Source organism: Emydura macquarii, unplaced genomic scaffold (genome assembly GCF_026122565.2).
Source record: "Emydura macquarii macquarii isolate MOO-44397 ecotype Brisbane River unplaced genomic scaffold, CSIRO-AGI_Emac_v2 contig_3570, whole genome shotgun sequence".
Classification (NCBI taxonomy): Eukaryota; Metazoa; Chordata; order Testudines; family Chelidae; genus Emydura; species Emydura macquarii.
Window position 1 is genome coordinate 1 of NW_027133707.1, and position 71,732 is coordinate 71,732.

The 71,732-nt window shown below is 48.7% G+C and overlaps 1 protein-coding gene across 1 annotated transcript; it reads left to right on the plus strand.

Moving 5' to 3' along the window:
* Nucleotides 1–6,217: 6,217 nt before the first annotated feature.
* LOC137145552 (nuclear GTPase SLIP-GC-like) lies at nt 6,218–48,846 on the plus strand. The gene is made up of 17 exons (XM_067536404.1): nt 6,218–6,337; nt 12,928–13,033; nt 17,278–17,497; nt 18,205–18,435; nt 19,339–19,566; nt 20,438–20,613; nt 21,967–21,985; nt 25,122–25,211; nt 26,116–26,221; nt 31,715–31,848; nt 32,879–33,040; nt 33,953–34,110; nt 41,249–41,387; nt 42,785–42,893; nt 43,969–44,105; nt 46,994–47,084; nt 48,419–48,846. The coding sequence occupies exons 1-17, from the start codon at nt 6,292–6,294 to the stop codon at nt 48,475–48,477; spliced, it is 2,211 nt and encodes a 736-aa protein (XP_067392505.1). The 5' UTR covers nt 6,218–6,291; the 3' UTR covers nt 48,478–48,846.
* The last annotated feature ends 22,886 nt before the right edge of the window (nt 48,847–71,732 follow it).

Below are 71,732 nucleotides of genomic sequence, written 5' to 3' on the forward strand. Positions count from 1 at the left end.
GGACAATGCAATGCACAGCAGAGGATCTGGACAGTGGGAAAGACCCAACCAGGAGTGTAGGGGCCTAACGCTTCCCCCCCACCCACATTCCCTGTGGAGGGAAAATAGCTGGACACTAGGAAGGGAGCTGGGGAATGCTTATTTGGCTGACTGAGCTGTTGAGAGTGAGAGCTCCCTGCTGGGGACCAGGGGGCTATGAGCACCCCCAAACTGAAAGAGCTGAGGGAGGTAGGAAGCAGTCCAGGGGGGTTGGCCAGATGGACCAGGAAGAGCAACCGAGTCATTCCATGGCTCTCCCTCTAGGTCCCTGGGCTGGGACTCAGTGGAGAGGGAGGGCCCGGTACCCACTACCTTTCCCCCACCTCAGTCCAGGAGAACACCCTGCACCGGGAATTGATGGGCAGCAGTTTCACTGTTAGGCCTGCTGATTTCCAGGCGGCTTGCCCCCGTGTCATTCCAAGTACAGTCATTCTCCCACACACACATTGTGTGTCGACCAGTGACCACACATGCACCCGGGACTAAAGGGGTGAAAGGACTGTCGGGTCACGGCCTACCAGCCTGTGAGTGAAACCTGTTACAGGTGGAGGTAGTTTTGTGGATGCTTAGAACTTTTCCCAAGCATAAGGGGCTGCATGGGAGTACGGTGCTTGTTTGGAAATGTAACAAGTCGGCGATGGAGGCTGGTCACATGGGCCGCTCAGAAGCTGGAGTCAACTTTTCAATACTGAATGAGGACCCAAGGAATTCTAGACCAGTCAGCCTACCTTCAATCCTGGAGAGTTGCTGGAACAACCCATTAAGCAATTTGTTTGTAAGCAATAGGGTTATAAGTAATAACCAGCATGGATTTGTCAAGACGTGGTCATGCCAAACCAATCAAATTTTCTTCTTTGACGGGGTTATTGGCCTGGAGGATGAGGGGAAGCTGTACACATGATACGTCTTGATTTTAGTAAGGCTACTGGTGCAGTCCCATGTGACATTCTCTTAAGCAAACTAGGGAAATGTGGTCTAGATGAAATTGCTATGAGGTGGGTGCAGCACTGGTTGAAGGACCGACTCAAAGAATAGTTTTCAATAGTTTACCCGTAGCTGTCAAACTGAGAGGATGTTTGAGTGAGGTCCCACAACGATTAGTTATTAGTCGGTATTTCCATTAATGACTTGGATAATGGAGTGGAGAGCATGCTTCTAACATTTGCGGATGATGCAAAGCTGGAATGGTTTGCTAGCACCTGGAGGATAGCATTAGAATTAATAACAGCCCCGACACATTGGAAAATTGGTCTGCATTCAACAAGATGAAATTCAATAAAGACAGTTACAGAGTACTTCGCTTACAAAGAAGAAAATGAAACGCACAACTACAAAATGGGGCATCACCCGTGTGACAGGGCCAGACCTGATGGCTATAGAAGGATGCCAGAAAACATATATATTAGCCCGAGGCGCATTAAATCCTTATTCCTGGGTGATTCAGCTGGGGTTACTCCGGGGCAATTAGGCCAATTAGGCCAGCTGAGGCCAATTAAGGAGCTTGCCCCAGCAGTTAAAAGCCTCCATTTCAGGCAGACAGGGGCAGCTGAGAGGGAGTTGGGTGAATGAGCGGAGCAGCTACAACACTTGGAGCTAGTGTTGGCGTTGCGACAGCACCAAGCCATGGGAGTTAAGGAGAAGTCTGTCCAGGCAGGGCCAGGGGATGCAGGCCCCAAAAGCCTGAAGGAGAACCAGCACTGCTCAAGCTACTGGACAGAGAGTCTCAAGGGGGGAAGAGGGAAACTCGCCTACCCGATTCCAGGCAGTGGACTGCAAGCAGAGGGGCCACGAACAAGCAACCCAAAGAAGGTAGTATAGCTGATGAACTAAGCCGTTTGAGGCTACTCCTCGCAGAGTCCCTGGGTCGAGGCCAGGGGTAGAGGGTGGGACTGGGCCCCTCCTGTTCCCACCCAGTTTCCACCCAGCCACACCACCGGCGTAGCCGAAGGGAGCGTAGACCCACGGGGCCGAATAGGCCTACCTCGCCACACCAGTGAGACAGTAGTACTGCTGAAAAAGATCTGGGGGCTATAGTAGTTCAGAAATTGAAGATGAGTCAAGAGTGTGATGCAGTTGTGAAAAAGGCTAATATCATTCTGGGATGTATTAACAGGAGTGTCGTATGTAAGAGACCGGAGGTAATTGTCTTGCTCTGCTCTGCACTGATGAGGCCTCAGATGTTGACAAACTGTAGAGAGTTCAGAGAAGAACAATAAAAAAGATTCTGAACATCTGACCTGTGAGGAAAGATTAAAAATAACTGGTATGTTTAATCTGGAGAAAAGAAGCCTGAGGGGGACTAGCATTGCAGTTGAGGGCCTGAGAGGCCACCTGGGATGAATTCCCAGCTCAGGCAGACTCCTTGGGCAAGCCACTCAAGATGAGATTTTTAAAGGTGCCTAAGGCATTTGGACACCCAATTCTCATTGCAATTAAAGTTTGGCATTTTTGAAGATCTCAGCCTGAATCTCTCTCTCCTTCAGTCCCCATCTGTAAAGAGAGATGATAACACTTCCTTTTTCCTACTTCTTGCTATTCATTTCTATTCAGACTGAAAGCTCTTCGACCGAGACTTTCTTGTATTCTATTCCATATTGGTGCATTATACCTCGCTTGTCACCGTAGTATATGAGCATCTTCCAGTAGTGCATTAAGCAACGTAACTGTACATCTGTCACATGATGTTTGTTCTCTCATCGTCTCCCCAGAGGGAGACGTGTATGGAATGGAATGACTTGCTTTGGTAGGGGTTTTTATTCTTATTATTTGTTCAGCCTACCTATTGCTGTAGAGAAGGCAAGGCCAAGGAAGTGCACTTTGCACTTGAAACAGAAAGTGGTGAAATTTGTTATGGTCGTCCGTTCTCTTGGGGGAGTTCATTCCACAACCTCGGACCACCCCTGGAGAAAGTTCTGTTTCCTGCACAGACAAGCTTTGCTTGTGTTGTCGAGCGTTCCATTGTGCAAGAGGAGCGAAGTTACCAACCACGGTCTTCGTCACAGAGCTTTAGATGCTCTTTTAGGTATCCTGGGCCCAGATCATGGTGCGTCTTGAAGACAAGGACTGAGACCTTAAGCCTGACACTAGCTTCTATGGGAACATAGTGTAGGGAACAGAGGACAGGTGTGATGATGTGCTGCAGCATTTTGTACTAGTTGGAGTGTCCGAAGTGCTGAAGGTTTCATGGCCTGCTTTATTGCATTCCTGTAGTCCAGCCAAGAAGTGACGAAGGCATGGAATCAAATTAAGTACAAATCTTAGATGAACCAAACTGTGCCATAGAATCTCTATAGATAGTAATTCCATGCTTGAATAATAAGAATATAGCAGTAGGGATATACTACTGACCACCTGACCAGATTGGTGATAGTGACTGTGAAATGCTCAGGGAGATTACAGGGGCTATAAAAATAAAGAACTCAGTGATAATGGGGGATTTCAACTCTTCCCATATTGAGTGGGTGCATGTCACATCAGGACTGGATGCAGAGAAAGTTTCTTTACACCTTCAATGACTGTTACTTGGAGCAGCTAGTCCTGGATCCCACAAGAGGAGAGGCAGTTCTTGATTTAGTTCTAAGTGGAGCACAGGATCTGGTCCAAGAGGTGAATATAGCTTAACTGCTTGGGAATAGTGACCATAACACAATAGAATTTAACATCCCTGGGTGAGGGATGGGGGACACCAAAGCAACCCATCATGGTAGCATTTAATTTCAGAAAGGGAAACTACACAAATATGAGGAAGTTAGTTGAACAGAAAGTAAAAGGTATAGTGCAAAAGTGAAATCCCTGCCAGCTGCATGGAAACTTTTTAAAGACACCGTAATAGACGCTCAATTTAAATATGTACCCAAATTTGAAGAATTGTGAGAAGACCAAAAAAGTGCCATCACTGCTAAACAACAAAATAAAAGAAGCAGTTAGAGACAAAAAAGCATCCTTTAAAAAGTGAAAGTTAAATCCTACTGAGGAAAATAGAAAGGAGCATAAACTCTGGCAAGTGAAGTGTAAAAACATAATAAGGAAGGCCAATAAAGAATTTGAAAAACAGCTAGCCAAAGACACACAAAGTAACAGAATTTTTTTTTTAAGTATATCAAAAGCAGGAAGCCTGCTAAAGAATCAGTGGGACCACTGGGAGATCGAGATGCTAAAGGAGCACTCCAGGACGATAAGACCATTGCAGAAAAATTAAATGAATTCTTTGCATCAGTCTTCATGGCTGAGGATGTGCAGGAGATTCCCAGACCTGAGCCATTCTTTATAGGTGACAAATCTGAGGAACTGTCCCAGATTAAGGAGTCATTAGAGGAGGTTTTGAAACAAATTGTTAAATTAAACAGTAATAAGTCACAGGAACAGATGATATCATCCAAGTGAAATGTGAAATTGAAGAACTACTAACTGTCGTATGTAACCTATCATTAAATCAGCTTCTGCACCAGATGACTGAAGGATAGCTAATGTGATGCCAATTTTTTAAAAAGGTTCCAGAGGCGACCCCAGTAACTATAGGCCAGTAAGCCTAATTTCGGTACTAGGCCAATTGGTTGAAACTATAGTAAAGAACAGAATTATCAGACACACACAGATGAACACAATTTGTTGGGAAAAGTCAACATGGTTTTTGTTAAGGGAAATCATACCTCACCAATCTACTAGAATTCTTTGAGGGAGTCAACAAGCATGTGGACAAGGGTGATCCAATGGATATAGTGTACTTAGATTTTTAGGAAGCTTTTGACAGGGTCACTCAGGCTTTTAAGTAAAGTAAGCTGTCATGGGTTAAGAGAGAAGGTCCTCTCATGGATCAGTAACTGGTTAAAAGATAGGAAACAAAAGGTGGGAATAAATGTTCAGTTCACAGGGCGAGAGGTAAGTAATGGTGTCCAAGGTCTGTAATGGGACCAGTACTGTTCAACATATTTATAAATGATCTGGAAAAAGAGGTAAACAGTGAGGTGGCAACATTTGCAGATGATACAAAACTACTCAAGATAAGTAAGTCCAAAGCAGACTGCGAGGAGTCACAAAGGGATCTCACAAAACTGGGTGACTGGGCAACAAAATGGCAGATGAAATTAAATGTTGATAAATGGAAAGTAATGCACATTGGAAAACATAAGCCTAAGTGTACATATAAAATGATGGGGTCTAAATTAGGTGTTCCCACTCAAGAAAGCGATCTTGGAGTCATTGTAGATAGTTCTCTGAAAACATCCACTCAATGTGGAGCAGAAGTCAAAAAAGCTAACCGAATGTTGGAAATCATGAGGAAAGGGATAGATAAGACAGAAAATATCATATTGCCTCTATATAAATCCATAGTACACCCACATCTTGAATACTGCAGACAGATGTGGTTGCCCCATCTCAAAAAAAATAATTGGAAAAAATACAGGAAATGGCTACAAAAATGACTGGGGTATGGAACAGTTTCCATATAAGGAGAGATGAATAAGACTGGGACTTTTCAGCTTGGAAAAGAGATGACTAAGGGGAGATATGATAGAGGTGTATAAAATCATGACTGGTGTATAGAAAGTGAATAGGGAAGTGTTCCTTACTCCGCATAACACAAGAACAAGGGATCACCAAATGCAATTAATAGACAGCAAGTTTCAAACAAGCAAAAAGAAATATTTCTTCTTCGTCAACCTGTGAACTCCTTGCCAGAGGATGTTGTGAAGGCTCAGACTATAAGAGGGTTCAAAAAAGAACTAGATAAGTTCAAGGAACATAGGTCCATCAATGGCTATTAGCCAGGATGGGCAGGGATGCAAAGCCATGCTATGAAGTGTCACTAGCCTGTTTGCCAGAAGTTGGGAATGGGTGATAGGGGATGGATCATTTGATGATTACCTGTTCTGTTCATTCCCTCTGAGGTACCTGGCATTGGCCACTGTCGGAAGACAGGAAACTGGGCTAGATGGACCATTGGTCTGACACAGTATGGCTGTTCTTATGAATAACTGTGGCCAGGTCTTAGTGTCTATACAGCACCTAGCACAGTCCTGGCCTCTACCAGTACTGTAATGCAAATAACAGTGATGGCATGAGAAGACACTGATCCATTTATGGGTGTAAATACATCTGTACTGAACCTCAGGTCATTTATTAGGGAGCTTTGTAACCTATGTCCATCTCTAATGTGATTATGCTAATGAGAATGCTTCTTTAATCTGAAAAGGTGCCGAGGGGGAAGATATAAATACACCATCACCTGCCAAGAAAAAGAGGAAGTTGAACATGTATCGAGCATTCGAGTTGGAGGAGCAAGAGTCCCTGAAAACCTGTAAGTATTAAAAACTGCCAGCCCCTGCTGACACTGGGAGCTGTGCCTGCAATACTCAGGGCTTTGGGGAGAGGGCAAAACTGGACCCAGCCCTGGCTGTGGTGGAGGCACAGAAGCCATTTTCCCTCCCCAGGGTCGGGTGCAAGGCTGCACAGCCCATATTCATGGGGCTGCTCTGTGGCACTTGCAGCAGGGGACATCAGGGCCGCGGCATTCCATCGAAAGTGTGATGCTTCTCGGGTCACCCAGGGCTGTGAGCTGGGTGTTGGCCCTGGAATACAACCAGCCTGTCAGCTGCTCAAGCACCCGCCTCTGGGCTACACCAGTCTGCCCTGCCCTGCAGACTGACCATATACTCATGCCAGCCCCCGAGTGCCTTCAAAGTGTCCCCACTCTGGTATCCAGCCCCTGGTCACTGGACTCCCACAGAAATCCCAGAACCTCTGTTCCCAGCCCAGTTTTCATAGAATCATAAAGTTGGAAGGGACCTCAGGAGGTCATCTAGTCCAACCCCCTGCCGAAAGCAGGACTAACCTCAGCTAAATAATCCCAGCCAGGGCTTTGTCAAGCCGCATCTTAAAAACCTCTAAAGATGGAGATTCCCCCACCTCCCTAGATAACCCATTCCAGTGCTTCACCACCCTTCTAGTGAAAAGCTTTTTCCTAATGTCCAACCTAGACTGCTGACTCATATCCAGCTTTTTATCCACTGTTACCCCCAGGTCCTTTTCTGCAGAACTGCTGCCTAGATCGTCGGTCCCCAGTCTATAGCTGTGCATGGGATTCTTCCGTCCTAAATGGAGGTCTCTGCACTTGTCCTTGTTGAACCTCATCAGATTTCTTTTGGCCCAATCCTCCAGTTTGTTTAGGTCACTCTGTATCCTATCCCTACCTTCCAGGGTACCTACCACTCCCCCCAGCTTAGTGTCATCTGCAAATTTGTTGACGGTGCAACAACCCCATCCTCCAGATCATTAATGAAGATGTTGAACAAAACCGACCCCTGGGGCACTCCGCTTGTGACCGGCTGCCAGCTAGACATGGAACCATTGATAACTACTCATTGAACCCTATGATCTAGCCAGTTCTCTATCCATTTTATAGTCCATTCATCCAACCCATATTTCTTTAACTTGCTGATAAGAATACTGTGAGACACAGTATCAAAAGCTTTGCTAAAGTCAAGGTATATCACATCCACCGCTTTTCCCACAACCACAGAGCCAGTCACCTCTTCATAGAAAGCAATCAGGTTGGTCAGGCATGACTTGCCCTGGGTGAATCCATGCTGACTGTTCCTGATCACCTTCCTCTCTTCCAAGTGCCTTAAAATGGATTCCTGGAGGAACTGCTCCATGATTTTTCCAGTGATTGAGGTGAGGCTGACCGGTCTGTAGTTTCCTGGATCCTCTTTCCTCCCTTTCTTGAAGATGGGCACCATATTTGCTTTTTTCCAGTCATCAGGAACCTCCCCCAATTGCCACAAGCTTTCAAAGATAATAGCCAATGGCTCTGAAATCACAGCCAACTCCCTCAGCACCCTCGGGTGCATTGCATCTGGCCCCATGGACATACGTATGGCCAATCTTTCTAAATAGTCTTGGACCTGTTCCTTCGGCACTGCGGGATGTTCGCCTCCTTCCCATTCTGTGCCACCCAGTGCAGTAGTCTGGGAGCTGACCTTTTCTGTGAAGACAGAGGCAAAAAGGGCATTGAGTACCTCAGCTTTCTCCACATCCTCTGTCACTAGGTTGTCTCCCCCATTCTGTAAGGGGCCCACACTTTCCCTAATCTTCCTCTTGTTGGTAACATACCTGTAGAAACCCTTCTAGTTCCCCTTCATGTCCCTTGCTAGCTGCAACTTCAGTTGTGCTTTGGCCTTCCTGATTTCATTCCTGCACATTTGAGCAGTATTTTTATAATCCTCCTGAGTCATCTGACCAAGCTTCCACTTCTTGTAAACTTCTTTTTTGTGTTTAAGCTCACCAAAGACTTCTTTGTTAAGCCAAGCTGGGTGCCTACCATGTTCGCTATTCTTTCTGCACATCGGGATGGTTTGTTCCTGTGCCCTCAATAAGGTTTCTTTAAAATACAGCCAGCTCTCCTGGATTCCTTTCCCCCTCACATTAGCCTCCCAGGGAATCCTGCCCATCAGCTCCTTGAGGGAGTCAAAGTTCGCTTTTCTGAAGTCCAGGATCAGTATCCTGCTGTTTTCCTTTCTTCCTTTTGTCAGGATCCTGAACTCGACCATCTCATGGTCACTGCTGCCTAGGTTGCCACCCACCTCTACTTCCCCTACCAAATATTCCCTGTTTGTGAGCAGCAGGTCAAGAGGAACACGGCCCCTAGCTGGTCGTTCCAGCACTTGCACCAGGAAGTTGTCCGCAACACTCTCCAAAGACTTCCTGGATTGTTTGTGCTCTGCTGTATTGCTCTTCCAGCAGATGTCAGGGTGATTTGAAGTCCCCCATGAGAACCAGGTCCTGTGAACTGGAAACTTTCCCTAGCTGACTGATGAAAGCCTTGTCTACCTCGTCCTCCTGGTCTGGTAGTCTATAACAGACACCCACCACGACATCACCCTTATTGTTCTTGCTTCTAAGCTTAACCCAGAGACTCTCAACTGGCTTATGTCCAATTTCATAGTGGAGCTCAGAGCAATCATAGTGCTCTCTTACATACAGTGCAACTCCTCCACCCCTTCACCCCTGCCTGTCCTTCCTGAACAGTTTATATCCATCCATGACAGTGCTCCAGTTGTGTGAGTTACTCCACCAAGTCTGTTATTCCAATCATGTCATAATTTCTTGACTATGCCAGGACTTCCACTTCGTCCTGCTTGTTTCCCAGGCTTCTTGCATTTGTGTATAGGCACTTGAGATAAGTAGCCGATTGCCCTACTTTCTCAGTATGAATCGGGAGGCCTCCCCTGTTGCACCCTCCTCCTTCTGCTTCCTTGTGGTGTCCCACTTACCTGCTTACCTTCGGGCTTAGGTCTCCATCCCCCATCGAACCTAGTTTAAATCCCTCCTCACTAGGTTAGCGAACCTGTCTGTGAAGATACCCTTCCCTCTCTTCGTTAGGTGAATCCCGTCTCTTCCTAGTAATCCTTCCTGGAACAACATCCCATGATCGAAGAATCCAAAGCCCTCTCTCCGACACCGCCTGCATAACCATGCATTTACTTCCGCAATGTGACGGTCCCAACCTGGGCCTTTTCCTTCAACAGGGAGAATGGATGAGAACATCCTTTATCCTTTTCCCAGAGCCACATAGTCTGCAGCGATCCACTCAAGATCGTTCTTGGCAGTGTCATTGGTGCCCATGTGGAGAAGTAGGAAGGGGTAGCAATCTGAGGACTTGATTAATCTTGGCAGTCTCTCCGTCACATCCTGAATCCTAGCTCCAGGCAAGCAGCACACTTCTCTAGTTTCCCGGTCCGGACGGCAGATGAATGACTCCATCCCCCTTAGGAGGGAGTCCCCGACCACCACCACCCTTCTCTTCCTCTTGGGAGTGGTGGTCGTGGAACCCCCATCTCTAGGACAATGCATCCCTTGCCTTCTAATCAGCAGGGTCTCCTTCTGATCCATTCCCTCAGATGAGTCTTCCAAATCCATTCTCCGCCATAGTACCTGTGCAGAGAGCCTGAAAACGATTCCTTACCTCTATCTTGTGGAAGAACCCAATCTCAGGGGTCCTTACTTACACATCCGTTGCCCAGTGGATGGTCCAAATTAAGCCAGACAGCAATTTAGCAAAGTCAAGAGTTTATTCTTTACGTAAAGAAGGTGGTCCCTATATGCTAGGGGTGACCTTAAACATACATTTCTAAAAGCTTTTATAGCCTTACACAAACAAGCCTATTCACGTCACAGTTTCCATGGCAATACATAATAAAAACTACTTATCTAGGAATAGTTTGGCCTAGTACTTTTCAGCTATCCCTATCTAAGTTGCAAGGTCTTCCTCCGCATTCCGTCCCTGCCGGCACCCAGGCCTCGTAACTATCTTGTTACTGGTAGATAGTTATGAGACTAAACAGCTGCTAGAAAGGCACATTCCATCTCAGGCTTTTGAAGCCATTCCTATAGATCAGTTCTCATAAGAAACAGAGATTCCATCTTCTTTTCTCTCCACAATCTGTATGGTGGGCATATAGGTTCTCTTTCTTCAGGAGGTCACATGCTGCCAATTTTCTTCCCTGTTCTTCAGTTTCCCCTGCACTGCCTTCTCTGAATCTTCCTCACACTGTGCCTGCAGTAGCCAATCATGTCTTCAATCGAGAAAGACTTTGTTTTCTTTAATGCAATGCAGGGTTGATATTTGGGTCTCTAGTCCTTTAACCTTCTCTTCCAATATGGAAACCAGCCTGCACTTTGTACAGATGAAATCGGCTCCTTCCTGTGGAAGGAAGACAAACATAGCACATCCAGTGCAGGTGACAACAGCAGATCGCTCACTTTCCATATCTTTCCTCTGAGAGCCTCTTCAGATGCTGTATTTACTGCTCAGCTAAGTCTGAAAGACAAAAACCTGCTGTGGGCTCTCCCCCAAGGCGAACTGCCAGCAAACTCCTTCTGTTTGCCTCTCTTCTGTTCGCAGCTCATTTGGTTTGCAACTGGCTGCTTCTTAGAAGGCTCCTGGCTGCTTCTTTACCTTAGCCCAGCTCTCCATTTCCTCACACAGCACTTCAATTCAATCCTAGCAAAACAAAAGGGAATTCGTTTAGGAAAGCCTGGAGATTCCACTGGACACAAGTGTGAGGGATGGAAACCAATGGTGACAGAAAACGAAGTCGTAAGACACGAAACTAGGGCCTGTAGTCAGTTGTTGGCTGTGTGTGTGTGTGTGTGTGTTCTTTGTGCTACATTGGCTCTGTGCAGATAGCCAGCCCAGCAAACCTTGCTCGAACTGCCCAAATAGACGAAAGATCCCTTTCATTAACAAAGGCACATTGGCAGGTTAATTACGATGAAGCAGAATCCTAGTATCCCGTAGACTCAACAGGACCACTGACACACGTATGCCCATAGCAATGGACCAGCTCAGTGAATGGCAGGACTTTCCATTCCCCCCCCGGCCGGACAAAGACATCCCATTTGAGATTCCTCTTTTATACATCGATACAAATAAATTATGTATTGCCCCTCTGAGGTGGTGAGTGACCACCTTGTACCTGTCGATTTGATCAAAACATCTCTATCCATCCCCCTGTCATCCTGACCTTATCTTTAAGAGGGTCAGTGTGTCCTTGTGTCACCTTCGGGGAGTGTGTTCACACCATAGCCGTATATCGGAGTGTTCTGGTACCATCCTTCTGGAACGCGTTTCTGTGAATACTTAGTGCCCAGAAGTGCTGGTGTTTTTGCAACACCAGCCCTGTTCTTGCCAAGTTCATGTACTGGGTAGTGAATCTGACAGCAGGCATCTGCTTTGTAACAGGGCAGGGCCTGACTTTTGCTAACTCTTCTTTGTATTAGCAGGGCTTGACTTGAGGTCAGCCTTAGGCCTCATACCAAGCCTCATGTCTCAGGCTCTCTTTGTACTACAGGGCCTGCACTTATTAATAGCTGCCACTTTCCTAGCTACTAGAGTACAGTCTCGCCCCAAAGTTCAGTCTTTCGCAGTGCTTGCTAGTCCCAGGTAGCCAGGATCTAGTCTTCCATGACCCACCCCCACTCATCCTGTGATCTACGGAATCAGTCCTTTGTCTTTATTCACAGGCCAGGCCATCCCCTCACTGCCCTATTGTTCCTTTTTACTGCCAAGCGATTTCAAGGTTTATAGTTTGTCTTTGTCTTTGATTTTCCATTGACTTTTCTGAGTTTAGGGCAAGGTAGACAATTAAGCAACGCATTACATAATTGGCTAGCCTGGGAAAGGTGACAACTCCCTCCTGCTTGACTGGGCCATCGCTGAGACATATGGTTCATTTTCACTCCGAGACCCAAGGGCACCAATGTTCAATATACTGACATTATTCATTAAATATCACTCAAACACATCTCAATATGATAAGTATCGATAAGTTACAAACGTCCAGTAGAGATCTCACTTGTTACCATTTGTGGATAAATACCATGAAAGTGGGGTATTAGATGCAGTGAGTTGTCAGGTCTGAGACAAGAGTTACTTGTAAAGAACAGCGAATCCTTTGCCAATTGGCCCCAGTGGGCCTCACTCTGAAAGCTCACCTGAAATAGCCTCTAGCACATTAGTTCTCAACCTATTTACCATTGTGGGCCACATACGCAGCTCTCTATTTGTTATGTGGGCCACATCCACACAATATATATACTGCCTGTATGGCCCTGAGGATCTCGTATGGGCCACAGCTGTGTGCTGGTTGGGCCTCAAGCAGCCCGCAGGCGGCAGGCTGAGAACTACTGCTCTAGCAGAACAGCACCCGCTAGCACCATGGTGGGACATTGGCTCAGGGGGATGAAGGGCCATCTACTGAATCACCACTGCCATCTCACCCTGGGTTTTCCCGGGAGGTCTCCCCTTCTTGCTCTGAGTTGGCATAATGCAGCTTAGCGGGTGAGAGCTGACTCTAACCCTAGCATGTAATTGTATCCTCCTTCCAGATGAATCTATGGAATCCAGGATCAGGAAAGTTGTGAACATCATGTACGATAAGCTGACCGCCTCTCTTCCCCAGGAAAATATGTCGGACGAGATTCAATATCTCACGTGAGTCTGCAGCCCAGTTTCTCCCTTAAAGTCTAATGATTTAGACACCACAGCCTGTGCTCACACAGGCCTCAGCTTACCTGCTCTACGGACAGACCCACCTCACAATGGGTCTAGGTCAGAATTCCTCGTGCATTTGAAGGGTTTGGGTGCAGACCTGTCTCTTGATAGCACCATAGGAAATGACACAGACTGGATCACAGTCCCTCTTCAGGAAGGACAGGCGGGGGTGAAAGGGTGGAGGAGTTGCACTGTATGTAAGAGAGCACTATGATTGCTCTGAGCTCCAGTATGAAGCTGGAAATAAGCCAGTTGAGTCTCTGGGTTAAGCTTAGAAGGAAGAACAATAAGGGTGACGTTGTGGTGGGTGTCTGTTATAGACCACCAGACCAGGAGGATGAGGTAGATGAGGCTTTCTTCAGTCAGCTAGGAAAAGTTTCCAGTTCACACGACCTGATTCTCCTGGGGGATTTCAATCACCCTGACATCTGCTGGAAGAGCAATTCAGTAGAGCACAGACAATCCAGGAAGTGTTTGGAGAGTGTTGCGGACAACTTTCTGATGCAAGTACTGGAACGACCAGCTAGGGATCGAGCTCCTCTTGACCTGCTGCTCACAAACAGGGAAGATTTGGTAGGGGAAGTAGAAGTGGGTGGCAACCTAGGCAGCAGTGATCATGAGATGGTCGAGTTCAGGATCCTGACAAAAGGAAGAAAGGAAAACAGCAAGATACGGACCCTGGACTTCAGAAAAGCAGACTTTGACTCCCTCAGGGAGCTGATGGGCAGGATCCCCTGGGAGGCTAATATGAGGGGGAAAGGAATCCAAGAGAGCTGGCTGTATTTTAAAGAAATTGTATTGAGGTTGCAGGAACAAACCATCCCGATGTGCAGAAAGAATAGCAAATATGGTAGGCGCCCAGCTTGGCTTAAGAAAGAAGTCTTTGGTGAGCTAAAACACAAAAAGAAGCTTACAAGAAGTGGAAGCTTGGTCAGATGACTAGGTAGGATTATAAAAATACTGCTCGAATGTGCAGGAATGAAATCAAGAAGGCCAAAGCACAATTGGAGTTGCAGCTAACAAGGGAGGTGAAAGGGAACAAGAAGGGTTTCTACAGGTATGTTACCAACAAGAGGAGGATTAGGAAAAGTGTGGGCCCCTTACAGAATGGGGGAGACAACCTAGTTAGAGAGGATGTGGAGAAAGCTGAGGTACTCAATGCCCTTTTTGCCTCTATCTTCACACACAAGGTCAGCTCCCAGATTACTGCACTGGGCAGCACAGAATGGGGAGGAGGTGGACATCCTACAGTGCTGAAGGAACAAGTCCAAGACTATTTAGAAAGATTGGCCATACACATGTCCATGGGGCCGGATGCAATGCATCCTAGGGTGCTGAGGGAGTTGGCTGATGTGATTTCAGAGCCATTGGCTATTATCTTTGAAAGCTTGTGGCAATTGGGGGAGGTCCCTGATGACTGGAAAAAGGCAAATATAGTACCCATCTTCAAGAAAGGGAGGAAAGAGGATTCAGGGAACTACAGACCGGTCAGCCTCACCTCAATCACTGGAAAAATCATGGAGCAGGTCCTCAAGGAATCCATTTTAAAGCACTTGGAAGAGAGGAAGGTGATCAGGAACAGTCAGCATGGATTCACCCAGGGCAAGTCATGCCTGACCAACCTGATTGCTTTCTATGAAGAGGTGACTGGCTCTGTGGATGTGGGGAAAGCGGTGGACGTGATATACCTTGACTTTAGCAAAACGTTTGATACAGTCTCTCACAGTATTCTTATCAGCAAGTTAAAGAAGTATGGGTTGGATGAATGGACTATAAAAGGGGTAGAGAACTGGCTAGATCATCAGGCTCAATGGGTAGTGATCAATGGCTCCATGTCTAGTTGGCAGCTGGTCACAAGCGGAGTGCCCCATGGGTCGGTCTTGGGGCCAGTTTTGTTCAAAGTCTATATCAATGATCTGGAGGATGGGGTAGATTGCACCCTCAGCAAGTTTGCAGATGACACTAAGCTAGGGGGAGTGGTAGATACCCTGAAAGGTAGGGATAGGCTAGAGAGTGACCTAGACAAATTGGAGGAGTGGGCCAAAAGAAATCTCATGAGGTTCAACAAGGACAAGTGCAGAGTCCTCCACTTAGGATGGAAGAATCCCATGCACAGCTACAGACTGGGGACTGACGAGCTAGGCAGCAGTTCTGCAGAAAAGGATCTGGGGTTAACAATGGATAAGAAGCTGGATATGAGTCAGCAGTGTGCCCTGGTTGCCAAGAAGGCTAATAGCATATTGGGCTGTATTAGTAGGAGCATTGCCAGCAGATCTCGGGAAGTGATTATTCCCCTCTATTCAGCATTGTTAAGGCCGCATTTGGAGTATTGTGTCCATTTTTGGGCCCCCCACTGCAAAAAGAATGTGGATAAGTTGGAGAGAGTCCAGCAGAGGGCAACAAAAATGATTAGGGGGCTGTACCTCATGACTTATGAGGCGAGACTGAGGGAACTAGGGTTGTTTAGTCTGCAGCAGAGAAGAATGAGGGGGGATTTGATAGCAGCCTTTAACTACCTGAAAGGGGGTTCCAGGGAGGATGGATCTAGGCTGTTCTCGATGGTGGCAGATGACAGAACAAGGAGCAACGGTCTCAAGTTGCAGTGGGGAAGGTCTAATTTGGATATTAGGAAATGTTTTTCCCTAGGAGGGTGGTGAAGCACTGGAATGGGTTACCTAGGGAGGTGGTGGAATCTCCATCTTTAGAGGTTTTTAAGCTGCGGCTTGACAAAACCCTCACTGGGATGATTTAGCTGAGGTTGGTTCTGCTGTGAGCAGGGGGTTGCACTAGATACCTCCTGAGGTCCCTTCCAACTGTAATCTTCTATGATTCTATGATTCCCGCTAGCCCAGTGTCCTGTCTCTGACAGAGGCAGCACCAGCTGCTTCAGAGGAAAGTATAAGGACCCTGCAGTTATGGGATATCCCTGCTGCATGGCCCGTTCATTCCCCCAGCTGTGTACAGCTGCTGGAGTAGATGACACCACTGCAGGTATCTTCTCAACACAGGTCTCTGCGCAGGGCTCCAAGAGAAAATTGCAGCCGGGGGGACATCCCCAATGGTGCAAGTTCTATAGACTCCTGCTGCTCAGGAACCAAGGAGGAGCAAAGAGCTGGTGTGATGGCGCAAGACCTTTGCGCAGGCTGCTGTGGGCTTACACAGCTCCCTGGGGATGCTCCCAGTTTGAGATCAGGCCCCACTGCCTTTTCCAGCCAGGGTGAACCCTGCCCCCTGAACAGGATGATGTGGGGAGATCAAGGCCATTAGGGGTATGTCTGCAATGTAGTAAACCTGACCCATGCCTAGAGATTAGGGGTTTCCAAGCCTGCGCTTGTGCGTCCACATGATGTTGTAAACCCGGGCTTACGATGGTCGGACCCAGGACTCACAACCATTACACAGACCTGAGTCAGACTGGGAGGTGCTGCGTCAGTGCAAAGATGCCCCCACACCGGCCAAAAGGGAGAGGGAGCCATGACTCTGGCTCACTCAGCTCAGCGGGGTTGTCAGTCCACTCCTGGTGTGCAGGAACCTGGAACCCCTCTCTGTTCTCAGGTCTGTTGGGGAGCTGACAGGGAAATCCAGGTCCACCTGGTCCTCTGGGTTCCAGCTCAGAGCCCTGAAGTTAGACAAGGAGAGTCAGGGTTTGCTGACTCTGACAGAGCCCTGAGATCCTTCCTTCCTACCTTCCCTTGGGCGTCTGCAGCTCGTCACTCTGTTGGCCGGCTGCCCCTTTCTGGGGTGGTGTCCCGGGGCAGCTCTGTAGCAGTCTGATGATGGGAGTTCCTTTCTCCAACATGCTCACTCTGCTGGTCTGCCAAGCAGCAGCAGCCGACAGTGCCTGGATTAATGCTTTGGTTGTTGGGCTAGCGTGGGGTACACACACCCATGACATAGACCTTCTGCTTCTGGGGGCGTAACCCAGGGTTCCTCATACCCTCGCCAGCTGTAGCCGCTCTCGGCCTTGGTTCATGGCGTATGGTGCTGACACTTGTCTGTCCATCCCGCCAAACCTTCACGATGGCGGAGCCTGATCCAATGTTCATTGAAATCAGCTGGGGAGGGAGAGGGGAGGCATCTTTCAACTGACTGCAATGGGCTCTGTTTGTGAGGCAGGGAGCTGCCTGGCCCTTCCCAAATACATGAGTCTGTCTAACCCTCCCTCCCTCTCCCCTACTCTTCAGGAACCGTCTCCTCACCTTGAAGAACAAGTCTTCCTTGGACCCCATTTACATCGTGCTCTTTGGTTGTACTGGGGCCGGGAAGAGCTCACTGTTGAATGCCATCATCGAGCAGCAGTTCTTCCTGCCGGTGTCAGACCGTGAAGCCTGCACCTCATGCATGGTGCAAGTCAGCAACCAGGGCAAAAACTACGAGGCAAAAATTCACCTTCTCTCACTACAGGCAAGGCTGATTCCTCTGCACAGCACAGGGGCATGGGGTGGATATGTTCTTTAGGACAGTATCCTGGCTTCTCTGTGTGTATCCCTGCCTCCTCCACAGTGAATCTCTGTCTTATGGAGAGGGCGGCTGGCTGCCTGGCTCACATGGCCCCTGCAGGCTGCTGCTTACACTGAGGCTCATTCCTGCCTGATGGTGGCTGTGGGCTCCAGGAAGGAAGTCATGTGCTCTAAGGACAGGGCTGGGGCAGATTCTCTTCTTAGGAGGCCCAGAGTGGACAGGAGGAAGCAACAGCACTTCCCTCCATGCTTTGCTTGCAGTTGGCCAGAGGGGATTCCCGCTGCTGGAACCACAGCTGGTTTGTCTGCTGCACAATCCAGGGAACCACTTGTGCTGCTTCTGCACTACTGCCCCCCACACCTTCTCCTGCCGCACTGAGCCAATTCTCAGCTCCCCTACCACACCCTCTGCTCAGCATTCAAACAGCTCTTCAGTCATTTTAGCTGGACTGCTGTTACACCACTCCCACCCAGCCCGAGCTCCAGGCACCCCCATAGCTACTGACATCCACGACCGCTGCCTGTACAACCCTAATCAAATCCAGCCCCAGCACCTGCATTATCCCATAATAACAAGCTGGCCCAGCTCCCAGCCCAGCGCCCAAATGCCCAAGATAATAATGGCCTGTTTGCCCTGCTCTGCCTTGGCAGGAATGGAAGGAGGAACTGAAGAATCTGGTGGAGCTTGTGAAGAAACCCGAGGAGGAGGAAGGGGAGCAGGAGGAGGAAGAGGAGGAAGAGGGTGATGTAGGTGAAGCTGTCCAAAAGCTTCGAGCGCTCTATGGGAAAGATGCTGAAGCCAGATCTTATGAAGATCTGTTGAGAGCTAAGCTACTAGTAAATATCCCTGCCAAAAAATGTATTCTCCTGAAAGCAGCGCAGGTGAGTGAGTGTCTGTTCGTAAATTCCAAATCCAGAAGACCATTGTGGGTTCAAAAAAGAATTAGATACATTCATGGAGGACAGGTCAATCAATGGCTGTTAGCCAAGGTGATCAGGGACAAACCCCATGGTCTGGGTTTCCCTGAACCTCTGACTGCCAGAAATTGGGAGTGGACGATGGGATGAATCACCAGATAAAGAGCCTTGTTCCATTCACTCCCTCTGAAGCACCTGGCCCTGGCCACTGTCAGAAGACAGGATACTGGGCTAGATGGACCATTGGTCTGACCCAGTATGGCAGTTCTTATGTGGGGGGAATGGGTGAAGAGGGTGGGTCCAGAGCGGGAGGAGGCTGGGGAGGGGAGGAGATAGGTGGGGTCCAGACAGGGGTAGGATGGGGAGGGAGGTGCTAGAGCAGGGGGAGGCATGGGTGGGCAGGAGGGTCCTGGAGCAGCAGGGCTAAGTGAGTACGGCCCAGTCTCAGACAATGAAGGTGGGTGAGGGGCAGGCAGGAGGAGAAGGAAGGGAATATTGCTTCTTGTCATCTGCTAAATCAATTCACATTGTTTTTCCTGTGACATCACTTATATGAAGTGAACAATGCTGAACAATTCTACAAGTTCTCCATGCGAGTGTGAATCATGCTGCATGAATTAGGGCAGTGGTTCTCAAACTATTTGCCATTCAGTCGTTCTTTTGTCAGAGAAACAAAAGTAGGAGGGAAGAGATTCAAGACAGTGATAGGAAATGGGTTATTGTGCAGTGGGGGATGAATAGTGCATGATGAAACTTGGTCTCACAACACCCCCGGTGGAAGGTTGTTCAATTCATTACTGTTCACAGAGAGCTTCAAGGTCCTGTCACCATAGAGGGGCAGAGTTTGATTTATTTATTGTGTCCCAGGCAGAAGAACTCTCTGACAAACTGGACCCTTATATCCGGTGTCACAATGACCAGGATGTGGAGGAACCAGCACAGGATGACGTGGGAACCAAGATGCGACTCTGGCCACTAATCAAATACGTTGAAGTGACGATTCCGAAGTCAGATGTGATTCCGGAAGGTGTCGTGTTTATGGATATTCCTGGGACAGGAGATTACAACAGCGAAAGGGATGAAATGTGGAAAGAGGTGACTTGCCAGCTCTGCGCTGTGTGGGAGGAAATGCTGAGACATGATTTGTCTGGAGAGTGTTTAAACATTGATTGTAACATCACTATTCCAGTGTAACAAAGGGAGCAAAGCTCTGGAGAGGGCAATGTGCTCTGGGGCCTGGGGAAAGCTTTAGCGCAATGGACAGAATCAGCGCCTGCGGGTGCACCCCTGCTATTAGCTAACGGTGCTTCCCAGCCTGGATCATTGCTGCTGCTGGATTCCCATAGCATCACAGGCCCATAGCACCTCCGCACGTCACTGGGAGACTGATAGTTTTCTTCTGAAGTGCAGATCCTGCAAAGATCACATGCTCCTTTATCTTCTCTCCCCTAGGGCTATCCCACTGAATGTCTGCACAGCAATTAAACACCCGCAGCTGGCCCAGGTCAGCTGACTCCAGCTCGGGACATGGGGCTGTAAATTGCCGTGTAGACGTTCACTGCAGCCCAGGCCCCAGGACCCCGCCTCCCTCCCGTGGGATCTAGAGCTCAGGCTCCAGTCCAAATGCAAATGTCTATACAGCAATTTTACAGCCCCACAGCCCAAACCACCTGACTCAGGCCACCCACAGGTATCTAACTGCTGTGTAGACATATCCCTAGAGGTGAACTTCGAACTCCAGCTAGTGCTGTCCTGAATGATACGGATGCGTCATAGCTGGGGGTTTGAATGAGGGGCTCAAATTACTAGCACAATCCTGCAGAGACTGAGCGCTCTACATTGCCATGCCGGCAGCGGGGAATCGACGGTGCTCCGCATGTTGCAGGACGGAGCTTGGCTGCCTTTTCCCTTCCAGATATAATTCTCTCTCTCTCTCTCTCTCTCTCTCTCTCTCGTTCTCCTTAAGAGCATCAATAAATGTTCAGTCATCTGGGTTATCAGCAACATCGAACGAGTTTTGGGGGACAAAGTCCATGAAGTGCTGCTGACTGAGAGCATCAAAGCTTACCAAGGCGGGATGTGCAGCGACATCGCCCTGGTGGCCACCAAGTCTGATAATCTGCAGCTCGACGAATGCCGGAGGTAGTGGAATAGTCTATCCCCGGGCTTCAGGAAGTGTGAAAGTCCTTCCTTCAGAGATGTACTGTCTGTCTGCCCATCTTCCTCCTGCAGCCCCTCCTTCTATCTCCCAGCTACTCCATATTCACCCATCAGCTTCTGAAGCATCTGGCATTTGTTCTGGCTGGTGTTTTCAGTGTCTAACAACAGTCTTGGCTAGACCGGTGGTTCTCAAACGTATTTGATCACACCTCCCTTCTTTGCGTCTAGTAATAGTTTACACCCACCCTTCTGCCACACAAGTGCATATACAGGGAAAAAATAAATCAACATGCAAATCTCACTAAACATGACATTCAGTAAGGCATTGATTCAGCCAGACCCAACGATCCATTGCAATAAGAGCAAAAGCAAAACTGCGAGGATGCTTACAATTAAATGTGCACACTGCATCGCAGCAAATGGATTAACAGACAGATGGCAACGACTTTGTATAACGCTATGCAAGCGTAACAGAAATCCACCAGAATGCACAGCGCCATCTAGAGTCAGCTGCACAGCACCATCTGAGGACTTTGTATGTCTGGAGAAATCAGCTTTGCTAGTTATTCATCACTGTGGGTAAAATGTGTGCAGGAAGTTTATTTTTTCCTAAAGCTTCATGGCCTCACTAGAATATATTCCACACCCCCAGTTCAGGGAGGCCCTCCCCCAGTTTGAGAACCTCTGGTCTAGGCAGGATGAAAGTGTAGGTATCTGTGTGTATAACACTGTGCCCCTGAGAGAGTCGGCAGCAGGAACTGACCGTGAGAGCTGAGGATTGAAAAGCATCCTCTATTTTGCAATTAAACTACGTGAAATCTGCCATAGCAGTCTTTTAATTTCAATGTATCCAATCTCTCACCACCCAACACTTCACCAATGTCACCTGCCCAGCTGCAGTAACCACTCAGAACTTCACAGCAGTAGCGGGGATAGAACTCTGATCCTCCTCTTCCGAAAGTAACACTGGAGCTATAGGAGAATCAGTGTGTCAGGGGGAGCCAGTATGTCAGGCCTGACGAGAGCTGTGAATCACCAATTCACCTCTGTGTCACAGGCACTAGGAAGAAACAGGTCATTCTGTAATTGTCCTCTACAGCGATTCTTGCGCCTTCCTCTGAAGCACCTGGTGCTGATCACTGCTAGGGACAGGATGCTGGGCTAGGTGGGCCTCGGGTCTGATCCAGGCTGGCAACGTCTATGAACACGCTAAAGCCCACTTTCCAGGCTGTGTATTTTCACCTTCCAATAAACCCCTGCACATATTTATGTGCAAGGGGCATGACAGGATTTTTGTCAAACCTGGTTAAATGTGTCCTCTTCATTTTTTTCCAGGAAAAGAAGAGTGAATAATGTGAGTATTCGCAGACATTTAAAAAAAATAAGTTAGCTTGTTAAAATTGAAGATGCTCTATGAACAAAACTGAGAGGTAACTGATTGTCTTCTGGAGATGGTGTTATCCCCTAGGCTCCTAAATACGAAGGGTTCTACCAGGAAGACTCCTGCTTACTGTAAGAGGAGCAACAGGGCTAATTTTTTAATAAATTAGGCATTTATAGCATCCACTGGGCCCAGTCTAGGTATCGCCTGCTCATGCTCTACACATGAGCACCCCCATTCGCCTCGTGTGGCTAAGAAAAATTCAGTTTAGCTCACAGTCAGGATAAAATTACAAGAGCTATCAGCATTTGTAGTTCAGAAAGGAAGTAGATCATCCATTGGAATCAGGTAAATATCCTAAGAGTGGCCTGGTCCAGTGGTGTGAAAGCCAGGAAGTCCCTTGTTCTTATCCCATCTCAGAGATTCGTAGTATATTCCTTGGCAATTCTCTGTGCCTAAGCTTCTCCATCTGTAAAATGGGAACAATAGGGTTGTCCCTAACCATGGGAGCCCGGAGGAATACAAAATGTTAAAATTTAGGCAGCGTTAATAACAAAGTTGAGTGAACTCAGCCATATGGGTTTATTTATTTATGGCCATAATCCTAGTAGTATCTGAGCATGTCACAAACATTATTCAATTTATCCCCTCACCCCTGTTATGCCTATTTTACAGGTGGGGAACTGAGGCCCAGAGAGACTGTTACTTGTACAATATCACACAAGCAGTCTGTGGCAGAGCTGGAAATCCAGTCTGGATCTCCTTAGTCGCAGTCTAGTTTTGTAACCACTAGACCATCTTTTCTAGCCTTCTATGGTTTATTTCTTAATCACAAACAAGGGTTCAAAGAACTAAAATCAGTTCACAGACAAACAAGCCTTGATCGAATGTTGCCCAATGTAAAATGGCAGAACAAGACCAAATGAGGAGCTGAAGATATGCTTCAGATTACAATACAAATTAACTCCTCTAGAGCTGGTTTTTGTGTTTCATGTAGCAATGTCTGCCTCACTAACTAACCTGGGAGAAGCAGCTTACGAAAAGATAGTTTTAAATTACATGAACCAAAAACAAAATTAATATTATTGAAAGCAATAATTCAGTTTAATTCTTTAGATAGTTAGCAGTTAGCTCAATGGATGTAATTTAGCCAAGAGAAAGTTAAGAGGTGACTCGATCACAAACTACAAATGCCTACATGGGAAAGAGATTTCCGAGAGCAGACGACTCTTCAATCTAGCAAAAAAAGACCTAACAAGATCCAGTGGCTGGAATCTGAAACTGGATAAATTCAGACTATGGATAAGGCAAACAATGTTAACAATGTGGGTAATTAATCATTGAACCAATTTACCTAGGGTGGGATGGTCACTTGGAGTCTTTACATCAAGACTGACTATCTTTCAAAGGGCTTGTCTACACAGAGCAGTAATGTGGAGTAGAGGGGTGTGTGTGATTTCTAAAGTGCACTAACATGCTACTCATTAATTGGTCCATGTGCATCCTGCCAGCATGCACTAGAAGTTCCCTGTGGACTTTAACATAGAATCCTATAAGTGTAGGTCAACAAGGGACCTCAAGAGGTCATCGAGTGCAGTCCCCTGCACTCAAGGCAGGACTGAGTAATAACTAGATCATCCGCGACAGGTGTTTGTCTAACCTGTTCTTAAAAACCTCCAATGATGGAGACTCCACAACCTCTCTAGGCAATTTGTTCCAGTGCTTAGTTACGCTGTAGGAAGTTTTTCCTAATGTCCATCCTAAGCCTCCCTTGCTGCAATTTAAGCCTTTGCTACTTTCCTGTCCTCAGACATTAAGAAGGACAATTTTTCTCCTTCTTCCTTGTAACAACTTTTTATGCACTTGAACTGTTATGTCCTTCCTCAGTCTTCTATTTTCTAGACTAAACAAACCCAATTTTTTCACTCTTTCCTCAAAAGTCATGTTTTCTAGACCTTGAATCATTTCTGTTGCTTTTCTCTGGACTTTCTCCAATTTGTCCACATCCTTCCTGAAATGTAGCACCGAATATTGGACACAATACTGCAGTTGAGTCATTATCAGTGCTGAGTAGAGCAGAATTACTTCTCGCGTCTTGCTTACAATACTCCTGCTAATACATCCTAGAATTATGTTCGCTTTTTTTTTGTAACACTGTTGACTCAAATTTAGTTTGTGATCCATGACAACCCCAGATCCCTTTCTGCAGCACTCCTTCCTGGGCAGTCATTGCCCATTTTGTATGTGTGAAATTGATTGTTCCTTCCTAAGTGGATACTTTGCATTTCTCCTTACTGAATTTCATCCTATTTACTTCAGACCATTTCTCCAGTTTGTCCAGATCATTTTGAATTTTACTCCTATTCTCCAAAGCACTGGAAACCCCTCCCAGCTTGGTATCGTCTGCAGACTTTAAGTGTACTTTCTATGCCATTATCTTAATCATTTATGAATGTATTGAACAGAACCGGACCAAGGACCCTGCAGCACCCCACTTGATATGCCCTTCTAGCTTGACTGTGAACCACTGATAACCATTCTCTGGGAACAGTTTTCCAACCAGTTATGCACCCACCTTATAGTAGCACCATCTAGTCTGTTTTACTAGTTTGTTTATGAGAAGGTCATGTGAGACAGTATCAAAACCTCACTAAAGTCAAGATGAACCACATCTACCACTTCTCCCCATCCATAAGGCTTCTTCCCCTGTCAGAGAAAGCTATTAAGTTTGGCTGACATGACTTGTTTTTGACAAATTCATGCTGACTCTTACTAACGTAGTACTGTTTCAAACAGCATTATGTTAAAAGCACACTAGGGAACTTCTAGTCCATGCCGGCAGGGTCCACAAGGACTAATTCATGTGCAACATGTTACTGGGTTCTAGAACTCACATCCCTTTAGTTGACATTACTGCTTCATGTAGACAAGCCCTAAAAGATCTGCTCTAGATCAAACAGAAGTCCTAGGCTTGATGTAGAAATTCGTGGGTAAAGTTTACCCTGTGTTATGTTGGAAACCAGATTAGATGGGGTCAGCTGGCTTCAAAACCTGTGGGAGCATTTTAGGGTACTACCTATAGTAACTTTCGTTACCTTTCCAAATGTAGAAACGTATCGAAACCAAACATGATGCCATTTTAGAGAGGAACACAACCGTAAAAGAGAAGAAAAGCCATGGAATGAAGAGAAAACTCAAGGTAGAATATATACAAGTGGGTTTTCCAGTTACTGGAAACCTATTCCTATTATATTTCAATAGCAAATGCGATGGTCCTTGGACTAATATTTATTACCAAGTGTTTTCCCATGAGACGTGATGACTTCTAGATAGTCTTGGTTGTAGTATGAAAACCTCAGTGTTAACATACAAAGTTCCAAGCTCTAATGAATTCTGGGGCCAGATCTATCTCGGTCTTCACCGCCTAATTCCCACAAACTTTCAATGGGATTTAGTTGCCTAACTTTGTTAGGAACTTCTGAAAACTCCATTAGGGAGTTCTCCTTTACCTCAAGTGATGAAAACCTGTGTGTTTGGAGCTGACCATCCTCTCTGATTTGATTCTGAGTCATAAACAAGGAATCGAGGTGCTAAAGTCAATGCACAGACAAAGAGGAGCCTCAATTCGGTCTTTGCTCAATGAAAAATTGACAACCCACATCAAATCGCTCCATAGTAATACAGAATTAGGAATTGAAGATGCACTGTTTGTCTGCAGCACAAAGCATTCCTTAAACAAAGCCGGTAATGTAGGGAGAGAGGAAACAAGGCCTCAGAAAGGAAGATAGATGAGCTGGGACACTGATGAGGCAGAGAGGTTCACGAAGCTGTTCATAGTGGCAGACGCTGCAGAGGAAGAGGCTCTTGCACCAGCAATAGTGAGATGAGACAGAGGAGTATGCTGCTAAAGGGAGTGAGGGAGTGCAGTTTTGAACTGGACCCTGATGTGAATGGGGTAGGTTGAGGATGCACAACTGATTAAATTAACATTCATTGCATCACTTATTGTGCTAATTGGGGTGGAATTAGGCAGCGACAATAGGGTTTTTCTAAAGCTGCTTCAAAAACCCGACTTTTTAAATAGTCTCTCTCTGGTTTTTTAGAGAACACTGCCGAGTGACTCAGAAATTCTGCACAAGCCTGATCTAGTTTACACAGTCAGTGCCACAGAATACTGGCGGGAGAAGCATCTCACTAAGGAAGAGACAGGTAACATGCAATCGTTCTTTCAACATGAATTGTTAAGATTTCATTGTGCAAGCACTTACTCTGCATCTCCTATGTGCATGGGCAAACTTCACAGGTGCAGGAATTTGGTTCCAAGCAGCATCTAAATGTGCAGAAGCATTTCCCCAAACAGGGGGGATTACATTTATTATTATTATTTGTATTACAATTGCACCTGGCAGCCACAACCACAATCAGGACTCTGTGCTGCTAGGTGCTCTACCTGCACATAAGAGACAGTCCCTGCCACATTGTCCCTGCCCTTACAGAATGGGGGAGGCAACCTAGTGACAGATGATGTGGAAAAAGCTGAAGTACTCAATTCTATTTTTTGCCTCTGTCTTCGCAGACAAGGTCAGCTCCCAGACTACTGCACTGGGCAGCACAGAATGGGGCAGAGGTGAGCAGCTCTCAGTGCTGAAAGAACAGGTTCAAAACTATTTAGAAAGGCTGGATATTGTGAAGGGAAAAGAAGATGGGGTCTCTGTTTCTGCTGAGAACTGATTTTTAGAAATGGCTGCAAAAGCCTGAGATTGAAAGTGCCTTTCTAGCAGAAGTTTAAATCTTAGAATGTTAAGGGTTAACAAGATAATTATGGAACCTAGACGCCAGCAGGGATGGAATGCAGAGAAAGACCTTGTAACTTAGATAAGGAAAGTTGCAAGTACTGAGCTAAGAAAATTCCTGGATGGGTAGTTTTTTTTAGTGTGTATGACCATGGAAGCTGTGACTTATAAAGATTTCTTTGGAACTATATAAGCTGTTAGAATTTAGTTTTAAGCTGTCGTTCCTTATATTTGAAGGGACTACCTTCTTTACGTAAAGAATAAACTCTGATTTTGCTAATCTGTTGTTTGGCTAATTCTGGACCATCCGCTAAGGCAACAGATATTTTAGTAAGGACCCCTGAGTTTGGGTTCTTGCACAATATGCACAAGTCCATGGGGACGGATGCAATGCATCCGAGGCTGCTGAAGGAATTGGCTGATGTGATTGCAGAGCCATTGGCCATTATCTTTGAAAGCTCGTGGCGATTGGGGAAGGTCCCAGATGATTGGAAAAAGGCAAATATAGTGCATGTCTTCAAAAAAGGGAAGGAGGAGAATCTGGGGAACTACAGGCCAATCAGCCTCACCTCAGTCTCTGGAAAAGTCATGGACCAGGTCCTCAAGGAATCCATTTTGAAGCACTTGGAAGAGAGGAAGGTGATCAAGAACCGTCAACATGGATTCACCAAGGACAAGTCTTGTCTGACCAACCTCATTGCCTTCTATGATGAGATGACTGGCTCTATGGATGTGGGGAAAGCATTGGACATGATGTTCCTCGACTTTAGCAAAGCTTTGATACAGTCTCCCACAGTACTCTTATCAAGTTAAAGAAGCATGGATTGGATGAATGGACTATAAGATGGATAGGAATCTGCCTAGATTGTTGGGCTCAACGGGTGATGATCAATGGTTTGATGTCTAGTTGGCAGCCGGTAACAAGAGGAGTGCCCCAGGGGTCGGTGCTGGGACTGGTTTTGGTTTCAAGATGAAGTGGGGGAGGTCTAGGTTGGATATTAGGAAAATCTTTTTCACTAGGAAGGTGGTGAAGCACTGGAATAGGTTACTGTTCTGTTAAATCCCTGGAAAGTACATGTATTCAGAGAGAAATCAGCACAGAACACAGAGAGATGCAAACCCATGAAAGTCTTTATTGAACTACATTAAAACCAGCCAGGACTGGCTGAGCTATCCCCTAATAGTCGAACTCTATTGCTATGGCAACAAGCTGACCTCTGTTGCTACAGCAACCTAGGCAATAAGGCAAGACACACAATATACAACATGTTCCTCCTCCCCAATGAAAACGCCCATTTAACAGAACAATCACTAAACTTGGGAATGAGGGTAGACTGCCTCATTTTCTGGTTAAACCCCAGGGATTATTCTGCCCCATAATGTGGGTTTGCCCTAGCTAAAGATCCAGCAACTGAGGAGGCCTTCTCTCCCTAGGTGGATTACGGCAGACTTCTGGTGTTCTTGCACCGTAAGGTGTTATTGGTGCGGGTCTAACAATGGGCTCAGGACTCATAGCTCGAACAGGGGAGGATGTTGTATCTGCTCAAACAGGGGAGTGGGGCTGAATCTGCTGCACAGGTGGATGGAGAAGGGGCATCGAGAATGGGTTACTCTTGACTCGATATCTCTGCTGTAATGGTGAGATCAGGCCGTTCAACTGGAGATGTGTCCTTGGGACATGTATGACCTGGCAACAACTGATCTACATGCCGCTGCCAGGTGAGATCATCTGCAGTCTGGACAATGTAGGAAACTGGTCCTGTTTGGGCCATGACTGTAGCAGAGACCCATTGAGCTCCAGAGGCAAGTTCCAAGCTAGGACAGGCTGTCCAGGACTGAAGATTCGGTCTTTTGCTCTATGTGCACCTCTGATGACTTGGGTTTGCTGTTGACGTTGCACAACTTGTCGTGCTTTGGCGGGTTTCAGCTGATCAAAGAAAGTGTGCAGCTGTCGTCCCATCATTAGAAAGGCTGGGGACACTTTGGTCGTAGCATGAGGTGTGTTTCTGTAAGAAGTTGTCCACATGCTTTTGAATGGAGGAATGTCCCCTTGCAGATCTTAAAGCTTGTTTCATGGTCTGCACAAACCTTTCTGCTAATCCATTGGTGAATGGACAATACGGTGCTGAAGTGATGTGCTGTATCCCATTTGCTTTCATAAAATTTTCAAACTGCTAAGAGACGAACCGTGGTCCATTGTCGCTCACAAGTTGTTCCGGCAGACTGAAACAAGTAAAGATTTCACGCAGTTTCTGGATAGTACTTTCAGCAGTTGTGGACGGCATTACAGAGACTTCTGGCCATTTAGAGTGGTTGTCTACAACAAGCAGGAACATGCTTCCTTCAAATGGGCCAGCAAAATCAACGTAAATACGCTGCCATGGGTTTTCAGGCCAGTCCCAAGGGTGTAGGAGCACCAACTGAGGCACGTTCCTCACACTCAGACATGAAATACAAACCCTTGCTCTTCAGACTAGGCCACCAAAAGCAGCTTTGTGCAATTTCTTTCATGCGCACTATTCCACAGTGACATGAATGTAGCTGTTCTAATATCTGTGATCTCAGTAGTGGTAGAATAATGACGCACAACAACAAGCAACCAGAATGGATTGATAACTCCATCCTCCTGGACATGTAGGGAAGAAGGTCGGGAGAGACCTGAGAGTCCCGTAGAGATGTTCCGTGCATCGGTAGGTCCATTACTTGGGATAGTACTGGGTCAATGTGAGTTGCCTTCTTTACTTGAGTAACAGTGATGGGTGTGTTCTCTACCTGTTCAAAGTAGAAGATTTCTTTCTAGCCAACATCTTGATGTTTAATTGGTAAAGGTAGCCTTGAGAGACCATCTGCATTGCAGTGCAGAGTCGATTTCGATATTTGATCTCGTGTGTGTGTGTGTGTGTGTGTGTGTGTGTGTGTGTGTGTGTGTGTGTGGAAAGCAACAATACCCATCGGTGCATACGACTAGCAGCCAATGGTGGAATGGCTGTGCATGATCCAAAATTGATGTTAGAGGTCGATGGTTGGTGAGAAATGTGAATTCCATCCAAACAGGTACTGGTGAAATTTCTGAATACTGAAAACGATTTCCAGTGCTTCATGTTGAATTTGAACATTGTTAGTTTCTGCTTTGCTTAAGATTCATGAGGCAAAATGTGTGACATGACCAAAAGGGGAGGCATCTCAGGCCAGCTGTGGAGGTAAGGACAGATCAAAATACCTCAGAACCTCTGAATTTAGCTATGTGCATTTAGCCTTGTTAAAGGCAACATCACAGGTTTCAGTCCACTTCCAGACCTTGTTCTGGTCAAGGATTTCATGTAGTGATTTTAATAGTGTTGCTAACTGTCGAATAAACTTTCTATAATAGTTCAATAGCCCTAAAAAAGAGCGAAGCTGGCTTACGTTTTGAGGAGGTGGAGCTTCCTTGACTTTTGCAGGAGTTTTATGGAGGCCAGTAGCATCTGAGATGTCCCAAATATTCAACAGAGTGCTGGAAGAATTCACGTTTGTCTTTGCGGACTCGTAGGCCATACTCTTCCGATCTTTGTAGGGTAGCTACCAAGTTCTTAAGGTGATCCTCCTCATTCTTGCCAGTGACAGGGGACCAGGATGTCATCAAGATTGCACTGGACTGCTGGCAAGCCACTAAGATCTGGTCCATAGCCCTCTGGAACAAAGCTGGAGCAGACATTATTCTGAAGGGAAAGTGACAGTATTGGTACAGCCCTTTATGTGTCATGGTAGTCAACAGCTCTTGGGACTTCACATCGACGTGCATCTGTAAATATGCCTGACTCAGATCAATCTTGCTGAATTTTTGGCTATCAGCCAAGCCGGCGAAGAGGTCATCGAAGCAGGGAAGAGGGTATTGTTCTTCACCCAACACCCGGTTAACAATGACCTTAAAATACCCACAAATCCGAATGGAGCCATCTTTCTTCAATACTGGAACGATTGGGGTTGCCCATTGGCTGTGGGTAACTGTTACTGGGACTCCATTTTTGACCAGGAACTCCAGGTCCGCTTCAACTTTTGGCCTGATGGTATATGGCACTGTTCTGGCTTTCAGACATTTTGGTCGGCTGTCAGGCTTAATGTTCAATTTCACAGTGATTCCCTTCATACTTCCCAGGTCCTCTCCAAAAACAGCAGCATGTTTCTGTAATACAGCTGTCAGATCTGTTTCTTCTTTAGCCATCCTGTGCACTTCTGTCCAGTTCAGCTGGCTCTTCCTAAGCCGTGACCTTCCCATTAAGGCTGGGTAACTGCCTTCCACCACAAACAGTGGCAATTTAGCCGTCTGTCCACTGAGCTCCACCTTAACATCAGTAGTGCCCAACATGGGTACAGCTTCTCCAGTGTACGTCTTCAGAACAATTTTTTGTCAGCTTACGCGGGCGATGCTTTAGCTTCTCCTTATACACCGTGTCTGAGACCAGCGATATTGCTGAGCCGATGGCCCTGGCTGGCGCTCTGGAGCTGGGGTGGGCATTGAGCCAGCACTCCGGCCGGCGCTGGGGTGTTCAGGCCTGGCACTCCAAGACTGCCTGATCTGGCCCAGCACTGTGGGCCTGGGGCTGACCTGGGCTGGCAGTCTGGGCGGGAGTGGAGCCAGGGACTCAGGCCATCTGGGGCCGGGCGTCTCTGGCCACTGCAGGGGCCTGGGCAGGGTTGACTGTAAGAAGGCAGGGCCTCAGTCAGACGGGGAGGAACAGGAGCCTAGCTTCCCCAAACGGGCAGTTCATGTGCTCCACCCAGGGCTGTTAACCTAGCTGTGTCTACAGTGAGGGTTAGGTCGACCTTATGACATCACTCAGGGTACGAAAATGTTCACAGCTCTGAGTGCCGTATCTAGGTCATCCTAGGTATAAACCAGGCCTAACTCTGCCTATCTGTGCTATTCCAGAGATCCCCAAGCTGAGAGAGTACGTCAGGAATATTTATCTGAAAGAGAAGAAGCAGCTGCTAATGGATTATGTGACAGAGGCTCTCGGCATTGTCCTGCTGGCTGAGAATTTCAACTCCACACAAGACATGGTGGTACGGCTGGGACAGCTTTGAGTGCTACGATCTGCCTCACTGCTAGCATAGCAATGGTGCAGTGAATATTCCCCTCTCTTCCCACAGCTGCAGTTTCTCTGCACACTGCCTTCTCACCATTCCATCCCTGATCCTTTGAACCAGGCCAGATCCCCCATGGTTCCTAGCAGGAAACAAATGCAAATCTGCTCCAGAGATCTAGCAATGAGCTGGTTAGAATGTAAATACACTATTGCCTGTGGAGCTTCTCAGCTGTGTGTCATACACCCCATACTCTTCACCACTAATGGGGTTAGATCTGTACTCAAACTAGGGAGAGGGACTATAGTTTGTGATGCAGGAGAATCTTCATTCTAGCCCCAGAGCAGGACTAGATGACGAGGGGTAGAAATCCCTGCATCTTTTCTAAACTACAGCTTATTCTGTGGGAAGCATCAGTGAAGCTGTGTCATAGCTGAAACTTGCAGTTTTCCCTAGTGTAGACATGCCCATGTTGTCCAAGGCCATGTTCTCATTGGCCGGTTGGGTTTTTGATATGATCACACCATGTGCTACCTCCCAATTGCTCACTGCTAGACCTGTATCACTGGAGGATAAGACATATCACTGTGCCCATTGTGTTCTGTGGGAGGTTAAAGCAGTGAAAAGAGGAAAAAAATACAGAAATTCTCTTCTTTTCTCCTTATCTGTAATTGACATTTAAAAGCATGGCTGGCTTTACCTGCAAAGGAAGCCGCACCCTGGAACCGACCCTGTTGCCCAGCTGTCACTTACTCCCCTCCTTCCCGGAGCCTCCAGCATCATGCCACGCTAGGGCTTTGGTTCAGTACTGACTGAGAGCACCACCAGCTGGACTGGTGACACCGCCTCTTCCAGCACATTGTGTTCTTTAGATGCCTCCTGTCCAGGTGCTGACCTGACCCAAGCCTGCGCTGCATTTTCTAGCCAGAAGAAATCTTGACGTGTATATATATTTTGCCTCCAGCATCAGCTGCGCAGTGAGGTGTCCTGTGCTCTTCTTCCATTCCAGAATCACTATGAGCAGAGTGACTTGGAGACTTTTGTGGAGGAGAAGATCAAGGCTTTGGAGAAGGAGATTGAGAAATGTTTTGCCCATCTGGAACAACCTCTTAATGAAGGCGTGGAGGAAGCAAAATCATCTCACCAGAAAGCATTCTTTCAGCTCCTTACAGTGAGTAGCAAGCTCTCGATTTAGACCTAATGTGCAGCTTTCACTTTCTGGCCGGCAACTGTCCCACCTTTGCTTCCCTTTGCTTATTATCTTTTAAAAAGTGTTTTGAGCTCTGTGGAGAAAAGTCCTTACCATCTAAGACTTTAAGGCTCCTGAAGTGTTAAGTTTAGTTTAGAATGTGATTTGCTTTTACTTCTTCTAGATCAAACCTGATTTATATTCTTCTGGCTTATAATCACTTAAAATCTTTCTCTACTTAATAAACTTATTTGTTTGTTTTATCTAACACAGTGCATGTGGTTTGAGTGTGTGTAAAGAGCTCGTTTGGAGTGACAGAGCTGGTGCATATCAATTTCTTTGATAAATTGACTAACCAATGAGCTTGCAGAGTCAGTGGGCAGCACTGAACTCTGTAAGATGGCAGTTCCTTGGGTTGCATCTGGGACTGGGGATGGTGACTGGGGGTCACACCACTGCATAATCCCATGAGTGGCTGACCAGAAGCACTCATTCACTAGGTCAGAGACTGCTTGCTTGCAGGTGGCTGGGTGTGCGCTGACACAGGAGTGGGGGGGTTCACACTGCATGGCAAATGCAAGATGGGCCCTAGAAGTGAGGGTATTGGGGTGACAAAAAATATACCACTCCCGATTGCAAAGGGGAAAGTCAGAGGCAGCCTGGGTGGTGTGGGGAGTTAGCTGCCTGAAGTACATACCATGGGTCTCAGACAGGTCAGAGTTAATGTGGGTATGTCTGCTTGAGTTGGAAATTGCACCTTCCAGCTCCAGTGTAGATATATGTTTTTACAGATCACAGCACAATGGGGCCCTAGGCTCAGTTTCTCCTGTAATACAAATCGTAAGTGATGTATCCCATACCCACTTCATTACAACTGTGTTTCCAATTATCCAGCAAGACACCGGCTACCAAGGCTTCCACAGGACCCTGAAAGCTGTATGCCAGAAGAATGGTGTATACGCGTCCCGGATCTTTGCCCGCATAGACCTCAACAGTGCCCTCGCTCAGCCCATTTATGACAAAATCAACCCCATGTTTGCAAACATATTCAGGTGAGAGGACCCTGCCCCATGCAAGCTGCAGAGATGCTGAGCCTTCTTTGGTAGGGCAGCCTGGGCTCCGCACTGGCCCCACGTTCCTGTAGAACCCTGTTCGCTGGCACTCCTGGGTAACCCAGTCTGGTGGAGTCCCCCATCAGCTCCCTTATCTCGATTGCAGCTGGAGCATGATGTGAAGTTCTGTGTGAACTAGAACGCTACACGGCAGCAATGGTAGGGCCGCATGCGTTATTACAGAGATCCTGGGGAGATAAACACCACAGGAAGTACCACCTTGCAAGGCCAGACCGACAGTTTTCCTTGTGGCCCCTGATTGGTGCAGGCGCTCCATTTAAGCCCGGAAATTTGTGCCAGAAAGTGTCTGTGTCTGTGCAACAAGATGAGCTCCACAGCTGTGGTGATAGTCCTGCCTCTTGGCTCACTCTTGGACTCGGACCCAGGCTCTGATCTTGGCTCTGACTCCTGGTTCCTGACCCTTGGCTGCGAATCCTGGCCTCTGACTGCCACTGCTCTGACAGCTAGGCCTGACCACCCACGCCCCAGCTGGCACACATTATTATGATTGTAGACAAGAATATTGGCCCTGATTCTCATCTATTTTACACCATTTGTCATTGCTATGGTAGAACCTTGGAAGTCCAGTGACGTATCCTGGCACCCGCTGTGCTAGGCACTGTGCGGACATGTTAAGAAGACAGGCTCTGTCTAGAGTCTGGGCGTCAGACAAATGGTGGGAATGGCTAGGAAGAAGAGTAAAAAAATGAACAGGGCTTAGCAAAAAGCAGAAGTCTGAACCACTAAGCTAGCCCAGGCCAGAGGGGTGATGTGCAGGTCCCAGCAGAGGTGGGTTAAAGGACGGATTAAAAAGAGAATAAGGTAACACCTTGATGAATTTTGCAGCCCCAATTGTTTTCAGTGGGGCTGCTCCCACCTGCCATTCAGCTGCAGGATCAGGCCCGTTGCACTTCCATTGATTGCACTGTGCCTAAGTAACTTAGAGAAAGGTCACCTTGTGCCCCTTTGGGTTTTAAATGGCTTTGGATACTGGTACATAAGGAAAAGAAGAGAGTCTGGCTCAGTTCGGGGCTGACTGGCAAAGCGGCAGGAGCTAGCTATCTCGCTGTCTGAAAGGAAGGAACACTAGTCTGCCGGCCAGGGCAGCCACCTGGAAGTAAAGCACTGGCTCCCCAGCCAAGAGAAACTGCGAAAGAATCTCTAGCACTGGAGGTAATTGACTGAGCAAATCCCAGAGACATTGTGTGGCTCGCCCTCATCATCTTACCGCTGCCCCACCTGAAGGAGCCTGGGACCACAGCAAGGTGCCACCCAGGACCCAACAGGGCATCCTACGGGAAACAAACCACCCAGCAAATTGGTCTAGAGACGTCATGCCCAAACTGAAAAGACTGATGGGAAGTAGCCCAGGGCAGCAGATTCTGACTCCCTGCTGGGAGGAACCCTCTGTTCAGAGGTTGACATGCCCAGGGCTGGGACCCGGTGGAGAGGGAGGGCCCAGGTCCCCCTACCTACCGAGCCTTAATGACTGAGTCTACTCAACCCAGTAAGGGCTGAGAGCAAGACTTTATAATCACTAGGCCTCCTGGCCATCCAAGCTGTCTGTTACATCTTGGTGGAGACTGTGGGCAGATGCCACAGTCCAAATGTAAAGGAATGCGCCAAAAAAAAAAAAAAGACAGAGAGAAGAAGAAACTCTCAAGCAATTAGTGCTTGAACCCCACCCGCTAAATAGAGATGGGACCGCTACTAAAATGGATGGCCGAACAAAACACTCAGCAGCAGCAGCAACAACTGCTTCAGCAAATGACCAACCAGCAGCAGCAGTCGATCCTGAGCAAGTGGCCCAGCAGCAACAACAACAGTAACAGCTGGTCCAGCAGGTGTCATGATATTAGAGCCACATACTCCAGCGGAGGCAGTAATACCTGCCCCAGCTACAGCTGCCACCCATATCAGGCTTACCAAGATCGGGCCCAATGGTAATCCTGAGACCTTCCTTGAAAACTTCCTTGAAACCGTAGCCCTCTGGCCCTGAGCCCAATAGGCCATGGTGTGGGCCCCATTCTTACCAGAGTAGCACAAATCGTATATTGTGCATTAGAACCCAGTGAGGCCCAAGATGATACACGTGTCAAGGCAGCCATTCTCAATACTTTGGACATCTCAGAGACATTCTGGCAGTGTTTCTGTAACGAGCAGCACTCGGTGGGGACAAGACCCTTCCTGGTCACCCAGAAGTTACAGGACAAACTGGAGGTGGCTCAAAGCTGAAACAAAAATGGGGGTGCAGGTAGTTGAGCTGGTCTTACTTGAGCAGGTCACCTAGATACTGCCCCCTGGAAAAAAGAAGTGGGTATTACAGCACAATCCCAAGACAATAGCTGACAACATTTGGATCCTTCAAAATTACCTGGCTGCCCAGACCCCGAATATGACACCACACCAGGAATCTGGGAGGATTAAGAGCCGCACACCACCAAAGGTGGGAATAACCCATGGAAACCAGGATCTTGATAGGCTCAAATCTACTCCCACTTCACTAGGACACTGGAGGGCCTGGGGATCAGGGAGCCCCAGGGTCTTCTGACACAGAAACCTGGGGTTATCAACTCACAACCCAGTTTCAGAGACCACTAATCCACTAGACGTGAAGAAGGGAGTATTTCTGGCACCTGAATTCGGGGGATCCATAGGAGATGGGACCGCTCAAATATTTGGGGGTGGGGCTGTTTACCACAGCCAAGACCAAGATTGGTGTTTCACCTATGGCCATCCTGGGCACTGGCTCCAAGATGGCCCCGACATGTAGTGCAGCTTTGAGAATATCTAGACCCCAGGCGCAGGAGCTCAACAAGGCAGACCCGCAAAGTTGACCATCCCTGTACGAGTGAATGGGATAGAAATGGTGGGACTTCTTGACTCAGGGTGTGCCCAGACCATCATCCAGACCTCGGTGATTCCTAACCCAGGACCTACGTAGGCCTCCATCCCTGCCACAATGTGTGCATGGGATCGTGAAACCATGCCCATATATCCAAGTGACTCTAACAGTGGGAGAGCACACAGTCCCAGATGGTCGGCCTTGTACCAATGCTTACCTATCCCGTTATTGACAGCTGAGACTGGAACTATTTTGGGGAGCTGATAAAGGAGCTTGTGGGACCCCCTCCAGACAGCAGGACCCCCCTGCCTCCAGCCACAGGTCCATCTAAGCTAATGATCCTTGTGGGCATTGGGGAGATCCCCACTCCGGATGAGGGGACATCACACACAACTGGGCCAGCCCAGCAAAACCAGGCCCTGTCCCAGCCCCTCCATTACCTGAGTCAGAGGTTCTGATCCAGTTCTGCATCTTTGTAGTGGAACAACAGGTGGACAACGAGTGTACATCCAAGTGGTGGTAGTAAAAGGGGAGATCATCGAGCCCCATCAAGCAGGAGAGTTCTAACACTTCAAAATTCTGGGAGACCACCTATTATACCTCATTGAGTAGTACCAGCAGACTTGAGAAATTCAGAATCAGCTTCTGATACCCCACCTCTGTCGGAGGGCGCTGATATGGCTCATCCATGCTATGATGTTTGTGGGGCACCTAAAGAAGTAAAAGACATTAGCCCGGATTCTAGCTTGTTTTTCTTGACCTGGGGTCTACAAAGATGTTACAGATTTCTGTGCTTCATGCCCAGAGTGTCAGCTCACAGCCCCTCGGCCCACAAAGAGAGTTCCCTTGATACCTACTGGCAGGAGAGGTATGCCCTTTGAGTGGATTGGAATGGACATAGTTAGCCCCATGGAGAAGAGTGTCTTAGGCTATTGGTTGATTTTACTTATAGTAGACTATGTAATCAAGTACCTTGAAGCGGTATCATTATGTTGTATGAATGTGAAAACATTGGCCACTGAACTCATGAAAATCTTTGCTTGGGTTGAGGTGTCGTGGGAGATCTTAACGGGTAAGGGAATGAACATTATGTCCCAGACAATCAAGCACCCGTGCCAATTGCTGAAAATCAAGGCTCTCAGGACATTTATTCACCACCCCCTATCAGACAGTCTGGTGGAAAGATTCAACAGAACACTAAAGAAGATGCTCTGGAAGTTTGTCCTTAAAGATCAGATACTTCCTCCTCTACTGTTCGCCATGTGAGAAGTCCACCAGTCCTCCACTAGCTTCTCAGCATTTGAGCTGTTATATGGGAGACAACCACAAGGGATTTTAGGTTTTGTTTGAGAAATGTCTGAGGAACAACCATCTCAGGCCAGTAACGTAGTACAATACTTCCTGGATCTATGGGAGAAGCTTGACGCCCTGGGCTCATTCACCAGGGAGAACCTCCTACACACCTGCAGCACACAGGAAACAGCTTATAATAAAAGCGCTCACCTCTGGGAGTTCCAACCTGGTGATTGGGTTCTCCTGTTATTACCTAGCTCAGAAACTAAACTCTTAACCCACTGGCAAGGGCCCTATGAGGTGGTGTGATGAGTGGGGCCAGTAAACTATGAAATCTGACAACCAGACAAACAAAAGGCACACCAAATCTACCATGTGAACCTGTTAAAGCCTTGTGGAAAACCCAGGGAAGTCTCCTAATATCCCCCTAACCCACCTGACTCTGAATTAGGCCCACAGGTTGCTGAGGCCTCAGAGCCAGTGATGGTCAAGATTGGAAATAATCTCACCTCAGACCAGAGAGCCCAGGCTCAACAGATGATCACCTTCTCTTCTATGTTTTCTATTCAACCTAGACAGACCCATTTAATAACCCATAACATCCAGACAGATGATGCATATTGTTGACAAATGCAAAATGGCTCACCTTCCTGGAGGTCTTCATGCCTTGAATACCATTGATAAGAATGCTGTGGATTGGCTTGACTGGATTGCATAGACCAAATAAATCTAGACAGAACCAGGGCACAAAGTCAGAGAAAATACATGACTCCTTCCCCAGAACTTGAAGGAAACCATGAAGCGAGAACTCCACTCAATGCTAGAAATAGGAGTAAATGAGGAATCATTCAGCAATTGGAAAAGCCCCATAGTCTTGGTCCCCATGCTTGTTAGGATAACCCAGTTTTGTATTGACTTCCAAAAGGTCAACATAGTCTCAAAATCTGATGTGTACCCAATGCCTCACGTTGATGAACTACTTGACCAGCTAGGGGAAGCAGAGTACATCACCACCCTGGATCTAATGGAGAGATATTGGCAGCTCCTTGTCACACTAGAATCCAGGGACAAGACAGCTTTCTCTACTCCCTTTAGCCTCTTCAATTCTGGACAATACCCTTCGGGTTCAATGGGGCCCCAACCATGTTCCAGCGGCTAATGGACCAGATCCTCCAACCCCATACACAAAATGCTGCCGTGTACCTAGATGATGTCGTAATCTACAGTCAAAATTGACAGAACCACCAAAGACATGTGATGGCTATGTTACAATCTCTCCAGGAAGGTGCCCCGATTGCAAATCCTGCTAAATGTCACCTGGGCAAGGATGAACCAAGTTACCTTGGGTATACTTCAGGAAAAGACACAGTGTGACCTGTGGTTAATAAAATCTAGGACCTCGAGACTTGCCCCACACCTTTGTGAAAGACACAAGAAACCAGTTTTTAGGACTGGCTGGGTACTACTGCCAATTTATTCTGGGTTTCTCAACCATCACGGCACCTCTCAGTGATCTTCTCAAGAATGGTAGCCCCCAAATATTCCAGTGGACCAAAGATTGTGAGGAGGCTTTTCAAGCCCGGAAGACATAGCTCTGCCAAGAACCCGATTTCTACAATCCTGACTTCACCAAGGAGTTCCTGCTAAAGTGGATGCATCGCACGTGGGTCTAGGAGCCGTTTTCTCCCACGTATCATAGAATCATAAAAGATTAGGGTTGGAAGGAACCTCAGGAGTTCATCTAGTCCAACCACCTACTCAAAGAAGGATCAACCCCAAGTAAACCATCCCAGCCAGGGCTTTGTCAATCCGCACCTTAAAAACCTCTAAGGATAAAGATTCCACCACCTCCCTAGGTAAGCCATTCCAATGCTTCACTACCCACCTAGGGAAAATGTTTTCCCTAATATCCAACCTAGAACTCCCCCGTTGCAACTTGAGACCATTACTCCTAGTTCTGCCATCTACTACCACTGAGAACAGCCTATTTCCATCCTCCCTGGAACCCCCCTTTCAGGTAGTTAAAGGCTGCTATCAAATCCCCCCCTTACTCTTCTCTTTTGCAGACTAAACAAGCCTAGTTTCCTCAGCCTCCCTTCATAAGTCATGTGCTTCAGCCACCTCATCATTTTTGTTGCCCTCCGCTGGACTCTCTCTCTCATTTGTCCACATCCTTTCTTTAGTGGAGGTCCCAAAACTGGACACAATACTCCAAATGCAACCTCACTAGTGCCGAAGAGAGGGGAATAATCAATTTCCTTGATCTGTTGCCAATGCTCCTACTAATGCAGCCCAATATGCCGTTAGCCTTCTTGATAATAAGGGTGCCATGTTGACTCGTATCCAGCTTCTTGTCCACTGTAATCACAGATTCTTTTCTGCCAAGCTGTGGCCTAATCACTTGGTCCCCTGTCTGTAGCTGTACATGGGATTCTTCCGTCCTAAGTGCAAGACTCTTCACTTGTCCATGTTGAACCTCATCAGATTTCTTTTGGACCAATCCTCTAATTTGTCTAGGGCATTCTGTATCCTATCCCTACCCTCCAATTTATCTACCACTCGCCTCAGATTAGTGTCATCTGCAAACGTGCTGAGGGTGCAATCCACCCCATCCTCCAGATCATTAATGAAGATGTTGAACAATACTAGCCCCTATACCAACCCCTGGGGCACTCAGCTTAGGATTCGTAACTCGAACAGGTGAGGATGTTGTATTTGCACGGCCCACAGCCCCATATCCTCCCAGCCTTAAAGACTGAGGTTATGCAACCTAGCAGGGGGCTGAGAGCCAGGCACTGAGAGCCCTGGGATTTGGGGGGGAAATACAGATGGCTCAAAGCTGTCTTTGTCTCTCCTCCTACCTCCCCCTCAGCTGTTTCGAGTATGGGGGGATTGAGCCCATTTGTTTTTAAAATGATTCATATTTTATTATCCAACTAGGATCCAAAAGGGTACCAGAGCCTCGCTGAAACCCTGCCTTGATATGTTCAAAGTCTCGGTACAAGAGAAAATCCGTGATGTTGGGAAGATGAGCACAGTGGCCGATCACAACTGCAAGCTCAAGTTCTTCATTGAGGAAGTAAGTTGAGGTTAAGCTAAGAGTGAGTGCTCTGCCCTGCCAGCTAGCGCGTCTGGGGTGAGAGTCATCCGGCGATGCTGCCCCTCTGCCTGGCAGGGCCGAGGAGGGCTGTGGAATAAGGATAACAATGGGTGAAGCCTGAAGGGGAGACTCAGGGAGAGCAGGACTGGCTCTGTGATGAACTCTGCCTTCTGGCCCACTGATAAGAGACATGAAGAGCTGTACGTTATAGGCAACACACACAGTGTTTAGCACTTATTACCTGGCATCCATGCAGGGCCAGACTCTCAGCTGCAGCAGAGCATATTAGCACAGGATGCAAGTGGGGAAACTGCCTTGACTCCAGGGCTCATTTGGCCCTGATGTAACTTCGAGCCCCTAAAGGTCTTCAGTGACACTGGAAGTAATGACTCCCCTAGGGACCACTCTGACAGCCAAGGATGGCCAAAGCACCAGTCAAGGTGCTCCAATAACCCTCCTCCCATTCTAACATGCCTCCTGTGTTGGGCTGGCCACGACAGTGCAGTGTGTACAGCCGGCAATGTCAGCTGGGGATTCCCATGTGCCAGGGAAATTCCCAGCAGCCTTGCACTACCGGAGAAGTCCCATTGGAGGACCAAGGATCAAGCCCCCAGTCTGTAAGATAATTAGACCTCAAATCTCTGTGCACCCCAGAGAAGCCTGGTTAGGCTTGAAATAAATAGGATGGATTGAAAATGATCCCGGTCCAAGGCCTGGGATAGTTACACTCTGCTCAGCACCAATTCCACCATAGCACCATAGCTAGACTGATGATGTATTTAAGATCCAATCTCTTGTGAATTACCATGGCTAGAACCCCAAAAGCATTATACCATTGGAAAGCAATTGGGAGTCCCAAAGTACATAACAGATTAGGTTCCCATCCCCGTAGCTAACAAGAGAACCTACCGACTTAACTGGCTGGTGATTGTAGTGAGCTGGAGACGCTGGGGCAGAGATTGGGCTCTGTTGCCTGGACCAGGTTGCAGAGGACGAAAAGATGTCAGAGACTCAAAGTCTGCACCTCCAGCCAGGGAATCTTTAGATACCACATAGAACCTGCGGGCTCTGTGCAGGAGGCCGAGGAGTGATGAAGCTAGGAATGAGTTAGAAGTACCAGGCACTATGTAGTCTTTAAGCTGGGAAAAGGTTTGTGGCACTCACAGACTGTTTGAATTCACATATTTGTATCTAAACTCTGACCTTAAAAATCCCACCCTGCATATTCCACCTGGATTCTGGGTCTAACCAATCAGCAGTCCACACAAACCTTGATCCCTGATCAGCTCCAGTGTTCTAAACCATTTATTTAGATTGTTTTTTACAAACAAGGGATTGGAAAGATCACGGCAAATGCTTTAAATTGACTCTTGCAGACAAACATCATCCTGAGGACGCTGGAAAGAGAGATTCTTAAGAAGAAATTGGATATCTACCAGTCCCTTCCGCTGTCCATCCAGAGTGACCTACAGCCTTACTATGAAGGTAGGACCCTTAAACTGGGTGATCCTACGTTTTGCGGTTATGGCTTGTTCTCCAGCATCAGGCCATGAAGGAGTGATGAAGATGACAAACCTTTTTTAATTTCATCCTCCAAACTGGAAAAATGCCTGACAAAGGAAGAGCACATTGGTCTCTGTCTTCATGCATAAAGGGGATGTGCAAGCATGTAGCAATTACTGACCCATCCAGTAAATGAGTCACATGATGAAATGTCTGGAAAGAATTATTGAGAAGAGACTTCATAAGGAACTGGGGCATCAAGTAAGCAACAACCAACGTGGTTTATGCCAGGAAGGTCAACAATAGATGCAGTGTCTGCAGCCCAAATACTGCGGGAGAAACTCAGTGAATTGCATTTAGTGTTTGTGGAGTGAGAGTTGCCCTAGAACTGGAAACTCACCTGTAAAGTGGGGAGCAGGGTGGTGAGTCTCAGTGTGTCTGGGATGGGGGCTGGTCTGAGGCATACCTATGAAACAGGGGATGGATGCTTGGTGATGGTCATTGTGGGAAGGATGACAGGGCATGGGGTGACAGGGTGGGTCCTTGTTTGGTTATGGCTAGAAAGACTGGCAGTGGGTTATCAGACTGGGATCCTTGTGGATGGTTGGAGGAGTTCCAGGAGTATTAAAGAGGAATAGAAGAAGGGACCAGGATGCTACATGTTGGCAGAGGAGTGGGATGGGGAAAAGTCTGGGAACAGGGGTCGGGATCTGGCACAAATCAATTCCTGCTCATTGTTTCACTGGCATCTCTGCAGCGCCCTGCGGCAGTGGGGACCCTCCCACTCAGAGCTGTGGTATGTGTGGGCAAGGGGTGGGGGGGTCATTTGCCTTCAGGAATATGAGAGAGCTTCATTCTCTGGGGCAGCCAGACGGGCTCTTTCCTCCAGCACAACGGCCATTGTCACTGGAAGAGCCAGACGGACGTGCCTTTGAGTGCTGCTGACGCTACCCTTGGCTGCCATTATTTTTCTCACCTAAACCCCACCCCCAGCATCTCCTCTGCCAAATCTTTCCTGGTCTTGTCCAGCACTGTGACCGCTCCCTTCTTTCAACAGAGGCGGCTAAGACCCAGGGGCGGCAATCCTGCCAAAAGATGCAAAATATTCTCTCAGAGAACATTGAAAGAGAGACGAACAGAGGGATGTTTGAGCGTGCAAAGGAGAAGATGAAGATGCAGCTCCAGGAACTGAAGGTGCGGGATGCTTCCCCCTGCTCTGTAGGGCTGTATTTATGGGTTTGGATGGTGCTATCTGGGAACAGCACATTATCCAAAGAGGGAGTGCCCCAGAGCAAGCTACCCAGCCAGAATTTAGGCCAAAGATATTGGAGCAAACCCCCTGCTCCATGGGATGTTTAATTTCCACCTAGAGCAGAAACAACGTGACCTTGAATTTCAAGGTGTCCCTTAAGGCCCTGATCTTGCAAACACATTTGTCTAACTGAACAGGACCATTGACTCCAGTGGAACCACACATGGGTTAAAGGTCAGTGTATGCATGTTTGCAGAATCGTTATTATGTTTATTATTTATGTTACCCTAACGCTACGGAGCCCTGGTCCTGGGCCAAGCCCCACCGGCCACTGGATAAATAAAGAACAAAAGGACAGACCCTGCCCCCGAGAGCTTACGATCCAAGTACAAGACAAGAGACGACAGGTGATTAGGGCGTAAATGATCTCTCTGCAGTGAGCTGCTTGGAACCCAAAGGCTGTCGTAAGAAACACTAGTGATTGCACCATTTTCCTGAGAACAGGCGAATGTTCTAGCAACTCGTACCTTCTTTGTGTAGAACAACAAGCATTTTTTAACACCTGGTACAGTGGAATGAACAACACTTTCCTCAAGCTTCTTAAAACTTTGTGCCCCTGGTAGCTGTGAGCACATCTGTTTGTAGATGAATCCAAGTATTTTTTGCAGGATGCTGGAAGATACCAGCAAGCATTTTGATGCTGCTCTCTATTTGCACACCTGCAGTCTGATGGGGTCTGCAGTGAGTGTAAAGGCTGGTTGAACCGGCTCTAGGTGCCTCTGTGTATTGTACTGACCTTAGCTACTGCCTAGATATTACAAGAAGCAACTGTGAGATGCAAGCGGTTCTGGTGACACTGTAAATGTTATTCCCTGATATAGACAAGGTGGGTGAGAATCTTCTATTGGACCAACTCCTGTTGGTGGAAGAGAGAAGCTTTCGAGCTTAACAGAGCTCTTCTTCAGGGCTGGGAAAGATAACCAGAGTGTCACAGCTAAATAGAAGTGAGAAGGATGGTTAAGCATAAGGGTTTAACATGTGGCAGTCGATCACTTTAAAGGACGTGGGTAGGTCATAGAACAAAGGAGGGTTAGTAGGTTACAGATTGTGGTAATAAGGCATAAATCCAGTGTCTCTAATCTAGCCGTGATTTTTGGTATCTAGCAGAGTTTTGTGTTTAAGGTTCCCGGCTCATCTTTTGAATGTGTTGTGCAGGTTTCATTTGAGGAAGAGGACTAAGAGAGCAGATGGGGAATGATTGGGTGATTTTGGCTTTTACCATTTTTCTGTGTGAGTTCATTCAAGGGTGTAGTGATTGTCTGGTATCACCTATGTGGTTGTTGTTGGGGCATTTGATGCACTGAATGAGGTACACCGCATGTTGTGATAGGCAAGAGTAGGACCCATCGATCTTGAAAAGGGAATTGTGGAGGAGCATTGATCACTGTAGCAGTGGAGACATGTCTGCAGGTTTTGCATCTGTTGTTCTGGCAGGGTTTATTGCTGCACCCTGATGTGTGGGGAATTTGTTTCTGATTATGAGGTTAGCAAGTTTGGGGGTTGTTTGGAAGCCAGAAGAGAGAATTGGGAAAAATTTCTTTTAGGACGTGGTCCCCACCAAATATGGGTTGTAGTTGTCTGATGTTTATGGATTGATTCTATCAGCCACTCCATTGTCTTGCACAAAATCAATGTCAGACAGACAGACACCCATCATTACCAGGTTGCTGCCCCAGAGAATGAAGCTGTTTCACGCTTTTTTACATGTTGGCACAACATTAGCTTTCTTCCAGTCTTCTGGAACTTCCCCAGTGTGCCGAGACTTATTGAAAATCAATGTTAATTGTCCAGTGAGCTTCTCAGCCAGTTCTTTTAATAATTTTGGATGCAAGTTATTTGGACCTGCTGATTTACAAATGTCTGACTTTAGAAGCTGCGGTTTAACATCCTCCTGAGATACTAGTGGACTGGAAAGAGTGTTCTCATCATTGTATGCTATGTTGTGTGTTTTCCACCAAATACACAACAGAAATATTACTGCCTTTTTTGCGTTAGTATTCATAGTTTTATCATTTCCATCTAGTAACGGTCCAATACTGTACCTCCATTCAATAATAGATAATAATGAATAATATCATAGTCAGGATTCTTTCGTTCCTAATATATTTTAAAAACTCCTTCTTCTTGTCCTTATCCCTGCTGACCATAAATTTCTCCTTGTGTCCTTTTGCTTTCCTTATCCATTTTCTACAACTCCTAGCTTCTGATTTATATTCATTATTATCAACTTCCCCTTTCTTAGGCAGATATATGTATCTAACTATACATATGTATAGATAGACTCAGTTTCATGCAGTTCACTATATTTGGCTTTCTTGGATGAGACCTTAACAGATGGTTCTTCTCTGAAAAGTGACTAAAAATGACATTCTTAGCATCATTTGTACTGTCACTCCAGATGAAACATGCTCTGTTTACAAGCCACCTGCTAGCTCTGTAATTCCCTTTGGAATCTGAGGATCAGGTTGGGTTCTTTCATTCCTGCCTGTCACAACCAACAATAAAAGCTCTCCAAGGCGACCAAGACCCATCATTACACCTGTGCAGCCCCACAGCCTTCACATGATGGCCTTGGTGGTACCTGCATGACCTGTTGGTGGGATTGCACAGGTGTAGTTGATTGTGATTAGAACGTCACTGACAGTTCAGCTGGTGCTGCTCCAGATGATGCAGACTCCGGCTCCCTCTCCCCTCTCTGAGCTAGCTCCCAGGAGCACAAAGCTGGTTGATCACGTCCATGCTTATGTGCTCGGCAATGTGTTTCCTGCAGAACACAATCATGAAGAACCTGCGGAAGGACATTTCCACTATGCTCAAACTTGCCTTATCTCACCGGGAAGAACACAGCGAGAGGCTGCCAGGTAACACTCTGAAATCTTCTCCTGGGTATAGTCAGAATCAGAACCCCTCTGCCCCCTGATGGTATGAAATGATCCAACTAGGGGCTCATTGGCCCATGTGCTGGCTTCTCTACAGGGGCAGACATTTGGGCTGTGTGTATGGGGAGAATTCCATCACCTTAGTACACGGAGCTGCAGGGTGGGGGATGCAGTGTGTTCTCCCAGCAAGGGCTGGATGGCTCCGTGGGGCTGGGGGAATGAACTTTGGAACACGGCTACTCCACCCTCCCTCTGTGAGGGCTGAGGCTGCATTTGATGCAGATTCAGTGGCCCCAGTACATGCCCCATACAACCATCATGGAGGGGCTGTAGATGAAGCAGGGAGGGCTGCACGGCAACCTTGCACCCTGAGGGCCTACCCTACCTCCACACATACAGCCAAAATACTCAGGGAGCTTTCTGTTGACTTCACTGGCTGTGGGGTTGGGATAAGTGACTTGCTCAAGGGCTCAGAGGGATGCTAGCAGATCTGGAAATCACACCAAAGTCTCCTGAGTGCTCTGCTGCATACTTCTGTGTGCCCTTGGGTAAATCACTTAATTGCTCTGCGTCTCGGTTTCCCCATCTGTAAAATGGAAATAATGGCACTTTACCAACTTTTCCAAAGTACTTTGAGCTCTATGGATGAAAAGTTGTAGGTGAGTGCTAAGTACGATTAACTCAAGAGTAAGCAGATTAATAAGAGTGAAGGTTGTCTACAAAGACACATGGCCCATCCACATGTGACACCAGATGAGGAGGGCTCCGAATCACTACAGAGAATTCTTTCCCATACATCTGGCTGGTGGGCCTTGCCCACTTGCTCAAGGTCTAACTGATCACCGTATCGGGGGTCAGGTAGGAATTTTCCCCCAGGTTTCCCCCAGAAGAAACTCTGGAGGTGTTTGCCTTCCTCTGCAGTGTGCAGCACAGGTCACTCGCTGGTTTGAACTAGAGTAATTGGTGGATTCGCTGTAATTTGAAGGCTTTAGATCAAGATTTAAAGACTTCAGTAACTCATCCAGAGGTTCTGGGCCTACTACAGCAGCAGATGAGTGAAGTTTTGTAGCCTGCAATGTGCAGGAAGTCAGACTAGATGATCATGATGATCTCTTTTGGTCTTAAAGTCTGAGTCTATGAGATATTAAGGCCCTGATCTAGCAAAGAACATCAATACATAAAATGGCAACCCTTGTTTTCCTTCATTTGCCTGGAGGATTAGAACGCTTTCCTTGCTACAAAATACAGGGAAATGGACGCTTGTTTTTCAAAAGAAAGAGAATTAACCATGTTTTAATCTGCTGTTCTATTTGCAGACTTCCAGGATGAATACAGCGAAATTGATAGGATTCATGAAGAGCTGCAAAGAATGTGATGTTCATAAAAAGAGGAGACAACAATCAAAACTGCTCAGGACATGTTTTTTTCTGCATTTTTTAAAAAAATGTTCCGGGGTTATTTTTTAGGGGGGAATCTGCACATTTTCTTAGTTACTAAAAACAAAAAAGCTAGTTTGGGCCTTTTTTCTGTGTTTCAATGAAATGGACTTTATTTGCTAAAATTTCTGGTTCATCAAGAAAATGTTTTGATGGAAACTTTTCTACCTGCTCTGGTGCTGTCCTGTCCCTTGACATGTCCTGGGGGGTTTTCACTGTACCCTCTCCAAAGCCTCATTGTTCGGTTAATTGCAGCTTTGCAGCCAGAGCAATTAAAACTAGCACAGCAAACTGTTGTGCGTCTATCAGCTCCATCTGTGTCTATCTGTCTGTCTACCGAAATATAACACTTGACAACGAATGCGATGGGGTTCCTGGGGTACAACCTGGACTGTGGGACCACTGAGCCTTTTGTTCCACCAACCCTATCCTTCTCACACTGTGATTCTGTGTCAAGCCATAAACCTCTGGCCGGTACTTCACTTATACAGACATCCACAGGCGGGGACACACCCATGAATGCTTCTCCCAGCCACTCATGAACCAACAAGAGAGAGGCCCCAGTCAATTCCCCCCAGCTCCCAGCCTTGCATCTCAGAACTGTACCACCTTTCACTGGTCAGAAGCCTGGCCAGTGTGAGTTCATTACCCAGTCCACCTCTCCCTCAATGTGGGGAGGACAAGCACTAGCCTTTGTAAACTGAGCTGAGGTTTCCCTAGCACTTCAACCAAAACACACTGTTTTAGGTAAAATATAAAACAGATTTATTAACTACAGAAAGATAGATATAAGTGATTATAAGTAGCAAGCATAGAGATCAGAGTTCGTTACTTAAGAAATAAAAATAAGTTTGCAATCTGAGTTCTCCAAACTAAACCGGATTTGAATTACGCAATGTCTCACCCTGACAGATGATACGAACAGGATTCTGTTCCTCAATACACAGGCTGGAATTGCCTTCCGGCCTGGGGCCATCTTTCCCCAGTTCAAAGTGTTTGTCCTCCAGACGTTTCTTCCAGGTGTTGAGCTGTGGGGAGAGAGAGAACAATTAATGATGTCACTTTCCCCCTTTTATAGTTTCTTCCAACTTGCTGAAAATATCTATGCTTGTGAGCTGGGGTCTGCTCTGCCCCCACTGGTAAAGCAGTGTCCATTGTGTACATGCTCTCTCTGTGAAGTTTTGATTGTATAGTGGATTCTTTCCTTGATGGTTGTTGATGAGCCATTAACGATGTCTGGCTACTCCATTGCTATACCTGAAAGGCTGGTTGTGGGTGTTCCTAACCTCCCAATGTATTTCAGTAGCACACACATAGCAAAACTTCACATACAGTGATGTTACACACATTCCAACAGGATATTAATGTTCAACAGAGCAAGACTGTTTAGTATGATACCTCACAAGGCATACGTGGTACAAAACATATCATAATGATATGACAGTGGTGAATATGGGGGTTCCAGGGTGTTGCTCTGAGGTACGGAGTGCCACACAGAAATGTATACCCCATATAGGGTTGCCAACCAGACATTTCAGCAGGAGTGCCAGAACCTCCCCATCCTGCCTCTTCCCCTAAGATCACACCTCTGCCCCACCTCTTCCCTCCACAATTATGTCCCCTGTTCACACCTCTTCCCCTCTGCCCCAGTCACTTTCTGCTCTTCCGCCTTCTGCTCAGGTCGGGAGGGGCTATCACCTGCAGAGGCGGGGCTGGGAGTGCAGCCAGCCAATGCAGGTGACAGGCAGCCCTGGCTGAGTAGGGGCTGGCGTGAGTGATGAGCTGGCAGCTCCATGCCTCCCCCGCCCGCAGTAACGGGACTTTGGGTGTCCGGTCAGTAGATCTGGCCAAACACTGTCAGGTCCCCTTTTCAACTGGACTTTCTGGTTGAAAACCGACACCTGCCACCCTATCCCAGGTGTGTCCAGTGTTCCCACTGCCTAACCGAGAAGATGGAAAAGTAAGTAAATAATGTGTTAAAAATGGGGTTCAATTCACCTAGAGGCACAGACGATCTGAAGAGAAACCAGAGTAACAGGCAGGCAGATTGACTGACCTCTTGCAAGCAGGCAGGTAGAGAAACCGCTTAGCCTGCACTGAGGGTCTATAGACAGTAGAGGGAGCGCCAGAAGAACCAAAGGAGTGTGTAAGGTGTAAACACAGCTCCCAGCCGGGTGTGGTCGAGCACAGATAGTGCCATAACCAAAAAAATATCCCTGTGGAAAAGGCTGGAGAGCAGTGAAATGGCACCTTTTGCGGGCAGCGTTGGTGAATTCAACTGCTGTGAATCGTGGGCGATGCACCTCCAGCATCATGAGCAATTTGTAACCTGCAACACCATTCCAGGCAGGCAGTGAGTCTCCACCTTGCTGTCAGTGATGTGTCCGAAGGCGCAAGGACAGCTGCGTCCCGCATGACCTGTTGTCTCCAGCTGTGCCTGGAATTGCCACGAATGCCTCAAGTAGTGCAGTTCTGCAGGGACATTTTTCTTCTACCTCATCCATAAGGAGAAGATTATGTCACGGAATCCGTGACTTCTGGAGACCCCCGTGATGTTTTCTGCAGAGCTCCAAGCTGATGTGGGTGATGCTGGGACCTGGAGCTCCAAGCCATGGCTGGTGGCCCCTGCAGCTCCCAGGCTCCACAGGGAACAGGGGGACCCAGAGTCCAAGCTGCCCTGGGCTGTGCGGGCGCTGCTGGTGCTCCAAGCTGCTGTGGGCAGCGGGGGGACCTGGCAGCTCCCTGCCACTGGCCATGGAGCTCCAAGCCACCGTTGGTGGCAGGGTGACCCAGAGCTCCCTACTGCCATGGGTGGCCGAGGGACTTCACAGCTTTGGAGCACCAAGCCGCCATGGGAGGCCCCACGGCTCCAAGCCACCAGCCCCACAGGGAGGTGGGAAGCCTGCAGATCCGGAGCTTCCGGCCCTTGGCCCCTCAACTCAGAGCCATGGCAAGCATGGGTGGGCCCCCGAGCTATGAGCTGCAGCAAGATGCTGGATCCCGCCCCACTGCTCTGATCCCCACCGTCAGGCCCATTTTGTCATAGTTAGTTGTAGTAAAAGTCAGGGACAGGTCTCAGGCTTCCATGAATTTTTGTTTATTGCCCATGACCCCTCCCTGATTTTTACTAAAAATAACCATGACAATAACAATAACAATCTTAACCTCCCTCATCCGTGATAGCAGAACAATATCAGATTCATCAGCCATAGCAGGGAAGAGGAGAGTTGCTAGCACAGTCTGCAGCTGCTTTAAGGAAGTTGCGAGATCATTGTCAGTTGGGACAAACATTAAGAGATGCCCTGCGTGTCCAGTGTGTGTCTGGATTACTCAATGCCCAGGTCCGGAAGAAGTTACTGACAGTATCAGCGCTTACATCGATGAAGGCTGTTGAAGTAGCAGTTGCAATGGGGACCAGAGAGAAGTATTCTCTGGAATTTAGTGTGAACCAAGTAGTTCACTGCCTGCATTGGTGAGCCAGAGAGCCATGGGAACCTGAGTAAATTCCACGTGAAAGTTGTGCACAAACTACGCACTCGGAGGAGGACTGCTGGGCACATCTGGTTATTTGCTGAAAGTGACAGAAGAAAGCAGATATCACCGTGACCTGTCACACAGCTCGATGACCAGCAACACAGGGTAACCATACATCCAAGAAGACACCTTTGAAGACTAAATCTAAGAAAGGATAAAAGTCAGGAATTCATAATGTGGGAAAAGATAAGAGCTCTAGTGACACTGACCAAGACCTACCACTACATCTGTTATCAGAAGCTGGGGTCAGAGATGGCATCTCCTTGATCATGGAGTTCCTGCAAGAATGGAGCTCGATACTGGAGCTGCTGGTTCACTGATTTCTGCATCTATCGACCACCAGACTTTGTCACAAGTTTCCCTGGAAGAGACCTCCATGGTTTAGAAGACTTACAGCAGAGAAGAGTTGGTCCCAAAAGGGATACTCCAGGTGAAAGTTCATCTGGATGGAAAATCAGTTGTTTTACCCTTGTATGTGATTCTAGGAAAGTACCCACCATTATTTAGCAGCTCGCGGCTTGAGAAGCTGCACGTGAATTGGACCAAGATCAAGGTGATCACGAAAGCACTTCAAGAAAAACCGGACAGACACTCCAAAGTTTCTGAAAAAGGACTTGGGCAGACGAGCAATGCGTCTGGGAAGCTCACTCTTCAGTCTGACGGCCAGCCAGAACATTTGTGCCTTATGCTCTGAAGCCTCTGTTGGAAGCTGATTTGGACCGTGTAGTGAACACTGGCGTCTTGTCACCATGAGTGAGCTACGCCCATCGTACCAGGGATCAAGAAGGATGATTCAGTGCGAATTTGTGGAGATTTCAAAGTGACACTGAATCCAGTTTGATGTTCAACCAGTGTCCACGACCTCGTATGGAAGATTTGTTTGTTACTCTTAGTGCTGGACAGTGCTTCAGTGAATTGGATTTGCTCAGTGCAGTTACCCTTTGAACATTTCCACAACTGTTACCTTTGAACATTTTTCACATCTCTCAACCGTTTAATTTCCTTCAACTTTTCTAGTATTAATTTTTATAAAAGCTACTTTTTAACTCTTCTTTTTTTTAAGTTACTTATTTTTGCCTTTAATTTACTATATTTAAACTTTATTATATTATTTTTGGCTGCCATAACTTTTAACATTTTACTGGCAACATGGTTTTGTAATTACAAAACCCTCCATTTTTTTACTTGGAGTGCTGTGTTTTTCAGCTACTGTTTTTACTGAGCTGATTCATTATGCATTTTATTTATTTCTTGACATGGCGTATTGTGCTTGTAAAATTTGAGCACCAAGTACAATATTTGCAACACAGCTGTCTTAATCCGCTTTGTTAAAACCTTTTTACATTTAATGTGTATTCAAAGTTCCTTCTATTCAAATCTTAGAAAAACAGAAGTGCAAGTGTGTGTGTGGGCAGTGGGGGGGGGAGCAACCACTTCACCCTGTAAGATCAGTTTAAGGTACAGGCTAACAGCAACAACATTCCTTAACAGTTATTTAGGGATTCACAATGGCTGTGATTAGCAGGTGCTCTGCCCTTCTCCAGGGTCAGTCTTTTTACTATCCCCTGCACTGCTTGATTTTCCCTTTCAATCTTATCTTTAGACTGAATTATTTCTTTTAAGGATCTTTGTCTTGTTTCACCTCTCGGAGCATTTCTTGAAGGGAGTTCAGTTGGTTCTGTACCCCTGTGGAAGATGCCTTTCAATGTCTTATTTCCTTATTGGCCTGATCCAAATTTTCATTTAGGGAGGCTATTAACTCCTGATCTGCTCTTGCCGAAACTCTGGTACAGTATAAGCAAAGGAGAGGGTTTAACACAGTGAAGCCCCCTTTGTGCACTCAATTTTGTCAAGAAAATTTCCCTGCACAGAGTCTCTGGGTTCTAATGTGTAAACAGCACCAAGTGTGAACTCCTAACATGCTGGCAGCATAAGTTCACACACTCCACATGCAGTGTGAGCTCCTAACATGCGAGTGGGGACCTGCTAAATTCAAAACTCAACACGCAGTGCGAACTCCTAATGTATGAGTAACAGTGACCGTCACGTAGTACGAGCTCCTTCGTGCGGTGACTGGAGTTATAATATTGGTGCAGCTACAATGCCCTGCCCATGGCAATTTCCAGAATGAGGTACCTTTTTTAATGGTGTGCACACCAGATTCACAATAACTGAGATGTATGCCAATGTTCCCCCTTTCACAATTCTCCACCAAAATGTTATACTTATCAAATAAACAGCAGGATCTTATTTAGGGGGACAAGGCAGTACGCCACGTTTATTGTGAATGCAAAGATTTCAAAAAGCAATTGCCTACACACACACACACACACACACACACAAAGTTCTACAAAGATGGAATATAGTTACCAGCCTCAGTGGCTCGTGTTAGTCCACTGGCTGGGTGACTAAGGCACGAGGAAGGGAGCAGGGGTCTGTCCGTGCACCGATGCTCGTGAAGGATGATTGTAGAACCAAACCCAAAGTCCTCATCTTTTTGTCCCCCTTTTACAGGGGTAAACTCTTATGCCACTCTATGGGTTTTGCTTCGTCATGTTGTGTCTGCATCCTGGTATGATTATTAATCACCCAGTTTTGCAATCATGACCATTGCTGTTATTTATTACAGTTCATTCTGTTTTTGTCCTTCGAGGTGGACCCAGGGTTATTAGGGTGGGCATTCTTCAGCCATCTGGGTCGTTAAAGTTGTTATTTTTACTCCCTTAAAACTTCCTTTCTCTGTTATTTTTTAGTTTAATAATTTATTTATTTATTTATTTATTAATTTTTTAATATTTATTTAAAATTTGTAACTGGAGGACACAAGTGTCCTTCAGAAACAATAACTTTTTTTGTATTTAAAACATTCCCTGCTATTACAAAATACAATCATTTAATAATGAATCTTTCTGTTTCAGTTCATTTGCTGATGTTACTTTAAACAGTGATCTTAAAACACATGTACTTTAACAATAGCAGCAGTTTCCCAGGATGATCTTTGGTAACTTTACAAACAGGATAATCAATGACCAGATGTTAGTTTCAAATAAACAGATGGTGGTTTCATACAAACTTATCAATAGTGAACAGATCACTCTACATGGCCAAAATTTAAAGCCCCACAGAGACAGCTGTGGTGGTGTGTCATGTACTAAAAGAATAAGAGTATTTCTCATAGAATCAATATAATAGAATCAAACTTTGGGCCTACACATGGTGGGGACATGAACAAATTGCACATGGGTGACTGGGAACAAGGTGACTTTCCCAATGCAATGTTCTCCACCCCATAATATCAACTCCACCCCATAATTTTTATGCCCAGTTTCAGATTTCCACAGTCCTGCACTAGATGTGTTTCTGTCCGCCATCTCTGACTGAAGCCCGGAGCCAAGTGTGAACGCGCACAAGCAATGTATCAACTGTGGCAGCTGTTTGCCACCACAAGAGAACGCCCAGGGAACATGGTGATTTTTTGAAGGACAGATTGCTGGGGGACACAGCGCAAACCAATTCACCGCTGCTGGCAGCATTCACAGAGCAACTGCCAATGGTGCCGTGCAGGGGGACAACTAAAAGAAGGGGGGAGAACTAAAGCGGGGCCATGAGCACCAAGGGGGGCAGTAACACAGGGGCTGGGGGGGAGGGGCAGCAGGGAAGCAGCTGTGGGCGGGGGGGGGGTAGTTTTGGGGCTGGAGCAGGACTGGGAAGGCTCAGGGGCAAACTTCCAAGGCCGGGTGGGGCAGGGAACAAACTAACAGAGGGGCTGGGTCAGGGCAAACACACGGACCTGAAGGCCAAAGCAAGGAGGGCGGGACAAACAAACCAACACACAGACAAACAGACAAAAAACCCAACAAACAAACCACGGGGGCAGCAAAGGGAGGGCAGGGGCTGGTGCGTGGGGGCAGCTATAGGGAAGGGGGGCAGAGAAGGGGAAGGGCAGGGGCGCCCACGGGCGGTTAGGGTGAGGGGGAGGCAGCAGCAGCAGGGAGGGGCACTCACAGCCGCAGCAGCAGCAAGGATCCAGCCAGACAGGCCCCGCCACAGGTGGTGGTGGTGGTCGTGGCAGAGGCGGTGCAGGGGCCACTCACCCACTGGCTCCCTCCCGGCCACGGGGAGGGCAGGAGGCCCCCACGCAGCAGCCGCAGCAGTGAGGGGTGCCGGGCAGTCTGGGCCTGCAGCAGAGCGGGAGCTCCACAGCTCCCTGTCGCAAGGTGCTGGGGCCGTCCTCGCAGTCTGGGCCGAGGAAGAGCCGCGACGCCCCATTGGGTAGAACTGGGCCTGACTGGCCAAACTGCCCGGCAACGGAGGGGCGGAGCCAAGGCAGGGAGAGGGACTATAAAAGGCCGGCCTAGCCACTGAACAGAGGGGATGCTGCTGTTGGAGGCAGACATGTTTTCCTGGAGGCTGCAGTCTCAGCCTGACCCAGGCCCAGCAGCTGTTTGGAGCAACCGCCCCAGCGAGTGGAGCATCCAAACCCTGCCTGGATTGCTGGGCCCTAGTGACTGGACAGGGCTGCTGAGGCCTAGTGATGGGGGGCAGGCTGCCAGGCCCTGGTAGCTGCAATGAGCCGCCTGAGACTCCTGGGTGGGGAACACCCCCTGAGACCAGCCCTGAAATGGAGGAGCTGCCAGACACTGGGGACCCCCGGGAGTTGGCTGAACCCTGTGACCTGGAGGAGCTGCGCTCTGCTGACAACACAGAGGAGTTCCCGGTCCGGTCGCCGGGGAGGGACTTGTGGGCCTGTCGCTCTCCTTCTAGCCCAGCGACCCAGGCAGACTGCTTCCTGCAGGTCTCCGGGGACAGGGTGGGAGGAAGTGGCCCAGGGACAGCCATAGCCAGCGGCTGAGTCAGGGGCTAAACCCCGTCAGCGTGTTGCGGCTGGAGCCCCGCTGACTCACTGGCAAACAGCTTTGTCACTGCTGGGCCTGGGCTGGGACGCAGGGAGTCGGGTGGGCCTGCGTCCCCCTTCCCTGACCACCCCGGCAGGGAGCGCTGCCCTCTGCGTTTGCAGACAGAGGATTCCCAGCTCTACTGGCCCTGCCTGCCTGCCAGGCCGGGGGCACCAGACCTCTTGCTAGCCCGCCCCACTGGGTGCCGGGGCTAAAGACGTGTGTAAATGGGCACTGGTTATTCCAAGGAAGGGTCGTGATGCCCGGCCGGACCGTGCCACGGCTCACACGGCCCAATCAGCAAAGGCCATTGGCTCGACCCCTGGGCTGGCCCGAGGATGTCCTGGCGAGATCCTGGCAAGCGGGGCTGGTGCTGGCAGAAGCCGTTAGCAGCACTAAGTAAGTAGCAGTGGGAGCGACAGCCAGGTTCCGGGTGTCGGGGGTAGGTAGCAAAGGCAGGGTTTGTTCCCCAGCAGAGAAGCAGTGAGGAGCTCAGGGAGGGAGGCCAGCCTGGGGGGTCTGTTGCTCCAGGGGTCTGATCTCCGGGATCCCGTGTGGGTTGTGCCTGGCGTTGGGGAGTGTCACAGGGTGATCTCGGGGAGGAAACGGAGTGAGGAGGGTTTATAAAACCGATTGGCACCGTTTGCCGTCTTTCGATTCTGTGTCTCCTAAAAGTCCGGGCAGGGTCTGGAAGCGCTGCGATCCCCCAACCAGAGTGGCTCTCCGTCATCACGTGCATGGCTCCTTTGTCTGTCTGTCTCTGTCCTGGCTGATTGCCACATGCTGGCTCGCTCTCATCCCCTTGGGAGGGCCTGCTTTGCTTTGCTGCTTGGTGTGGTACAGGCTCCATTGGCCCCTGGACCACTCCACAGGAGAGATCCCCAGCTTCACCCACACATCTGGGCACCAGCTCCTTCCTCCTCCTCCTCCTCATCATCATCATCCCAGAGCGCATCTGTGCTCGCAGCAGGCCTGCCTGTGCCCTGCTGGGCTCAGCCAATCCCCCAGGGCAGGGAGACAGTGTGGTGAGTCCAGATCTAAATGCTTGGTTGGTTGCTTTCAAAAGCGGTGCCAGTCTTTACTCTGGGGCTGGATCCTGTGTGTTCGGTGTTTTCCTTCATCCTCGTCTCTCTAGCCAGAACCTGGATTGCATGGGGGTTTTAGCTCATCTCTCTGACCTGTCTATCTAATGTCTTTCCTTCTCAACCCCACAATAGATGCATTGGGCCTAATTCTGATCTCACGCTGGTGTAAATCAGCTGAAGTGTATTTAGATGTGTGGTAAAGTCAGTGGGTGGGTCTCTCTGATCCTGTTTCCCATCTGGCAGGTAGAAGGGCTGCAAATCCCGGCCTAACCATCCACACACCCCAGCCACTTCCCGGCTTCCTGAACATGCTCCGAGGATGTCAACTATGGGGGTGGCCACACCGGAGAGCCAGCTGGGGTGGGGTGAGATGGGTTTGCAGTGGGCTGGAAGGGGGGTTCCCAGGTGGGACGTCCCGGGCATGGAGCAGTCCAAAGAGGCTTCCCCTGCCTTAGTGGAGGGAAGAGCAGGCCCCAAAGCAGCGAGAGGCGAGGCAGCAGCCAGGCTGGGACGATGCTGGCAGGGTGGGGCAGTCTGCTTTACTGATGGAGGCAGGAAGCGTCTTTCCCTGGCGGGGCCTTCAAATATTTATTTCACAGGGGAGGGAGGGGCAGCCGGGAGAGAGGAGAACTGGGCATCAGCTGCAGGGCAGAGAAAGGCATGGAGCTTTTAAGAGCTGAACCAGCCCTGGGGAGGGTGGAGGTTCCCCCAACCCAGAGAGGGCTGTGTAGGCCGGTCATGTCAGCCCTTCCAGGAGCACGGGCACCTCATTGCTCAAGCCCAGCCGAGCTCAGCCAGCATTACCCAGGGCGGCTGCTGCCTCTGTCTAGCAAACAGCAGCGCGCACGGCAAAACTCAGTGGCCGTCGTCAGTGGGCTTGTTTTAACCTCCAGCGCCTGCTTCCGCAGTCCCCATGGGCTCCCTGCCCTGCCGCCCGCCTGGCCCTCGGGCTGTTTCCAGCCGTGATGCCAGTGTCTTCTCATGGGTGGATTTTGGTGGCTGTTGAAAGTGCCTGGCTGGGTAGCGCCAGCTACAGCTGTGCACAGCGTGGACGTGCGTCGTTCGCATTGTCCTCACACACAACTCTGCTGATTTGCCACAGTCCTTCCCTGGCATCCCCCTGCTATCCCTGTCCTGGGCTCCCTACACGGCCTGTCTAGGCCCCTCAGTCCTGACCTGCCCCTAACCCCCCCATTATTTTAGTCTGGGGCTCCCCACCAAGCCTTGTCCAGGCCCCTCAGTCCTGACCTACAGCCCCCCCTGCTATCCCAGTCCTTCGCCTCTCTTGAGCAAAGATGTACAGTGTGGATGGAGATTTGTGCTGGGTGATGGACAAACGCCCGCTGGGGCTGGGGAGGAATCCCACCAAGATGGTTTTAAGCGTTCACTTCAATCAGGCTGTCAGAAGGGCTGGCCCTCAGCCCCGGCCACGCCCTTATTCATTAGCCACTGAGAACGTGCATTTGAGTCTGAGCCAAGGGGTCACAATGAAGGTGGCAGGGCCGTCACCGCGCTGCATTGACTGTCAGAGCCCCTCCTGGAGCCCCTCCCGCGCTGGTAACTATGGCGTCCCCTTGTGGCGACAGCCCCACCTGGGATCATCCTGCGCCCCGCTGCTGCCATGGGGGAAATTCCCCCTGGCTCAGACAGCAGCAGCCTGGCTCAGGGGGGCAGTGGGTCTGGTAACTGTGATCTGCGCTGCCACAGCACCTGGCTTAGCCTGGCGCCGGGAGCGAGGGGGACTGAGGGGTTGATGACTCCTGCCCTGTTCAGCTAGTCTAGGTTTGTCTAGCCTGCCTGTCCCAATCGCAGCCGGGTTCAGTCCTGCGCTGACACACGTTTGGTGCTCAGACCCCAGTGTGAGCCTCTCTCCACCGTTAGCCCCTTGGCCACGTGGCCCGGCCTATCGTGGTTAGCGTGACCTCCCTGGGGACATCCCTGCTCTTTGACGAGCCCTGACTGCGTGGCTGGGGCTGGCCAGGAGATGGCCGAGTTTTAAAGAGGGGTTTCCGTGGAGAGAGGCCAGGTGCCTGCAGAGGGCAGGGAGCTTCCCTCCAGAGGAGCACGGAGGAGTCAGGCATTGCCCCGCGGCCTCACCGGCCATTGTAGCTTAGGACAAGCCATTGGGCTTTGAAGCACTTGTGGTTTCCGAAGGGGAACTAGAGGGAAGACAGGGCCGGTGGCCCCAGGGCCCTCTGTGATCTCCAAACCTGGAGAAGCAAAGAGCAGTTTAGCGAACTCTCCTCCTGCTGGGCTGTGAATAGGTCGCCGTGGCTCTGGGCCCCTGGGCTTCCCCTGAGACTGACACAAGGGGATGGGGATCTGAGCGACATGGAGGGTTGATGGGCTCATCTGTGGGTCAGGGTCGAGGCGCCTCAGTGGGGCTGAGGGGACTGGGGTAGCAGGGGTGCTACAGGCGAGGATTGAGGAGCTTCAGCCGGGGGGCATCCCAGGACTGGGATAGTGGGGGTTTGCGGGAGGTTGTGGGTCAGAGCTGTGTGAGAGGAGCCCAGGATTGGGATAGTTGGGGGCAGTGATACCAAGAAACTCCATTTTGAAGTCCCCTGACTCCATTTTGTGTTCCCGGCTTCCATTTTAAACACACAAGAGTCACTCCACCGTTGCCTGGCAACTGCAGGCCAGGCAGCACTCGAAATTGGCGGGAAAAGGAGGTGGCAGAGAACGCTGCAGCAGACCTGCCACGGTGACGTACATCACGGTCACAAGGCTAAACATGGAACTGGCCGTTCAGAATAACGCTGCTGGTGGGGAGCGGGCTGGAGCCAGGCCCCACCGATCACTGCAGCTCTAAGGGGAGGGCAGAGCCGGGCTGAGCAGGCTGCCTAGGGTGTGTGACAGGCGCAAAGCCTGGCCTCAGGCCCCAGCTGGTGGGAAACCCCTAGAGCTGGGACCCCAACTCTGCCATGGCTTCATGGGAGACCTTGGGGGAGGTTAACCTTCCTCTGCAGCATGGCTCATGAGTCACTTGCAGGTTTAAACTAGTTTAAATGGTGCAGTCTCTGTAACCTGAAGTCTTTAATTCATGAATTGAGGACTTCAGTAACTCAGCCAGAGCGTATGGGTCTATTACATGAGTGGGTGGGTGAGGTCTGTGGCCTGCAATGGGCAGGTCAGACAAGATGATCCCTTCTGGCATTAACGTCTGAGTCTAAGAGGACTTTTTCTGTTGGCATAATAACAAACTCCTTCTGTGCATGTAGGCTGCATCTAAGCTAGGAGGCTGTGCTGGCACAGCTGTGTCAACATGGACTCTGTAGTGCAGATGTTCCCTCAGCTCTCCCTTAAAAAGTAAGTTTCAAGCTTTCAGGTTAGCAAAGAAAAGGCTGAAAACATGACCTGGGTGTGTCCTAAAGGCCCAGACCCAGATGTTGTCATCTTTAATCTCATGATTCTAAACTAGTCTTGTGATCTTATTTGACTCATGACGTTGGGATGCCTGGAGTTGGCAATGATCCCAGGAAGAAGAATTTGGCACAGATGTGACAGCTGATCTGGGTTAAGTTTCATTTCTGCTGTTCCAGGAAATGAAGGAGTAGGCGGCAGCCAGTTGTATGTACGCAGATGTTTCATGGCCATCTCAGGTGCTGCCCACTGCTGGCACCTCTCTGGTGGTTGTCAGTCAAGGTTTCCCAATCTCTCTAGTGAATTTCAGCTCATGGGAAAACCTTCTGCTGACACAGAAGCAATGTCCCTGCTTTTAACAAAGAAAAGACGCCGAGAGGAATCATTAGTTCTACCATTTAACTGTGGGAGGAGATCGTCAGCCCATGCCTGAGGGTAGCTCTTTGTCAGGGTTGGTGCAATCTCCATAGGAGATTCTCACCTCTCCCTCTTTCCTTGCAATGTTGATACATCCGTGCACCACCCTTTTTGGGTTCAGTTTGGGTGAGAGTGAATTTCTTATCAGAACAGGCTAAACACAGATCTGATGCCATTTGTTCATACACTCGAAGGACAACATTTCGTTACCCCTGCAGTTAACACAAAAGTGACTTGTAACACAATCCCAGACACATTGACCATTTCCCATCATGCTCAACACCTAGTGTGCTTATGCAATATGCTGAGTACTTAATTGTACTCATGCAAATACAAAGCCCATGCAAATAATGTGCCCCCATTTCAGATGCTGAGCAGGGAGAGTGCCACTCAGATCTTGCTTACACACAGGGTGAAGAATGCAGACAACCGCCCGCTGACGAAAGGGGGGCTTACCGCTCTGATGATCCATCGACAGTCGGACGCCTGCAACTTGTCCGATGATGGATTTTGACAAATTCATGAAATGGTGGGCGGACCACCACCAGCAGCAACAGGCAGCCCAGCTACAGCAGCAGCAACAGCTGCTACAGACATTGGGCATGCAACAGCAACAGCTGATCCGGGACCTGAGGGCCCAGCAGCAGGAACTGCAACGTCAATATGTTCAGCAGCTGGATGACCTGTTACCTAAACAAGTGGGCCCGGATGAACCCCAGGGCCAACCCCTACCGGTGGCCTAGCCCCAGCTACGCCTAACAAAATTGGAGCCTGACGATGACCCGGAGGCGTTTTGTATGACATTTGAGAATGTGGCCACCACCACAGGTTGGGCCTGGGACAATGGGCCGTCCTCTTGGCCCCATATTTGACGGGGGCTCCCCAGGTGGCCTACCGGGCCCTGGCCGATGATGAGGCGCAGGACTACTAGACCGTGAAGGCCACGATACTGGATGTTCTCGACATAAACCCTGATGCCTTCCGGCTCCGGTTTGGAACACTCATAAAATAAACAGCAGGGTCTTATTCAGGGGACAAGGCAGTATGCCGCGTTTATTATGAATACAGAAATATTTGAAAAAACAATTGCCTAAAACACAGACACACAGTTCTGCAGGAGGGATATAATTACCAGCCTCTGTGTTGCTTGAACTGAATCACTGGCCAGCTGACTCAGACACGAAGATGGAGCCAGGCTCTGTTGGTCACGACACGATGCTCCTTGGGGTTTGGAGAACGAGCCCAAAGTCCAGGTTTCTTCTCCCCATTTTTATACTTATCCATCCCCATTCGGGTCTATGGATTTTGTCATGGCAGATAGTCTCCTTGTTTGATGTAATCGTCAATTACGTTTGATATCACAAGTGTGACAGCTTTCCCATTCTTCTTTCATTCCTGTTTCACACTTTGTCTTGTTCCTGTCCTTGGGTGTTAACTCCCCTGTTTTCCGGGGTTACCTTGATTCTCGGCCTTGGGGTTGTAAACAAAAGCATCTTCTCTCCCTCCTGCCCTTGGAAGCTGAGAACTATTACCTGAGCAATTACTTCCTCACTGTCATATCTCAGCAGACTCAGACTGCATTCACTCCTCATTCATACTTACTAAAAATCATGACATTCTTATCCCATTACACTGGTACATTATCCTATACTTACTTACTAACATAATAAAGTCCTTATACCTACACCAATTCTATCAATACCAATTTTATGAAAAGAATATAAAGGAAATCTTATTTGCCCTCTCATTGCCCCATGATTTACGCACCGACAACATTCCTGAGACACATTGGACGCTTTATTTCACTTTTAAATTTTCAGAAGCAGATTTCAGGATGTTCCCAAACATTCATATGTAGATCTTCACAGACAGGGCCCCAATGTGTCATAAATGTTAAATCACAAAACGTTTAGGCAGGATGTTCCCACTCTTATGTTCAAGCAGTCAATTATCATAGTGGAGCCTGGGGTGGCATGAACAAACAATCAATGTGTCCGGAACAGCTCTATCTATAATGCCTACTTTTATTCTTTCTCAGTGTGAGGATTAACCCTTGAGCTTCAAATACGTATCCATGGTCCAGGCCTGTTCTGATTCAGGCCTATATCACAGTGCTGGGGCCTACATCATCCACCTTTTGACCTTTCAGTTCAGCACGACTGCTCCCAAAGTGACGATTATGATCGGCATAGCACGAAGGCATTTGGAGGCCCTGGTCGACACCGAGTGTGGCAAGACCCTCATTCTGAGGTGGCTGGTCCCTGAGGAACAGCGGGTCCTCGGACAGGTTGGCCTTCGTTGCATCCACGGGGGTCTGAAGTTTTATCCCACTCTGTTGGTCCCCTTGACCATTGGACAGGTCACCTGGCTGCTGTCAGTGGGGCTGGTGCCTCATCTCCCGTACTCTGTGATCTTAGGCTGGGACTGGCCAAGTTTCTTGGGGTCCTCCAACGGGCAGGCAGCCTAGACGCCCCCAGCAAGGGGCCTCTGGAGACAGCACCAGACCCCCAGGAGTCGCCCCCTGAAGACGACCAGGTGGGTCCTGCCTCGGAACCACCTGGAGAGACGGAGACCCAGGAAGGAGAGTCCCCTCCAGCAGGAATGGATCCACCCGACTCAGGGGAACCAGGGGATGACTTTTGCTGAGACCAGCGAGAAGACCCCACCGTCATCCACGCCTATGATCAACTGGCCGCCGTACACAGGGTGGTGACCAACCCCAAAGGGTGGTCCAGTGGCGCGGTTCAAATTGAGCCAAGACCGGCTATATTGCCTGGAGCTGGACGCCAGGACTCGGACCCCCCGCGCCCAGCTCGTAGTGCTGCGGACCCACTGGAGGGCCATGATGAAACTGGCTCATGACATCCTGGCTACAGGCCACCTGGGCCTCGATAAGACCCTGGCCCGGATACTGACCTGTTTTTATTGGCCTGGCGTGTACCGGGAAGTCCGGGACGATTGTGCCTCCTGCCTGGAATGCCAGTTGGCGGCCCTGACAGGAGTTCCGCAGGCCCCACTCGTGCCTCTCCTCCATTCGAATGGGTGGCCATAGACCTTGTTGGGCCCCTGGAAAGGAGTGTGGCAGGATACCGGTACCTCCTTGTCCTGATGGAATATGCCACCTGCTTCCTGGAGGCCATCCCTCTAAAGAATGCTACTGCCTGGATGGTTGCAGGTGAACTGATCAAGGTGTTCACAAGAGTGGGGCTACCTCAGGAACTTCTTATAGACCAGGGAACTAATTTTACCTCCCGACTGTTTCGGGAGGTATGCGACATCCTCGGGGTCCAGAAGCTCTAGACCTCAATATATCAAACCCAGACCGATGGGTTAGTGGAGAGATTTAATCGGACCCAGAAGCACATGCTCCAGAAGTTCCCCCCGGAGGATTTGCGGCGTTGGGACCAGCTGATCCCATCCTTGCTCCTTGACATCCGGTAAGTCCCCCAGGCCTCCACTTAGCTCTCACCATTTGAACTGCTATACGGCCGACAGCTGAGGGGAATCCTGGATCTTATGCGGGAGCAGTAGGAGCAGGCCCCGTCGCCGGCGAAAGGACTGCTCCAGTACGTCATGGATTTACAGGAACATCTTCAGCAGGAGAAGCTGCAAATTGCCCAGACCACAGAATCCCGGACGTATAACCAAGGAGTGTAGACCTGTTCTTTTGAGCCAGGTGACCGGGTCCTCGTCTTGCTGTCCTCTGCTGAGTCCAAGCTACTGGCCCAATAGCAGGGCCCATATGAAAATATCAGACGGGTAGGCTGCGTGAATTATGAGGTCCATCAAGCACACTGGCGGAAGAAAAAGCAGATCTACCATCTTAACCTGTTGAAGCCTTGGCATGAGTGGGAGGGTTTACTCATCAACCCTCACACCCTGGATCCGGACCTAGGCCCACAGATCCCCGAAAAGGAGGACCCTGGAGAACCTCAGCTTGGCAGCGGCTTAATTGAGATCCAGAGGCAACAGGTAATACACTTGGTGGAAGCCTTCATCACGACCTTCTCCGATACCCCTGGGAGGACCACTCGGATATACCATATGATTGAGGCCTACCCGGGTGAGGTGGTGCGTACCAGCACGAGATCACCTACCCGCCATCTGCAGATGGTGGTAGAGGAGGCGGTCCAAGCCATGTGGAGTCTGGGGGTGATACTGCCCTTGACTAGGGAATGGCGCAGCCCCATTGTGCTGGTGCGAAAACCCAACGGATTACGCTGGTTTAGCATAGACTTCTGGCGGGTCAACCTCATCTCAAAGTTCGATTCCTATCTCATGCCACGCATCGACGAGTTGCTGGATCAACTTGGGGAGGGTCGCTATTTTACCACCCTTGATCTCACCAAAGGGTACTGGCAGATCCCCCTTGATGCCAGCTCCAAAGAAAAGATGGCATTTGCGACCCCCAGTGGGCTATACCAGTTTGTCCGGGTGCCCTTTGGACTCCATGGGGCACCAGTGACGTTCCAGAGGCTGATGGACCAGCTCCTAGGGCCACGTCTAAATTATGCTGCAGGCTACTTGGATGACATCATAGTGTACAGCCGAGACTGGAGTGACCACCTGAACCAAGTGGCTGCGGTTCTGAGGACGCTGCGAGATGCGGGGTTCACAGCCAACCCACAGAAATGCCACATAGGGTGGCAGGAAACCACCTTCCTGGGATACACCTTAGGTCGGGGAACCCTGCGACCCCTGATTGGGAAGGTCCAAGCCCTGCAAGAATACCCCCAGCTGACCACAAAGAAGCAGGTGCGGCATTTTCTGGGCTTGGCTGGCTACTGTCGAAGGTTCGTCCCCAACTTTACCACTCTCGCCGCGCCACTCACGGACCTCCTGAGAAAGAATCAGCCTCTATGAGTCCTGGGGACCCTGGAGAGTGACTGAGCGTTTACCGCTCTAAAAGACATGTTGTGCCATGAACCGGTTTTGTATAACCCCGATTTTAACCTCCTCTTCGTAGTCCAGTCTGATGTCTCCACCGTTCGACTGGGGGCCATGCTTGCCCAGAACTTTGACGGGGAAGAACACCCCATCTTGTATATTAGTTGCAAGCTGTTCCCCCGATAAAAAGGGTATGCGACTATTGAGAAAGAAGCGTTGGCTGTGAAGTGGGCACTTGAGGCCCTGAGGTATTGGCAGCCCCTTCACTGTGATTACAGACCACGCACCCCTCCGCTATCTCCACCAAATGAAAGACACCAACGCCCGGGTGATGCGTTGGTACCTCGCCCTGCAACCCTTCGCTTTCAACATCAAGCACCGTGCAGGTAGGGACCACGCCAACGCTGATGCCTTGTCCAGCATTGGAGAAGGGGAGCAGGCCAGCCCCGGAGACTGGGAGCTGGACTTGAGGGGAGGGTGTATAGCAACGCCCCCATTGGGCAGAACAGGGCCCTAAAGGCCAAACTGCCCGGCAACAGAGGGGCAGAGCCAAGGCCGGGACAGGGCCTATAAAAGGCCAGCCTAGCAGCTCAGTAGATGGGAAGCTGCTGCCGGAGGCAGACATGTCTTCCTGGAGGCTGCAGCCTAGGCCTGACCCAGACCCAGCAGCTGTTTGGAGCAACTGCCCCACCGAGCGGAGCATCCAAACCCTGCCCAGATTGCCAAGCCCTAGTGACTGGAGAGGGCCACCAGGCCCTAGTGATTGGACAGGGCCGCCGAGCCCTAGTCATGGGGGGTTGGGCACCAGGCCCTAGTTGCTGGAATGAGCCTCCCAAGATTCCTGAGTGGGGAACACCCCCTGAGACCAGCCCTGACCTGAAGGAGCTGCCAGACACCGGGTCCCTCGGGAGTTGGCTGAACCCTGTGGACCGGAGGAACGCCTGGAACCCTGTGACCTGGAGGAGCTGCGCTCCGCTGACTACGGAGAGGAGTTCCGGGACCTGCTGCGAGTCAATGGTGAGGGACTTGTGGGGCTGCCGCTCACCTTCTACCCCAGCGACCCGGAGGCAGCCTGCTTCCTGCAGGTATCCTGGGACAGGGTGGGAGGAAGTGGCCCAGGCACAGCCGGCTAACCAGCGGCTGAATCAGGGGCTAAACCCCGTCAGCGTGTTGCGGCTGGAGCCCCGCTGACTTACTGGCAAACGGCTTTGCCACTGCTAGGGCCCTGGGCTGGGACGCAGGGATTCGGGTGGGCCTGCGTCCCCCTGCCCCCTTCCCTAGCCACCCCGGCAGGGAGCGCTGCCCTCTGCGTTTGGCAGACAGAGGATCCCGAGCTCTACTGGCCCCGCCTGCCTGCCAAGCCGGGGGCCCCAGACTATTTTACTAGCCCTGCCTGTGGGAAGGCCGGGGTATGTTGACTGCCCAACCAGCCCTGCCTGGCTTGTGGGCCAGAGACTGCAAACTGCTTGTCTGCCCCATCCTGCCGGAGGGCCGGGGGCACCAGACCGCTTGCTAGCCCGCCCCACTGGGCCCAGGGCTAAAGACGTGTGTAAACAGGCCCTGGTTATTCCCCTAAAGGAAGATGCTGTGGCCTTCCTCGGAGCCTGGTTAAGTTAAGTTTCATTTCTAAGTTAAGTTTCATTTCTGCTGTTCCAGGAAATTAAGGAGTAGGCGGCAGCCAGTTGTATGTACGCAGATGTTTCATGGCATTGATTGAAATTCTGTTTGGGCACGTTTGGTCATTTCAATAGTTGCGAAAAATTCCTTGTTCCTTGCAGTCTGTGGGTGCGCCACACCTCTTCTGGCCCCTTTAATTTAGGCACCTTGATATAGATTTAGGTACCTAATTTAGGAACATTGGAATTGACAGCCTGGATCAGATCAGGGTCCATATAGCCATTCTCTCATCTCAGACAATGGCCAGCACTAGCTGCTGCAGACAGGGCCGGCCCTAGACCAAACAGTGCCCAACGCGAGGAGTATCTTTTGTGCCCCCCCTTCATTTATTCAACTTTGGAATACCTAATTTTTATTGCATTTGTAGCCCGTTTCAAGACTTTGAGGCACAATTTGCATGCATGATTTATCCTTATCATATAAGACGATCAATTTGCATGCTAGAATCTGTAAATCTGTAGTTATTCATGCAATATATAAGCAAATAGACATGTTTTTATTAATATTGAGCTTTGTATTTGAACAATTTTATTTATCTTTTTAATTAAAAGGGCTATTTTGATCTGAAATTACCACCCAGTGTCTCTTTAAACTTAAATCTCCTTTTTAGGGGATGGGGATCATAAGACATTTCAGCCCCAAAGCATGTTTCTGGTGAAATTTAGAAGTAGGCAAAATAGATCACATGTTGAAAAGGACATGGCAGAATTAGCCAGGGTTCAGAGAAGGAAGGGTGATGAGAATTATTAGGGGCATGGCAAAGCTCTCACATGAGGTGAGGTTGAAATGATATGTATTGTTTATTGTGGTCACTGTATAGCTGGTACCTCGTTTTCCACCTGGACTCTCAGACCCTTTCCCTGCCTCATCCCTGATTGGCCCACACTCTCCTCACTTTCCACCCTACTTGGGGGAGAGGTACAGCACACCGGGAAAGGCAGCCAAGCAGTATCCAGAAGAAGCGGGATGCACACCGGGGTCATCATGAGTAGGGGAGCCAATGAGAGGTGGGTCTTGGGATTGAGCAGCAGCGTGATTGGCCAGTTGGCCTGCAGGGCCTGGGTGGGGTGAGTGAGTGGCAAGCGGCCTGGCCAATCAGAAGGCAAGGGAGATTGTCACTGTGTGTGCTGGCTTGAGTGGCCAACCAGCAACTGATTCAGAGCTAAAATATGTAATAGTTTTATTAGTGCAGTCAGCAGCCACCAACCCTCTAACCCAGCACGGTGGACAGATAATACAGAATGTGCATCCCTTGCAGAACAAGCTGAAATGTTAATCATTATCTTCCTCATCACCATCACCTTCCTCATCGCCATCGCCAGTGGCTGTCATCCTGGCACCTCTCAAGGGCCACCTCACTCCCTCCCCAAGCCACAGACTGGGATACAACTTATTATAATATGTTATGCTGACACCACTATGCCTAATGAATATTCAGTAGAGGTTTCTCCCTTTCTTTCTTATTGTATTTCCTCACTCTACTAATATCAGGGTTCCCTTCCCTTATAGGTTACTAGTCCTTTTACCTCAAGCTTATTAGAATAAACATCAATTAGTTACCATGGCTCTCTTGTGGTCAGACATCTGTGGACATTCCTATCCTAAACTATCCAAAAGCTAGTTCAGTTCATATTCCGGTGTACTTGATACCCATCTGTACAAAAATCTCCTTCATGTAAAGTGACCCGATGTACCTAGGGTAGTCCACCTGAAAATATGAAGGTCAGGGCAGTCTGCGAAAGGAGACCAGATTCTCTCAAACTGGTGGCTAACGCTAAAGTTAGATTCATCGACTAGTCACAAACAGTGCTCCTGATTCCCCACACTGATTATCAAGAAGCCCAAAAAGAAATCAGACAGCCCCCTTTATTGCATTTCAGTCTCTGCCTCCCAATCAGCAACTAGGGCCAGTAAAGAGAGACGTTATTGAAAACTCTATCCTCTTTACAAAATATTCTTCTGATCCCTAGGGATCATCCACATTACCAGATTAATATACGTTTAGATCTTACCCAAAATACCACACTGCCAGCCAACCCTTCAGTATCTAAAACTAAAGGTTTATTATAAAAGAAAAGAAACACACAAGAAGAGAAATGTTAAATGATCAAAGCAATCAGATATATACATATGACTTTATAGTCCATATATCCGGTTCTTGGCAGCACTGGTGAGTTTGCTGGCTTGTAAATTTCCTCGGGAGTGCATCCAGTACCTGGAGGTCTGTCAGTCCTTTGTTCAAAGCCTCAGATGCAGAGAAGTTGATCCAGAGGTAAGAAGCAGGAATGAAGACAAAATGGAGATGGTGAAGCTGCCTTTTATGTCCTTTGCCATGTGGCTTGTCCCAAACACAAGCACACAGCACCTGGGCATGGAAAAGCACTTGGAGTCCCCGGTCCCCAGGCATGTCCTGCTGACTCATGGCTTTTCACCATGTGCCATCGTATAGCTGATTGCCCTTGATGGGCCATCAAGCAGTCTGGACAAAGCTCTTTGGGTAGCTGTGGGTAGGGTTAAGTCTGTCTCTAACTGTAGTTGCTGTGAAAGACATTGGTGCAGTTACACTGCTGGCTGGAATTGGTGCAAATTCCCAGTGTAAACATGGTCCAAGCATCCCATGTAATAAGAGAATTGCTGTGGAAATGCTGAGAGGGTGGAAATGCCACACACTAATGGTGCAGGTGATGAAACACAAAGCAAATCAGTTAAGAATGTGACTCATTTTTTCTCCTGCCTAAGGCAGCTCTTGTCATACCTACGCCTTGCAGAGTCATCCTCAATCTTCTTGAACTCTGAACACATCCTGGTTATAAAAGCACTAACAACCCAGTGTCAGCTCATGACTTTGGAACTGGTCTGCTAGAATGGCGAGCAGCAGACCTGAATTCCCAGGTAAGATGATGCTCTCTACCACCGTACTCTTACTGTGAACAGTGTTACGCGTATAGGAACAGATCCACAGTTGGTGTAGATCTGCACACACTGATTTACAGCCGCTGGAGATCTGGCTCAGGATCTCAGTGTTAACCCCTTGCTCTCACTTGCTCATAACTTTCTGAAATGGGAGATTTTTCCCTGCTTGGTCAGAGAGCAGGGGGGAAGCTGGAAGTGTGAGGACACTCTGTTCAGCCATTCTGGAATAAAAGACCTCACCCAGGTCAGCTGACTCAGGCTGAGGGTCTAAAAATTGCCGTGTAGATGTTTGGGCATGAGCTTGTTGTCCGGGACTCTCCCTCCTCACGGAGGCCCAGAACACAGGCTCCCGCTCGAACCTAAATGTCGACTGAGCAAATTCATAGCCCTGCAGCCTGAAGCAGCAGACCCGGGCCAGCCGCT

What these genes read in the sequence shown, in the direction of transcription:
- LOC137145552 (XM_067536404.1), top strand. Translation starts at nt 6,292, where the DNA reads ATGTATCGAGCATTCGAGTTGGAGGAGCAAGAGTCCCTGAAAACCT. An exon ending in GACGAGATTCAATATCTCAC is followed by an intron (nt 13,034 to 17,277) that starts GTGAGTCTGCAG and finishes CCTACTCTTCAG; the next exon opens with GAACCGTCTCCTCACCTTGA. An exon ending in ATGTTTGCAAACATATTCAG is followed by an intron (nt 34,111 to 41,248) that starts GTGAGAGGACCC and finishes TTATCCAACTAG; the next exon opens with GATCCAAAAGGGTACCAGAG.